This window comes from Cyprinus carpio, chromosome B7 (assembly GCF_018340385.1).
Source record: "Cyprinus carpio isolate SPL01 chromosome B7, ASM1834038v1, whole genome shotgun sequence".
Classification (NCBI taxonomy): Eukaryota; Metazoa; Chordata; class Actinopteri; order Cypriniformes; family Cyprinidae; genus Cyprinus; species Cyprinus carpio.
The window spans coordinates 312,209-372,684 of record NC_056603.1 but is presented as its reverse complement, the minus strand read 5'-3'; the positions used below and the strand labels follow the sequence as shown (position 1 = coordinate 372,684).

Below are 60,476 nucleotides of genomic sequence, written 5' to 3'. Positions count from 1 at the left end.
ATCTTGTGATCTTTGTATTCATGTTGGTTTCATGTATAAAAAGTGGTGTAACAAACAAAAAGTAGGCTACTAAACTATTTAAACATTGAATACCTTGAATTTTAATTATTTTATGTCACATTACAATTGCAAATTGATTTGACAAATTGACAAATATTTTAAAATATTTCAAATATTTAGTTAGATTTAAAAAACAAAATTTCACCTTTTTTTAAAAAAAAAAATATGAATGAAACATTATGCTAAACTACTTATTTTTAAAATGTCTTTTTTTCCCCTAATTCATCCCTTACTCCTATAAAGAGAGAGAGAGAGAGAGATACCATCAGCACCATTAGACTTTTTACCTTAAACCTCACAGAATCACAAATCCAAATGCATTTAATTCATAAAGTGAAAACATATTAGGCTAACCACACAAAATGCATCCAGGTCATATTTATGAATTTCTTTTTGCACAACAATAGATCCAGACAAAATAATGAGCGACACGCCATTGACCCTTAAGCAGACGGTGAAGCCCATTAGCGCTCAGAATCGATACAAACCCATCTGACATGATCCACAGACGGCCGCTGTCAGGGCTTTGAGAGATGCATGAACTCGCTGACTGTAGCGCGTGTGTTCAGCCGCGCATTCGTTGCGCTCACAATCATTCGTTTAGGCGACACTCCATTATCACCTTTCTCACGGTTAATGTAATGAAATCTCCCCTTGCTCCAAAACATTACTTTCACGTGTCCCCACAGCAGAGAGAGAGAAAAAGAAAAAAAAAAACCCGCGACGCTTTCTGCATCGGACTTCAGTTTATGTCTGACACACACATCTCCTGTACACACGAAATAACTACCTGTTATGATGTCGCGCGTCGGCTGTCTACGTGTGAAAACGAGCCAGTCGCTTTGCAGAGCAATAAAGAGACGTTAGTGTGAATAATGCCATTACTAATATTTAAACCCAGGCGTCTAATGGATTTGAGGAGATTATATTGACACGGATATCTCTGACTCAGTAACACACCAGCTGTGTTCTCGTGTCTGTCAAAACCAAAAACAGCCGTGTTGTAGGCAGCATTAATGCTGTACATACACAATTTTGCGAAATCACGAGAGCGGTGTCCTCCGGCTCCGTCGTTTGAATAGAAGGCGGTTTGATTCACTGAATGCTCGCGGCGTTCGGCCATCACTTTCCGAATTGACAAATAGACTCGACTGTCACTCTCGCGCATGATTCCGTCTGCCGCGGTTGCTCCGACTAAATGTAAAGGTGGACGTGGATGTGGTGTTTTAACCTCTGTGGTGCACGGTCGGTTCCCGTTGACCCTCGTTTGCGTGTTCTTGTTGCTCTCGGTGGGCTCTCGCGCAGCGCGGTGAGATAGCCTACTGTCAAATCTGCTCCTGTCGCGCACATACGCGCGCGTACGCATAGCATCGGATAAGATTTTGAATCGAATGGGAGGGGTGAGCGTCTGTGTGTCAGCACATCTGGATGGCTCGACAACAGATATCTAAGAAATGTTTGAGAGGATTAATCCATCACCTATTATCGGTTTACTGCCGTTCTCTATGCAGATATATACTGCTTCGCTTCTGGAACTTCTGACTGCGGTGTGTTTAGTAGGAAGAGAAATCTTCGCTGAGGATATTTGTGACTTGTTGCTACATGCTGCTTGGCAATGTTCTGACCATTGAGGAGGTCACTTGAGTAATAAAGGGTTAAGTAGTCACAGCACCAAAGGACAAAAAATATATAGTGTGCTATCAAGGGTCTTGACATACCTTTTTCTATGATAGTAATTTAATTCCTTAAATCAATTGGATATTGGCTCACATCGAGTTTTCTTTACACTGCAGAGGAAACCTAATCGACTTTAGGAGCCTGAATATAACTGGACATGTCAAAGTAATGCAGTTAACTATATCTAGCTAACAACAGCACACTTTAGTACACTAAATGCCACTTATTTGGTGTAGCAGGAAGTGCAAAAGAGAAGTCTCTTCCACCAACTGCAAATATAGACTACAACTCAATCCTAAATCCTCAATCTAAGCACAAGGTTGACTCTTTTCCAACCAAAAAACCATTAAAACAGCATCATGACTCTAAATCTAAATCTCAGTGTAGCTGATCATTAAACACTTGTATCTCCCTCCATTTTCTCATCTTGTTCCAAAAATAGCCTACATTTAGCCTAAACAATTCACAAATTACAAAGTTGTGTACTTTTAACCTGAATGAATGATATAAACCGGCTCAGAATAATAGATTCACATTGATACGTGTCGTTCTGAGACCAGTTTTAGTCATTGTTACTCTCATGATATTTGATTACGAGGAGTCTAGTGAACTCTCCTCTAAATTGCTGTCATCTTCCCTGACTTCTCTTGTAACTATGATTTTATACATAGTCATTAAAATCATCAATAGCATTCGGTTTATGTTCCTTTTGTACTATAATTCTTGTTTTGCATCTACTTTCACAATAATGAGCTCTAATGGTTATTAGCTCCTGAGCATTGCACATCCACAATGCCGTAGACTGATGCTATTTTTCTGTCATTAGAATGATATGAAATTGCAACAAATTGAAGTGCTTTCATGTTTAATACACACCAGAGCTCTATACTCTTAACTGCCGGCCTGAGTCCATTTACATTCAACAGCTGCAGCCACTATATTCAAACTACGGGCTTTTTTTTATTTGTTATTTATTTTTTTTACTTGAAACTCGTGTATGAAAATAAATAAGAGTACCAACAGCTAATAGAAATTTCAATGTCCTTAAACCTGACTATGAATCATCATTTACTATATATGCACCAATATCAAACAATTTTCCACTGATCATCTGGATGGCTAATACCAAAAGACTATCCAGTAATTAAATTTTTTTTACTATTTTTTGCTTACCAAGATATTTTATACTGGTTGAAGTATGAATAGTCATGTCAATCCCGTATATTTTTAGCATATAAAAAAGAGCCCTTCCCTCCTTCCGTATAAAAAAACAGTTCTACGAAAGGTAGAATTTAATAGGAGAGAGGTATATACATTTCGTTTTTTGATTTCTCTTCTTAACGGTAATTATCAATAATAATTTAACTTCTGATACATTTCTTTTCTAAAAAAAAAAAAATCCTTAAAAGATGTATACATTTCTTAAAAGATGTGTAAAGTAGTTAATGAGTAATTGACTAAGGGACACCACCAGCCCACAGACTATCGGCAGAGTCATTATTTGGGATGTAGCTTTCTGCTGCCACCCAGCGGTACATATTAAATTACACTGTCTGTTTGATGCTATGGGTCCCAATTAAATAATCATCAAGGTCACTGAATAATTATATTCTGCTTCGAATCATAACAAGGCCACATCCAGTGTATTTAATTCGTTTGCCCCACATCTAAAAATTAGCTGTTGCTGTATGCACTCGTCCAGTGAACACTCAAGAGCAGCTATGGGATCAGAGAGATGCATCAGGCTCGATGTTTCAGAAAGCCTCAGAACATCTTCGCACCCCTCGAGGGCCGAGGCACGTCATCCTTCGCGTATCCACGCGCATTTAAACCACTGCAGAGCAATACTGCCTACCTGCCGCGCGCAAGCAGAGCCACGCACGGGGCTTGGTGATACAAAAATTTTAAGATAATGAAAAAAGAAAAAGAAAAAAAGATGATAAAAAATGCAATTCTGCTGTAGCTTTGTCATGTTGGTTGCTTATAGAACGTGCAATCATTAGATGGTTCATTGGTCATTTTTTTCTGTCCCTAACCTTTATACCAAGAAATATTACACTTGAAAACACTTTAGGGTTGAATGTTTTTTTTTTTAATAAAATTTGAAAATAAAACAATGTGTTGTTTGAACAATTACACCTTCTTGAACAATCAATTTTAAAAAAATTGTTTTTAATTAATTAAACGGCTTGTTCAGAGGGAAGGTGCTTTATTTTGAGGTCAACAGGTTTTTCTTCCATTTAAAATACAATGATGTATTCATTCAACTATAAAATATATGATGTAAATGACAAAATAACAAATAAAATATGATAAAATAGCTTATATAATGAAAGTAGTGGTCACCTGGAGTTGTCACTGGTGTTACCATTTAACAAAAATTATTTTTAAATAAAAATCACACTGATGACATCACATGACTTCCTTCTTCCTGTCTCCTGAAGAGCTATGAAAAAAAGGCCCATGTTAAGTCCACTGTAACTTTTCAGTTATCAGAAATGTTCTCATTTATCTCATGATTTCATATGAAGCTTTTAGGTGAAGTCACTGGAATGAGCTACTTTATCGTTAGGGAACGGTAAAAAAACTAGAATACAAATAGATTAAACTACCCAATTTAGGGAGTATACCATGATTGACAACATGTGGTTTGATATAAAATTATATAAAATGAATTTGTTTTTATTAAAATTGTCACTGGTGTTACTGTACAGGTCCTTCTCAAAAAATTAGCATATTGTGAAAAAGTTCATTATTTTCCATAATGTAATGATAAAAATTAAACTTTCATATATTTTTAAATTCATTGCACACCAACTGAAATATTTCAGGTCTTTTATTGTTTTAATACTGATGATTTTGGCATACAGCTCATGAAAACCCAAAATTCCTATCTCAAAAAAATTAGCATATCATGAAAAGGTTCTCTAAACGAGCTATTAACCTAATCATCTGAATCAACTAATTAACTCTAAACACCTGCAAAAGATTCCCTGAGGCTTTTAAAAAACTCCCAGCCTGGTTCATTACTCAAAACCGCAATCATGGGTAAGACTGCCGACCTGCTGATGATGATGATGTGGGACTGGGCGCCTCTTTGATGTTCAGTGAATGAAGCAGGTTTGTTTGTGTGTTTTGTCTGACTGTGTGCATCCTTGATACAGATGTGATTACACATGTAGCCTGCAATTACTGATGCAAACACGTTTGTACCATGCATATTCCTTGTAATATATGCATCTCTTCTGTTCTTGTCCTTTTTTGTATAGTCTTCACAAGATGGGTGTAAATAAATATTTAAAATGTGTGGATTTTTGTCTCAAAGGAACGGAATACTAATCATGCAAAAGAGAACAACTGGAACAGGATTATAATTTAAACAGCAGCACACAGGGGAAGCAGAAACCGCTAATTGGTTCAACAGTTGAGGAATATTATCTAAAGATCAGTGAATCATTTAGAAAAATCCCCGTGGACTCCTCAACAGAGTGAACAACAGTCATTGCCCTTTTGCATTGACTAGAAATCAGCTTTGCCATTTCTTCAGTAATTGTAGGATAAAGATGAGGCTAAGGATGATCGTTCCAGTGGTAGTAGCTGGAGCTGTTTTGGAGAATTAATAGCAGCACAAAATAGAAAATAGAAAAACAATCAGACTTCCAAATGGGAGAACAACAAAATTCACAGCAGAATGTGTACTGATAGAATAACAGATGTCATTCTGCCAAAATCAGCTTCAAATATGTAGACAATCCAATCAATGGATAATGCAAAGTTTCTGTTTTGAGTAACTTCTGTTTTAAGTAATTATTTAGGGAAAAAATTCTTAATTCTTTGGGTTTTAAAGAGAGAAATAGAAGCACAAATTTCACATTAGAATGTTGCTGAAATGTTCTATTCCAAGCAAATCAAAGGATGGATTAACATAAGTCCGTTTGTCTATAATCAGTTCCAAAATATGCATACCGCCTTGTCAATGGATAGTGCTAAAATGGATAAAGTTTTGAAATATTTGTATTACTTTAATGGTAAAAAATTATCTGGATAAAATAAATAAATAAAAAAAATTATTTGGGTATTAATAAATAATTACAAATATTTATAAAAAAAACATTGAAAAAAGAATTCCTTTCACCATCAGTCAACCACTTCAAAATATTTTACTGTAAATACTGTAAGGTGAAACCTTCCCCATTTCATTGCAAGAATCCAAACATGATAGGACAACATCATGATGACTGATTCGGATCATTTTGTATAATCCAAATATATATGCTACTCCCTACTATCTTCTTTCTGGCTGGCCTTTGCCTCATCTGACCTGGTATCTTCACACAGCTCCTGCTTTCCTCTCTCATCTTCACACATTCCATAAATACACAAATGCCCGAACCCCTGCTGTCTCCCTCTTAGGGCTAATATGAAATGACATGTTCTCATCAGTCAGAGAAGCTTTGGGTGAAAACTACAGAAAACTCTTTCCTGAGTGGATGCTAGCACTTGTCTCTGACCCCCTTTGGGATTACTCTTCACACATGGGCACCTGCTACTCACACAAGCCAGCCAGACCCCTACTGGGCACAAGTTAATCCCCCATCAAGTGAAGAAGAGATCTTGACAATAGCGAGAGAGAGATCGGACAGAAAAAGAAAGAAGCAGAGAGATAAACAGCAAGTTGTGCCTATAGCTATAATACTGCCATTATTAGATGGAAAAAACTGACCCAGTTAGATCCTTGGTATCACCAGCTCCAGCTTAAGGCAGAAATTAATGTAGTCATCACTCACACACACAAGTTATGTGTGTGTGTGTGTGTGTGTGTGTGTATGTACTACAATGCATATTATAGATCTTTTTGTGAACAATTCATCCATGCATGTTCCATTTTCTTTTTTTCTTGGAGCCCATAATTGCTGCTTCTGTTGACCTCAAAATATCATAACTAGACCTTCTGGTAAAAATGACAGACTTCTCTTTGTGACATATGCAGGACTTCTCCAATCATTTAGTCTGCCTTAACCCCATCCTACAGGCTTGTGTTCATCTGCCTCCGCATCTCAAAATCCAAGGTGATCCATAGAACCAAGTCACTCCACAGTATAGACTAGATAAAACTTGTTTGAGGTCAAGCATGTAAATCATCCTTGAGGTTGAGGTTTTTTCTCTTAACGTGAAATTAAATTAAATCCACACCCTTGCTCTCAGCCTGTCTGCCACACTCACGCTTTTCTATGAAACAGGAAACGAGTATAGTTTGACACATGGAGATGACAGAAAAGTGAAGTTAAAGGGATACTAGGAGAAATTAGGAGGGACAAAAGGTTGAGCCTCTATCTAGCAGACTATCACCTTCTGAAGCGGAAACGGCTCCAGCTTGCTTTTTACCTTTCTTGCATGTGACGTTTTAGACAAATTTCCCCCAGGCTTGCTCCATAACTCATCTATAAATCAATATGAACTACAATTAACCGCTATTATTCACTCAATACACCATTATAAACCTCTAAACTGCAGCATTTTGTAGCAACTAAGATAAATTATGACATTTCACAGTCAGTGAACTTTCTACTAATCAGCCATCAGTAGTTTTGCATCACAGACTCCAAACTAATAATTCTGATTATTAGAATCTGATAGTGCCATTGTTTAGCACAGTGTAATAATAAAACAGAAACAGCAAATACCAAACAGCCTAAATCTGGAAATCGCTAACTACATCAAAACCATTACATTAGCTTAATATATTTTAAGGTAACATTACTTTTTTTTTTTTAGGAAAGTAATACTTTGTATATATTGACCTGTTCTTATTTCACTGAAAATAAAATACAATTTAACAAATACTTTATTTATTTTAGAAATATTTGTTAATTTCAATATTGAAAGTTAGTTCAACTAAGTATTGGTGTTTGCAAAAATGTTATATTTTTGCATTTTCTTCATCACAATATACACTACTTCCCCTGGGTGAATCTTCACAGATTTGTTGGAGACTACTAAATGTCATAATAGGCCACATTTATCACAGCACTTCACACAAATCCAGCTGGCACAGGAGCCTCTGACTATGCTAAAATGATTCTCACTAATTTTGAGCATTAAATCCTAGAGCATGAGTACTGCACATTTGCCTTCAAAATGTGTAAACCTCAACAATTGTACCATTTTTTTTTTACTTTGTGGTGTAGTTTGCTCCACCCACTCAAAAGACACACAGCAGTGTCATTTAGAAAGGCAGCAGAAAGAAGCCTGAAAGAAGCAGAGTGCTGCATTAAAGAGCCGCTCTCGCTGGAGACTGAAAACAAGTTTTAAATTGGAGAGGGCTGCGACTGAGAAAATCACAGTAAATAAAAACTTCATACTGAGAGTGTTTAAGCTGCTGCTGTCAAACAGACAGTGAATAGAAGCACACTGGCTTGCTCACAGCAGATAAATACATTTGATGAGGCAGTCACATGCACACACATACTCATGCACACAATGCTACAGCATCTGCTGACGAGTGAGTTCCAGCATTTGGGAAGCGTCAGCAGGTTTTTGCGCCGCGCGGTCGACGTGAGTTCAGTAATAGTCTTCTCAGCTGAATGGAGGAAATGCAATGCATTTATTTAATCATCAATACAGCATCTCAGGACAACTTAAGCACCTGATTGACATGCACTTGTTCATTTAGATGGTCTAACAGAAAGCGAATGGATCTTGGCTATAGTGTTGCTTACACATAATACACACAAAGATCAACAGAGCTAAGAAACATACTAGGACACAACTCTGTGGTAATAAGTTCATTTAAATAAGTGGATTTTAATAAATAGGTCTGTGTATGTTTAGCTCACAACTAGGTGAGTGTGCAGTGACTCACATTTCCAAATGCCATTGTGCATCACGGACATAAACATGTGCAGACACATGCATGTGATAATGCAGGAATGTGTTGGAGATTATTGTTGTAACAATGCAGGCATACTTGTGAGAAAGGTATGAGAGAGTGATGATGTAATAGCTTACCCACAATGCTGCGCAGAGAAGATGAATGGGAGAGTGAGAGTGAAGGTGATTGGTGGGAGCTCCCATCAATGAATAGCCATTGCAGGGCCAATGCTCAACCAACATTGAGACTTATTGTAATTCTGATCACGGCTACTTATTCATAAGATTGTCTGTCAGGGAAAATGCAATGAAAAAAAAACAGCATTCCTTTAAACAGTTCAGTGCCCTCCCTTCTCTCTCTGTGTGTCTCTATTTTCAGCACACAAACAAAACCCAATTTCAGTGCATTGTTCGTTTGAAACCTGTACAGTTCCTTGTCCAGTTCTTGTTTTGCACATTGTGCACAGGTTTTTGTGAGAGGTATCAGAACAGCCCCCAAGTGTCACAGCAGGTAAAACCTGTATGCCATTTACTGCTACAAATCTAATTCTCATGATCATCTGCCAGTATTTGCTAGCAATTCAAGGAAATGTGACTTACTAAAAATAAACAGCCTTGTAAAGACATCTGCTGTTGGAGTATTTGACAGTGTCCTCAGTGGGAGACGCACGCACCACTGAACACTGATCCAGCTCTTGAATGAAACACACTCACACCTTTCACCACTACAACCAGTCTTAAAAACAAAAAATAAAGGGGACTTTAGACATCTGCTTCGAGTTATTATATATTTATCACGATTCCATTTTTTTCTAGGATTTTGGGTGCTTATGTTGCGCAATATCACGTAAAAGACACATTGAAGTCATAAGAGGGAGACCCGAGATGTAACAATAGAGACGCGCAAAGTAGATTTATTGGGATATCTAAAACAAGTGACGAGTCGGACAGTTTGGTGTAGTCGGTAATCTCGAAGAGAAGAGAAGAAAAGAAAGAATCGTGCTTTTTTGCGCAAAGCGGCAGCAACTGCCAGCAACCCACATAGAGTGAGACGCGCGTCTCTTCTACCTTATAGTTGGATTCGTGTTGTCTAAAAGCGTTGTATTATTAATATTCCGTCCACAGCATTTCTGATTCACAGACTCGATCATGACTGTAGTGAGGACTCTTGACGTCAGAGGGGAGAATCATCGGTGAGGTCCAATGGGGGGAATATCAAGCGAGGCAGAGCTATCGTCCTACCAACAGTATTAGCCATGCTAACCGACGAACACCTCGCCTTTCCACTGGACCTAACCCGCCAAAGATGACGGTTTTACTCAACTACGTGAAACAAAGGGCAATTTAGTTCCTCTTTTATGTTGTTCTCCGTCTCTTTCTGGGTCCTCCATCTCTCTCGTATGACAGGCACGGACTGCGCGCAAGCTCGAGGGAGAAAAAGGCATTGCAGCTTCATGGCACTGAGGTACCGTCTGCTGATGCGCACTTGTGTTTTCTTTTGTGAGAAAATGCCTTAGTTAAATGTGTCATTAAATTGCGATGATTGTTTTTTAACGGGTACCATTAAACTGAACGAATAGCCGGAGGGTTGACCTCTCCGAGCCCTTTGCAGTCTTTTCTTGGTAAGTTTATATATAGCCAGGTCTGTGAGGTGGAAATTTATGAATGAATGAGTCCAAATGTGTCTGCGTCTATGGCGTCAGGCGAAAGCGCATCATTGTGGATTCTGGAAGCATATACACGATGCCTCCATAAGAGACCCGTGCACTGAGGTGGAGCGTCTTATTTTTAGACAATTACTAAAAATAGAAACAAAGTGAAGTGCGTGCGTTTTGTCCGGACGGCTGCTTGATCAATAGCCTTTTTGCGATGAAATGCATACCCAGCAGCAAACTAAGCGAAATATTGTACATTTACAGCTCGCCTGGATGCAGTTTGCTACAATGTTTTGCTGCTTCCAAACGTGATTTTTAAGTGAGTACTTTAAGAAGGACTATTCAGTTTCTAATTAACCGCAAATCAACACTTCGCCAGCTGTAATGATGAAATCTGAACATTCTAGCTAATGAGAAAATTTGTAAACACATATTCTACTTAGCCTAATAAATTCATTCTTGACTGCCTAAGAATAAGAGACTGTTTCATCAGGTTCGGGGGCTTTAAGGCATGTTTCTTTTGACAGATATGCTATTCCCACTGCCTTTCCACTGACATACACATTCTCTCTTATCTTCACTACCGCACCCCTCTCTCTCTCTCTCTTTCACCCCCCTCCCTACCTCCCTCCCCCCACCATCAGCTATGATTCACTCTCTTGCAGCAGCAATGAGCAACCAACTTCAAAACACCTCTTCCCTCTCCACGGCGGACACGTGGAATCTCCTGGATGTGCGGAACTCATCACCGGTGCGAACGGCAGAGCTGAGGCCGCTTTCCGTTAGCCCGTGGGACATTGCGTTGTGCGTGACAGGCACGCTCATCTCCTGCGAGAATGCAATCGTAATTGCTATCCTGTTCTACACGCCCACCTTGAGAGCCCCCATGTTCATTCTCATAGGGAGCCTCGCGTTCGCAGACCTGCTCGCGGGACTCAGCCTCATTCTCAACTTCGTCTTCATCTATATGCTGAACTCAGAGTTTGTAACTCTGATCTCCGTTGGCTTGCTGATCGCTGCGTTCTCCGCATCTGTGCTCAACATCCTGGCCATCACGGTGGATCGCTACTTGTCCCTCTACAACGCTCTGACCTACCACACGGAGCGCATGGTGACATTCACCTATGTCATGGTGGTTCTCATTTGGCTGGTGTGCATCATCCTGGGCCTACTGCCAGTGCTCGGCTGGAACTGCCTCCGAGATGAGGCCAGCTGCAGTATCTGCCGGCCGGTCACCAAGAACAATGCCGTGGTTCTCGCTGTGACGTTCTTGCTGGTGTTTGCCCTCATGATGCAGCTTTACCTACAGATCTGTAAGATTGCCTTCCGCCATGCGCAGCAAATTGCTGTCCAGCACCAGTTCATGGCCATTTCCACCACAAAAGGTGTATCCACGCTCTCCGTCATCCTCTGCACCTTTGCCGCATGTTGGATGCCCTTCGCAATGTATTCAATTGTGGCAGACTCTAGCTACCCGATGATCTACACGTATGCAACAGTGCTGCCGGCGACATGCAACTCGGTCATAAACCCAATCATATACGCTTACAGAAATCCAGACATCCAGAAATCTCTGTGGCTAGCCTGCTGCGGATGCGTGCCGTCCAACTTCTCCTTGCGGCCAAGGACATCGAGCGATGTATAGGTCAGACTCACATAATTAGTTTGTACTGTATCAGTGTTAATGATATGATGTCCTCCCTTGGTGGGATCCCAGTCAAATGTTGCTGGTTGTGCAGTAGGTGTTGCGATCCAAGAGGTCAACCTGCTATGTATAATTAGATGTCTTTAATGCATAGTAGACCTCTATGCACAAAATTTCAAATTATACCAGATGTGAGACCGTTCAAATTGAACATGATCAGAATAATCCAGATATTCTGAGATATGCACTACAGGCCCAGTGACACATATACTATTTATCTAAAAAAAAAGAAAAGAAAACACCATTAACAGTGAAATACATTACAAAACTGACCTGATACGTGTAAAGAAAACTGTAAACGGTAGACAGCTTTCGACTACATGTTCATGCTATATGGAGTTCTTTCAGCACCACGGACAGCGGCAGGTACAATGAAGCTATTCCCTACTCCCCACTTCCAACACTTAAATCTGTGTTCGCTTAAAAATGTATGAATGACAGAGAGAAAACACGGTCCTGTGAGCAAAATTTATAGCGCTTCTGGCATTTGTCGCTTTACAGCCAATTTTATCAAATCACTTTTTTTAGAAACTGAAATTATGGTGCATGGAAAAAAATTACCTCTTTTCATTTTAATGTGATTATTTGTTGCTACACATCATTGGCGGTGAAATTTCATAAATTTAAAAAACCAGGAGAAAAGCCAATTTGTTTAGACATGCTGAACTTGTTTATTGTCTAACGTCCCTAATGACATTGAAATATCTCCTGCCACGAAGCTGTAAGGCAAATCATATTTTCACACATTTTTGGTCTCTGGAATCCATTAAGCACACGTCTTGGTGTTGGTGCAAAATGGCAGGGTTAATGAAGGTCTGAGTGCGAAATGAGGTGTCAGCCACAACGCTTTAATTTCGACATCAGGCAGCATCTTTCAAGGCAATTTTGCGTAAGACCAACTGAGACATGAACGCTTAAATAAGACAAGTGCTCCTGGGTTTGTACAGAAAAATGATCCCGGTGATTATCAGATATAATTGAGTGTGTAGAATGTACAATTAGTCCATCAGATCAAGGATCAATGTTAGGGGCAGGCTTGTGTGTAAATAGATCTGCATGAAGGCCTATTAAAAGATCAGATAACTAGGCCAAAATGGGACAGAAGGGACTTCAGTTAAGATTTAGCCAAAAGGACCTTGAAATAGCATGTAAGATTTAAAAACACAACATTAAATCAGCCGAATTGGATTTATACTATGCTAACAACCAAAAAAAAAAAAAAAAAAAAAAAAAAAAAAAAAACCTAACACACACACACACACACACACATACATAAGAAACACAAAGGACAAAACCGAGAAACACTATGCCTTTTTCCAAATGGCGCAAAAGAAACATCAGTAAAAGCTAAAAGAATAGTTGTCATAATATTTTATATGCATAGATATTTGTTAAGCTTGACCGTAACAAAGCCTTGTGTTTTCGAGGGGGGTATGAATGTCACAGCTGTTCTTTGACGACCCCTCATTTGCAGCAAAATATCTTAATTTAGGCCTTACCTTTTCTCTTTTGCAATAATGAATTAACGCGTACCGTTCATTGATAGAGCTACAATCACAATGAGGCCATTGACAGAGCTAATTTTACTTCCGGACTTGAACATGATTAAAAAACAGAATGAGAATAGGTGAGACCAGGGTGTTTCAACTCTTTAAATCAATTGTACTGTTTTCTAAGATGTGCTTTCACATTGTAGTACAAGTATTCAAAGTTGGCCTTGAGAGCCCATCCAGGTGCCCTCTAACTAACTTCAATACTCTTAGTGACCTGTACGAAACCTGATGGACTTTTACCTGGAGTTATTTCACAGTCTGGACACTTTGGAACAATTCTCCAGTGTTTTTTTTTTCTGCACGATTGTGTGATATGCCTGATTGTTTGTGGTTGTGTGTGTGAAAGCGAGAGAACCATTTGTTTATATACCACTCACTTATGTCAGGAGTGGGGTTCAGTGACCAGTCACACTGTGCCCACTTATAAAAAATAACCCACCCCACATAATACACAACAGTTGGCAAATATCAGTGTTTTTCAGCAAATCTCTACCGTTATGTAATGTATCTTCACTACAGTGTACTCAATGGGATGCCATAGATTCAGTTCGTTCAGGGGTGCAGCAGTTATTTTTCTTATGCAATGCTGTATGAAAACGTATATTTTTATACACATCAGGGCATGAGTTTTATGATGTCGTTTTGGTGTGTGTGCGTGTATATGTGTGTGTTCTGTACCTGTATTCTTATCGATGGTTTCCTAGAAAAAGCAAAAAAAAAAAAAAAAAAAACAGAAACAAAAAACAAACGATCAAAAAAGTGTTGGCAAGGCAGAAAGTGCCATAATTTCACTTACTAGTGTCTTATTGATTTCATGCATTTATCAGATCAGTAAAAACAAAGATTATGATTTGTAACATCACCTGACTGTGTCGACAGCACCGTTCACCTTCAAATTTGCAGCGGTCGAGGCACAGACTGGTGTCCAGATAGTCGACATCTAGGCAGCTTGACTACTAAACATAGATGGCATATAATTTGTTTAGTAGCGGCTAGTTTGAACAGTTGGTTCTAAAAGTTAAAGCTCAAAAATAGAGCCAGAGAACCAGGTGGTGCGCACGTTCTACGCCAAGGGAATGGCTGGATTCCACCCTCTCTCTTGGACACTGGTGCCCACTACAGCTAACGGCAGAGCAATGCAGTCCTCTCTTTAGCGTTCTGTTGGACTGGGACAGCCCTTTTGTGTGCCAGACTACAGACAGATGGCCCACCCCCAGCCTCATGCTCAAAAGTGACCTATCTAATTACTAACACCACAGATATCATCACAGAATTGAAGTATGCCAGGCAGCCAGCCATCTAGAATTTCACATATCTCCAGTCAGAAGTGGACAAAATATAAGATGACTGCATTCCTCTGGAGCTACAGTACAGGCGATGGAGGCTTCTTTTTGAGAGTTACAAAGAAGAAAAATCTATCGTGAGACCAGCGTACCTTAGTCTTCTGTTGTGACGTCAGCGCTGGCGTACGTAAATGGAGAGAGGTCGTCTGAATGACGGCACCTAACCACATGGAAGCTCTATTACCACTAAATCAGGCCCTGCTAAAAATAACCTTGAAGAGCATGAAATGTTACATTTATCTAGGGTACTTGAAATCCGTTTTCTGGGCCATTAAGCCGAGCTCTGTGTCTCCCATCTACAGCTACAATAGAGCGAGAAGACGCCTTCCTAAAATAAGGGAGGGGAGAGAGACAAGCCTTTAGAAGAGCCTCTGGGGTTATGTAACCACTGCACCCAAATGTAGCTCATTCTCTGAAATCCAAATCTCTGTGCATTACAGATAAAGTCTCACTATGATCTACAATCACTTTTGCAATCTATAGAGCTAAAGGAATGTTTTTGTGTAGGTAAACTGTCAGCACAATTACGTGGCCCTTATTAGCAAGCGGTCAGAGATGTGGATGGGTGCTCTGATACTGTGATGTAATTGTTGTTGATAATTTTCTTGCTTTGTTTGTTTCTCTTTGTATTGTGAACTGAAATCTGACAAGTACGATGCACTTTATGAAAGGTACATGCTACACGTTGCAATGTAAGTGTGGAATGTAATCCTTCCTAAAAAATGATTTATTTTTTATTACTGTAAATATGACAATACTGAGACAAAAAGAGAGTGAGTGAGTGAGAAGAAAAAAACAACAACACCACGAGGAGAATACTTTGTCAAATAAAATTCAGCAAACCTAATCACGGTCTATGGTTGTTTGGTGTTTTGTGTGTGTGTGTGTGTGTGTGTGTGAGGGGGAAGGACAGACTCAAACCGGTACAGGTCATCGTTTGAAGGCGGCTCAGCTCTAAAAGGCCTGGGTATGAATTATTGAGCCGTTCAGTTTTATGTAACGCACGCTGTCAGGATCACGGTGAGTGTGGGATCTGAGCGCCAGAGATCTTGTCGAGCCCACGCTGTTAGGTGATGGGCAATTCACGCCTTTTTGAAAGGGTGATCGAAGCGCCTGCTGTAAAAAAAAAATATTATCGTTTTAGCAGAAATAATGTACTACTAAGTTATGTTCACTTCTATAAAATCAATAAATTAATAGGGGGACTCCTCAAAAACACTTCAGTATTGTAGAATCTCTGTCAAATTATTATTTTTTTTTCAATTTAAGTGATGGCTACATATAGTCACAACGCTAAATATGTGTTACAACAAAAACAGTTTTATTATAGCCTATTTTTAATAAAGAATGTGAACTTTTATTGATCTTTTGGTGACACTTTATTTTAAGGTGTCCTTGTTACATGTTTGGTTACATGTACTTACTACTGTAATAACAATAAATTATGCATAATTACATGCAAGTTAGCCTAAAACAAACCCTAATCCTAACCCTAACTATATAGTTAGCAGATGTAGGGCTAGTTAATTAATATTACTTAGTACTTAAATGTATAATTACACTGCAACAAGAACACCTTAATATAAAGCACAACCGATCTTTTCATTTAATTAATGTGTAGCCTACCTTCACTGATGATTGTGACATTATAACCCGTTCTCTAGCAATCAATTATCATCAATGAAATGTAGTTTCTTTATGGTTGAAGCCTATAGATAATTTCTAACAACGTAAAATATCCACATAATTATACATATTGATTTGCTGTAAGATACTTCAGGAAAACTTTAAATTAATTATATGCATTACATGTTAATACCTGAAATTCCATATTAACACTGAATTTGTTGGAAGCTTCCAAAAGTTTATTATATTAAGATATAAAGATTATAATAAGAATAACTGTAACAAGTAAAACTGTATATTAATTACAAACAAATACTAGGGCTACTACTAGCAAATGTGGGTAGATTTTTTACAAATTGTAATCCGTTACTGATTCCAAATTACATGACAAAAATTGTAGTTAGCAACGTAATTCGTTACATTACACATTTTAGGTAATATAATCAGACTACTTTTAGATTACTTTTGACCTAACTCATTCATTTATCACATTGATTTAAATAGGATAAGCTTGTACCAAATTGATAAAAATTTGAGGTTTCTATTCATTGTTATTAACAACATGAAGTGCATTAAACAGATTACATCATAGTTTCCCAAACTGGGTTTGTGAAGGAACTGCAGGGGGTTTATGAGTTTTTAATGAAACGCTAATATATATATATATATATATATATATATATATATATTATATATATATATATATATATATATATATATATATATATATATATATATATATATATATATATATATGGTAAGCGTGATTTGACCAAATACAACATCATTCCAATCAACCAATCAGAATTGAGAGTTAACTTTTCAGGATATGTCAGTTTTAGGCTTAAAATCAGGATTAGGTGCATCCACAGCCTTGTTAATCAGCTATCATTTCCCTCTGATTTTAGGAATAAATTATGTGTAAGGTTAGGTTTAGGGATTGGGCTAAGTCTGTATTTTTGGACTGAAATGTTGATCCAGGAAAATGTCATACCTGGCAAAATTTACCGCGACCATATATATATAATTTGTTTACCTGCATGTCATGTGGCCATAACCAACGTCAGACATCCATGAACATGCATATGTGATATTTAATAATTAAAATATTTATTTTGATTCATTTTAAAATATTATTAATAATTAAAAGATGATTTTGTCAAAAATGCATCAGAGTGTGATTAATTGACTTGGCAGCATCAAATATTCGTTTATTGCGAACTGAGTGGCACTAAACGACAAAAACTGTTAAAAAGCACAAAAGAAAAGTGCTGTCCATTGAGAGTTAAAGGGTTAAACAGGATAAAAGGCTAAACAAATCCATCCGGAGGTAAAAACACGACACTTCCCTCTGCAACAATGTTAACTCTTGCCAGTGTTGTCTCAAACTGATACACGCACACAAGGGAGAGAAATAAAAGGTTGGTGGACAGTGGTTAATGGAGTTCATCTGCTTATTAGACATAAGGAAAACACTGAAATTGATGTCCCGAAAAGAATGAACTCACCCACTCTTCAACAGTAGACTAATAAGTGAGAAATTGCGCATCCTGCCGGTAATTTGGATGAATCACAACGAATGAATGCGCGTAGAGGCAGGACAGTAAGGTTTACCCACATAACCTGCCTACTCATTCACTCATTCGCTCACGAACACGCACACGGTGAAAAGCAGGGATGAGTCACCGGGCGCGCGCGCCCACGCATGCGGACAGAAAGTGAGAAGTGACAGTATCACCGCCTCAACAGCACTGAGTCACACTACAGCACTACTGAGACAGTCACCACCAGAACTGCTCCAGGACACAAACATATAGAACGCATCACACAACATAACCTCTTCTTATACATTGTTATTATTACACGTTCAAGGAACTGTAACGAAGACAATAAAAACAGCAAGACAAACGAGCCACCAAACAAAACAGATTAACAACACTCTTGACTGCCAGCTAGTGCATCTGGAGCATGACTACAAGCTCATCTGTTACGGTTTTGCCCTGTAATCCTCCCTGAATCATAGTGAGTCTCCCTTCGCTCCTTCTAAATGGTCTCCTTCTCCATTAGACATGCACACAAACAAACTTAAACAGGAACGAAGCCCTACTAAACCATTTTCTGAGAACTCACTAGTAACCATTCCCTACGTCCCTGTGGAGATTTAAAACATTTTCCAGCACACAGGCTCACTTTAAAAAATCAATTTGGCAGCTCTACAAAAAGCTTTAGGAGACAATGAGGGCAGTGAAACAGGAGGGAGATGCGTCACAGATTCACACAGCTGATCATTCCTGCTGTAAGTCACGACTGTGACGGAGGCACGTCTGCCCTTCCTCAAAGTTAAGATCAGGTGAACAAGTCCCCGATCACCCTCAGTTCTCTGCCAATTTAGGTGGGATGACAAAGCTTAATAGTAAAAAAAATGAATTGAGGGAAAGTGATGGAGAAGGTAAAGTCAATTCTGAGAAAAAAGGAGGCTTCTCAAGCACTGCCTGCCTCTGAAGTAATGTGATCTAGCATGTGTAAAATGATAGGACTAAACTGAAGGATACAATCCATAACTCAATGGAGACAAAGTTTAAGGAAGGGATGGACAGGCAGTGAGATTAAAGTGAAGGTAATGGTTATGTAATACAAGAAAAGGTACTTGATACTTGCAGAATTAAAATATGTTTCCCACACACTTTGCTAGTTGATTGTGATTACCTCAAGTCGTGGTTACATCATGGTTTTCATTTAAATTTCAAAAACATTGCTGGAGTAGATTTTTATTTTGGTATGGGCACCAATCCATGAATAAATAGTTGTCAATTATTCTTACACATGCACAGATGTAAACAAGAAATAAATGTAAGTAAATACCCTGCAATTTGAATGCAATGTATGGTGGAAACAGATTGCATATTTTAGAAATCAGAAATTTCCGAATTAAATTTTTTTATTATTATTATTATTATTAGTATTAGTAGTAATTTCTGGTAACCACAGTTTAAAAAAAAAAAAAAAAAAGTCCAGGCTTTCCATGATTACAAGAGGCTTCCTTCGATCATAGAAAACCTGAAAATGTTTTAATTATGTAAACAAAGCAACAAATCATTAAATCACAAAAATCCAAGGTACCTTTAGATATTACTGATTCAACTTTAGTACATGCTATTAAATCATTTAAAAACAGATTGAAATTTAAATACCAAATGTTGCCACAAACCACACTGAGGAATGTTTTAAGAAGCACTTTAATGGCAGTCCATACATGCATGCAGCACTTGCCTACATTACATTGTTTTTTTTTTTTGTTTTTTTTGATACATTAATTTTCATACTGTTTCTTAACTATATAAATCAAAGTTCTGCCATTTTAACAAAGTTCTATACATCACATTGTTTAAAACACAAAAGACTTCAATCTTTACATACAAAACACAGCTTAAACACACAGCTCATGATAGCTGTTACGTTGGGAGAGGTTAACTCGAAGCCTCACTATTTGTGCAGTGAGTGACACATTTAAGCAAAGAAATAGAAAATAAAAGCTGAAATACTGACGTGCTCTTATTCTGTACAAATTAGCATATATAGCATTTCAAATGCCTCAGAGGGCAAGGTGATATAAAATTGAAACACTAGCAAACAAAACTAAAAACCAAAAATGCAAACCAGCTGTTCTTACAGAGCACACTGTTAATTTCTATTTATTTTATGGTACACATTACCAGGTCAAACAGGTAAGAGCACAGCTGTCTTCATTGTTGCCTGCTTAAATTATGCTGTGTTTGTTGCCTTGGTAACAATGCAGTGACATCTACTGTGGTTATAGTGAGATGACTGACAAGCGAATAGTTTGATCCTTTAGGGGACCGATGGCCAGGCATTGTATTCATTTGAAAAGACACAGAAAACTAGGATTTTTTCCATCCCTGAAGAGACCAAGAGGAAAAAAACAACAACATAAAGAAACTGATTCTGACACAATTAAAGATATACAATCCATAATTACTACCACAGCACCACTTGTACCTCAAAACATTAAAGTATTGTGTTTAATGAGGCTATAGACGAATAAGAGCCCATTTCTGTTGTCTTTTGTAGTTGCACTACCAGTAACTGTCTACAAGTAGCAGCAATCACAATTTGTGTTTATGCATTAGTGGATTCAGAATGCACCAGTATAGTAACAAGTCTTTTTACTTGAAGCCAAGAAAGCAAATGAAAAATGACTCCAATCCATTAAAATGGGTTAAATTATTTAAATTAGTTACATCTGGGGAAATAGCATCACCAATAACGAACGTAAAGCATCACCACCAAGCCTCTGCATTTTTTAAGATACACAAATGATATATCCCCAACAGAATTTGAATACATCTTACACACCCTTGATAAAGTTTTCCGATTCAGATTGTCTATCCATGCTATTCAATGAGTTGGGATATTGGAATGCAAACATGAATAACTTTTATACATTTTAATCAACAAATGAAAATCTAAATAAACATCTAATGTGTGCTTGTGCTCTATCGGTGCAAATCGCTCAAGAATATTGCTTTTTAGACTTACAATGTTAATTTCAACTGGTTTGCTATCTGCTTGATACTTGGTAAACATGCATTCAAGAGGTTAAAACGCAGCCGTTTCTTTGGGCTTGAATATAATTTTTTTTTAAGCCTTAAATACATTTACATCTATATTCTCTGTCCTTCAAGTTGTAGTCCTGGGCGAGTAGGACTAAATTTAACATTGCATGTTCTAAGAATTATGAGGTCATATTCTAAGGTTAGTGAGAGAGAGAAAGAGTGCAGGAGAGAGGACAGATGGCAGGACCACCACATTCAGAGTATGTGATGAATAGTGTCAGGCAGTAGACTTAAGCCCGCTGCGTAGAGGAGCCGATCTCTAACGGACATTGTTCTATGGGGTCAAAACTCTCATTTAAACTTCACTGTCAAGGCTTCAATTTAAGATGTACAATCTAAAATTTAAAAGTTTCTGGTTCTGTCTCTTTGAGACTTTGTAGTTACGCAGACCTTTAAAAAAAAAACAAAAAAAAAAAAACACAGGAGCTGTGTTATATTAGTGCAGACAGACATCGGCATGCTACATTAGTTGTGATAATTCTGTTCTCTGAAACCTACGCTCTAATGCTTACTTCATGTTTTTTTAATTCTTCTATTGTTGTTTTCCTGTCTCAGTCTGACCACTCATTTTCGTCCAGCTCAGAGTCTTCGTCAGATTCGCTGTACTCCACGGCGATGCGACGGGATAATATAGTGGCCACGTCATTTCCAACTGGCTCCTTCTTTGCTTCCTGCTCCCGCTGTTCTTGCACCTTACGCAGCTGGATCCCTATGACCAAAAAAAAAAAAAAAAAAAACCCCAGAAAAGTGAGAACCAGAGATACAAAGTTGCATGAACATTAATTCATACATTATTAAAAGGATGAATCTCACAAAACCTCTCAAGAACTGTTATGAAATATGGCTCAGGCCATATTTCACACCATAATAATAATAATAAATGAATGTTCAAAAGTCTGTGGTAAGATTTTTAAAATGTTTTTTTTTTAAAAGAAATCTCTTACATTCACCAACACTGCATTTATTTGATCAAAAATAATAATATTATGGAATATTATTGTGATTTAAAATAGCGGTCTTGTATTTTATTACATTTTAAAATGTAATTTATTCCAGTCATGATTTTCAGAAATCATATGCTCAAGAAACATTTATTATTATGAATGTTGAAAACAGTTGTGCCATTTAATAATTTTGTGGAATTTACACATTTTTTCCCCCAACATTCTTTGATGAAATAGAAAGAACAGCCTTTATTTGAAACAGAAGTCTTTTGTAACATTATAAATGTCTTACTGTCACTTTTGATCAATTTAATGCATCCTTGCTGAATAAAGTTTCTATTTTCTTATAGAAATAAACAAAACAAATGGACCCCAAACTTTTGATTGTTATATTATATTATAGAATTAATATAAAAGTTTTAAAACTGTGACATTTTAGAATGCTGCCAGTTCTCGTTATCATAAGGCAAAAAAAGTACGTTGTGGTGACCACTTGACACCATAACACTCTAACCCCACTTTATGTGTGACCTCTGACCTCGTCTGATGGCTGCCAGCAGGTCGCTGCGTGCATCGCTCATTGGGATGAGCGGTACCTGGCCCTTCCTGGGGACAACCGGTGCTTCCACAGGGGCAGCGGGCATGGTGTGTGAGTGAAGGTGCGGGTGGGGGTGTGTGGGCGGCCCAGGTGGAGGTGGAGGGGGGGCTGCGGGAGGAGGATGGGTTGGGGAAGGGGTGTAGGAAGCAGGGAGGGCAGGGGTTGGAGGAGAAGGACTGTAAGTCTGGGAAAGCGATGGCATGGTGCTGGCCGGGGCAGAGGAGGGGCCAGTGGGACTGTCAAAGGCAGTCTGGGCAGAGGGAATGAGAGGAGGAGGTGGAGGAGGAGCAGGAGGTACGAAATACTCTCGATGCTGAGACTGCTGAACACTGAGATACAAACAGAGAAAATAAATAAATCAAATACATTAACTGCACTCAGGAGATGAGCTATAAGCCCAGAGCTTACTGCAAGATGCAAACTCATTGGCCTTTTATGTTTTAAATTTGAGCATGCGTCATGCCAAACAAACAAAATTTTTTTTGATGTCAAAAATCTACTCTCAAAGACTTATTGTTATAGTTAACTAAAGCAAACAAAATTAAAAATCAAATCAAATTTTTAATCAAATTTTAATCAGATTTAAGTACTACAATAGCTCAAACAAATCAATATAAATTAAAGATAAAAATGGCAAAAGCACCTAACAAAAAAGCTAATAATAATGACAAATCTTTAACAAAATGACTAAAATTTAAACCAAAATTAAAATGAAGAAAAATCGAGAAAGCTAAAAATATTAATAGATACTATAATAGTTTATAAATCATACTAAAATGATGTGTTTGTGTGTTAACAGATAGCTAGTGGTATAAAATGTGATAGCTACAGATTGATAAAAATGAATTTGTAGTTGACACAACTAGTCAGTGATTTGTGCAAAATCTCATAACTTTACCAAAACTAGAAACTGAGTCTGTGAGTCTATTGTCTTGTTGTAAGTGTTTGGCCATAGAAATTATGCTAACTAAATTTTACACATGATCATATATGTTTTGTAGGCTATTTAGACTCTGAAGAAATACATAAATGATAAACAGAGCAATTCCAAAGACAATCCTCACACCACTGGTGCTCAGGCCCTAAAAATTGAGCATTTACACTAGGGTTTTGCAACCCCTAGGGGTTCATGGTGGAACTGCAGGAAGTTCATGGGACAGAGTAAATGATATGCAAATGCAAACTGAATAAAATACAATATGAAGTAAAATCAAGTAAAAATAAAGTATAACATTATACCCTAATTTTACATACAAAATCATTCAGTCATTCGATTTATTATTCATCACATTTACTGAATGGTTAGAATGTTTATTTGAATTTTTAGTGGGTATTTCATGTAAATAATTTAGATGATTAGAAAACCCTGCTTTACACCCTTTATATTACAGAGATTTACTGAATCAAGAGAAGCCGAAGAATAACAGACCTGTAGTCTTTCGCCTGCAGGGGACGTGGCCCATTAAGAGCGGGGTCTGTGACTGCTTGTCCATGGGAGGTCTGAACCCTGCCAATGGTCTGTCTCCCAGGTGGAGCGGAGGAGGAAGCGGCCGGACGATACCCACGGTCCAGGGACTGGGTCTGGACATGAGAGGGGGCCATGAGGTGCTCTTTGCCATCGGCAGCGGAGTAAGCGCTGGTCACGGCCATCTGCTGAGCCGGGTGACTGGGGCTGCCTGGGTAAGAGTGCTCACCCATGTCTGAGGCAACCGACCTGATGATGGAAAAGACACAGAGAAAGATTGACAGTTGTGAGAGAGGCAAAAAAGGAAAATAGAGAAATATTAAATGCGATCTTGAGCTTTAAAAAGAATATTATAGATTCCAAAGTTCAGCTTATATTGAAAGCACCTGTGTGGCATACTGTTTATTACCACAGATAATAATTTTCACTGCTGATTGTCAAAATTAGTCCCTCAGTGGACTTCCAAAGTCTTCAGGGCAAGCCACTGCACCAGAATAAATGTTAAAAGACAGTATTTTAAAAAGCGATAAAAGTCTGTAAGATTGTTTTTTTTGTTGATGAAAATCCATTCAGCTCCAAGACTGCATTTATTTTATAAAATATACATTAAAAAAGCAATATTGGGAAATATAAATACAATTTAAATGTTCAGCAGCCATTACTCCAGTGTTCAGTGTCACGTGATCCTTCAGAACTCATTCTAATAAGTAAACATATATTCATTCAATATGTAAACAAAGTGAAAATTTTTCCTTTCATTTCTACACACACAAAAAAACAATGAACTGTACCATTCAATTACAGTACATATTTTCAACATACAGGTCCTTCTCAAAAAATTAGCATATTGTGATAAAAGTTCATTATTTTCCATAATGTAATGATAAAAATTAAACTTTCATATATTTTAGATTCATTGCACACCAACTGAAATATTTCAGGTCTTTTATTGTTTTAATACTGATGATTTTTTTGGCATACAGCTCATGAAAACCCAAAATTCCTATCTCAAAAAATTAGCATATCATGAAAAGGTTCTCTAAACGAGCTATTAACACTAATCATCTGAATCAACTAATTAACTCTAAACACCTGCAAAAGATTCCTGAGGCTTTTAAAAACTCCCAGCCTGGTTCATTACTCAAAGATGCAATCATGGGTAAGACTGCCGACCTGACTGCTGTCCAGAAGGCCATCATTGACACCCTCAAGCGAGAGGGTAAGACACAGAAAGAAATTTCTGAACGAATAGGCTTAGAAGTGTGGCAAAAAACGCTGCACAACGAGAAGAGGTGACCGGACCCTGAGGAAGATTGTGAAAAAGGACCGATTCCAGACCTTGGGGGACCTGCGGAAGCAGTGGACTGAGTCTGGAGTAGAAACATCCAGAGCCACCGTGCACAGGCGTGTGCTTTTTTGAACCAGAAAACAGCGGCAGAAGCACCTGACCTGGGCTACAGAGAAGCAGCACTGGACTGTTGCTCAGTGGTCCAAAAGTACTTTTTTTCGGATGAAAGCAAATTTTGCATGTCATTCGGAAATCAAGGTGCCAGAGTCTGGAGGAAGACTGGGGAGAAGGAAATGCCAAAATGCCTGAAGTCCAGTGTCAAGTACCCACAGTCAATGATGGTCTGGGGTGCCATGTCAGCTGCTGGTGTTGGTCCACTGTGTTTGATCAAGGGCAGGGTCAATGCAGCTAACTATCAGGAGATTTTGGAGCACTTCATGCTTCCATCTGCTGAAAAGCTTTATGGAGATGAAGATTTCGTTTTTCAGCACGACCTGGCACCTGCTCACAGTGCCAAAACCACTGGTAAATGGTTTACTGACCATGGTATTACTGTGCTCAATTGGCCTGCCAACTCTCCTGACCTGAACCCCATAGAGAATCTGTGGGATATTGTGAAGAGAAAGTTGAGAGACGCAAGACCCAACACTCTGGATGAGCTTAAAGGAGCATTGCGTAGGTTCTGAAATTTCTAACCGTTACTGACACCAGTGGCCGTTAGAGGAACTGCAGCCAGTCTCATGCTCGTTCTCAGTGCGCACGCACTCTCTTTTTGCCACACTAGATACGTTTTTTTTTTTTTTTTTTTTTTTTTTTTTTTAACTTATGAGGAGTGTCCGTGGGTGTCTGAATTGTGCTGCCGGAGGCTGGTCGCTTCTTTCCATCCACAGAGTCCATCTGAAAACACTATTGCCGCTGCTTACTATAATGGTTGGCGTGCCGTACGGTTGTAAGCCCAAGTAGACGAGAACGCGCATGATGTCACATTTTGTGAATTTTCGTGCCAATTCGGGCCCGACTCCTCCACACACACATTTGAGCCTACAGGCTGATAGAGGCAACCCGTGGTGGACAGTCGAGGTGTCATTCTTTTTTTTTACATCATGGTTGGCTCATACATGTACAAATGAAAACTCTATCTTAAAGATTTTTTTTAAGTAAAAACCTCCACATAGCTCCTTTAAGGCCGCTATCGAAGCATCCTGGGCCTCCATAACACCTCAGCAGTGCCACAGGCTGATTGCCTCCATGCCACGCCGCATTGAAGCAGTCATTTCTGCAGAAGGATTCCCGACCAAGTATTGAGTGCATAACTGAACATAATTATTTGAAGGTTGACTTTTTTTGTATTAAAAACACTTTTCTTTTAGTGGTCGGATGAAATATGCTAAGTTGTTGAGATAGGAATTTTGGGTTTTCATGAGCTGTATGCCAAAATCATCAGTATTAACACAATAAAAGACCTGAAATATTTCAGTTGGTGTGGAATGAATCTAAAATATATGAAAGTTTAATTTTTATCATTACATTATGGAAAATAATGAACTTTTATCACAATATGCTAATTTTTTGAGAAGGGCCTGTATATCTAAAACTCTTTATATATTATCTAAAATATTTTAATATACAGTATGAACAGTATGAACATTTTTTACATGACTGATATGAACTGCTGCTTTATGCTTAAATGTACAACAAAGAACGACAATGTCTTTTCCAGTTGGAAAATTCTTAACCAAATAAAAAGCACATTCAAGTCATTACAATATGCACAATATAAAATAATTAGTCAATATATCACCTACCTCAATCATCTAATTGTTTAACCTAATAAAAATTATTATGAAAACTAACAAATAAATAAATAGAACAGTATAATGATGTGATGCTTTAGATTGCTCTGGTATGACTCTACAAGTTTTGGCAGCTCAAAGTGTCAAAAGATGGCAGTAGTGAGCTATGCTAAATTGCAGCCCACTTGCATTGCCACTGAAAAAAGTTAAAGCAAAAAAGACCAGCAACCTGTTGTCTGGGGAAAGTGAGCCCTCAGAGGACATCCCGTGGTATGGAGAAGGCGTGAAGCGGGCGTCTGGGCGGAACTCCTTATCATACGCCATTACGTTCCACTCCTGCCTACGATTCCGAGCCTTACGAACCCAAATACACCAAACGACTGTGATACACAAACAGATACAGATACACATGAGTGTGAGAGAGAGAGAGAGAGAGAGAGAGAGAGAGAGAGAATGAGAGAATGAGAGAGGGAGAAAGAAAGGCTAGTTTTGCAAAAAGCCCAGGGTTTCATCACAAATCACATTTGGTGAAAGAGGTTTAGATTGTCAGGCTAAAAGAGCAAAGTCACACACACAGATTGTAGTGTCCACATCTTTCACTGAAAAGTGCTGTGAAGAAAGTTTTCTACATAATTCAGGGAATGCATTAAACACACACACACACACACACACACACACACACACACTCAGTAGAAAAGCTAGTGAAGAGACTGTAGGGAAAGAAAGTGAATGCACAAACTGGAGTCAGCAAAGTGAGGGACTGACAGATGAATAGAAGGACTGACAGAAATGCAGGTCTCTTACGGAGGATAGTAGGGGGCTTCTGAGATGGGCCTGTCTGGTGTGGGACTTAGTCTGGTCTGAGTGAGTCTGGCCTGAGCCGCTGGTCTGGAGAGAAGGGGCAAAGTCTGGGGGAGTTAGAGCTCTCATTCATGCACACATAAAGACACATCCACTGATGGGTGTTCTTCTGCTCTCTCCTTTGCATATAAACACACAAGCTTCTGGTTTGAAGAGAGGAAATCAATCTGAGAAACAGTTTTTACATGGGGCCCAGTAGTGCTATGGAAGCAAAGGGAGTTTGTCTGATGTCCTTTGTATTGTTGATAAGTTCAAATCAATCTTAACCATGTACTGTCCCATGTACAACAACACTTATTTTGGTATCAACTTGATACCGAAGTTCCGGCAATTTTCACATCCTTAAAGCAGTACGTGATTGTGGAAAGAACATACAGCGTGAAAACAGGATGATAAAGTGCACACAAAAACATATTTATGCAGTAGACACACACACCTTCTGTCTTCTCTTTTCTTTTCTCTTGTCCTCCGTGGCTTGCAACATTTTCTCCCTCCAGAGGATAAAGAAGTAGGAGGGGTCCGTGTAGAATTTCAGGGCATCCTTCTTATCATCTCTATAGAAAGAAAGAAAAAGAAAGACATATGATGGTTGCTGTAACTCTCCAAACAAACAAAACAACTTGCTAAAATGAATAGGGCTTTCAGGCATACTTGAGAGAGAGAATATTCTAGGAGAGTACACTTGATATGCAGCAAGTGATTTATCATTTTGTCACACTACACCCGAGGTGCACAAACAAATAGGAAATAAAACATGCAACTGAAACATATCTTCTTTTTTAATTGAACATTTTTAAATAATAAGGTTTTATTATATAATGCAACAACTTTTTGGCCCTGCATAGTAAAAACGTTTGGGAACCTTAAAATGAGTTTTTGCTGGATAAGTTAAACTATTTTGAAACCTGCTGAGTTGATGTTATGCTACAGAAGAAAATATAAGACGCAATGTTGCTATTACACAATAAGAAATGTTAAAAATGCACAGAGAGTGAAGTGATGATGATCTCACCTGTAAGGGCTGAGAATATTGAGAGGGGGAGGTTTGTCTCCACGGTGGTACAGCTCCAGCACCAGGATTAGGGATGGAGTTTTCTGGAAACCACCTGTTGGTCCTGAATGGTGGAGCTCTTGAAGGCCTTCCTCATGTTGATATCTTGCAGAGAGACTGAAGATGGGGGATAGAGGAAGAGTTCAGATTTATGCATTCATTTCATTATTGAGATTAGAGGTCGACCGATAGTGGATTTTGCCGATACCAATAGCTAGGTTGGACCACACTGGCCGATACCAATTAATTAACCGATATTTTTTAAAATGGATACTGAACAAAAACTAAAATAGTGCCTTATTAAAAAAAAAAAAAAAAAAAAAAAAAAAAAAACCCAGTACTGAACCATACTAGCAGTAGTAATAATAATAAAAGTAATAATAATAATAATAGTAATAGTAATTGTTGAAATTACCGTACTCTAATAGGGCCCTATGAAATCCGCTTTATTTTTTCCTAAATTCCGTTTAAATTTTTCTCTGGATTCTGTTAATTTCTAACCAATTAAATTTTTTTCCACTCCTTTTAAATAGTTAAATTAAAGTTTATTAATCAAAAAGGTCTAATTAATTAAAACCATGAAACTTATCGATTTTCACATCAATTTAATAAAAGTTTAACAAAAATTACATGTTATGATTTTTTTCCCCTCAAAAATTATGTTGTGTTGTTTATGTCAAATCAATGCATGTAACATTAATTTTATTTATTTTTTAATTACCGAAAATTAAGCGAACTTTTTTCTTTGGCAAACAAAGGGGATTTACTATTAAAATTAAAACATGGATGAAATGATGTGTGATTATTCCTTATAAAATAATGTTTGTTTCATTTTAGTAGTAGTAGGCTATGTACATTCTACTGAAAAATAGACTCAAACTGGACTTTTATTTTGACAGGTTGCCGTGAATACCTTTACAGTTCTGTGTATGTGATATGAGGCTAGTTTTACTCAAATCAAATGCTCAAATGCTCATGAAGGCTCTCTCAGAGCAGTTCTGGAGATGTTGTTCATGTGTTTACCTCTTCATTTAGTGAGATGGCAGATGCTGAAATCACCGCGAGCGTCACGCGTGCTTCAGTATATGTTTAATAAATGAAACCTTGCGTCTGCTCCATTCATTAACGGAGAAATGCAGAACATGCAGGATTCATATTTAAATCGACTTTTGTAGCTTAATAGTTACAGATACTAGTCCATATTTTGATTTAATTTAAGTGTAAGGACCTACTTTTGATTAATTAATTCAAAATTTGACAAATTCCATGGCATTCCGCGTTAAACTGTGAATTCTGTTTTTATGACTGGATTCCATCCGCGTTTTCCGCATCACGGACATGTGTACTTTCACACTTTAACTGCTTCTATTCTTGAACACATAATGATTATCTAATCAAAATAAAAGAGCAGCGCTGAGTCTAGGAGAAATCACCGGTATCACACACACTCCGGACTTGGAGCATTCAACTCGGAGCAGCGGTCTTAAAACAGTTTATTTATTCACCAAAACGGACACAAGATTACTTCAAGAATGAACAATGAGTCAGAGATAAGTCCAGTGTTTAAAAAAACGGAGCAAACCGACATAGCGATCTATATTATAGCTCTATGAATGAAGCATACAGACTTTATTAGAGTCACAGGAAGACAAACGTTTTCCTATGATAATGCTCAATATACAATTTATTATGTACAGTGACAATTCGGGGCGAATATAATGTGATTTAAATGACAACTATGTGAATGGCGCTCTGTGGCGCTGCAGGATTTTCTGTCAGCTGCATTTAAATCCGAGTCTAGTATCGGTTTTAACTATCGGTGCCGATTAATCGGCAAAACCGATACATTGGTCCACCTCTAACTGAGATTGCAAAAATGTGTACATTTAAAAATTTTTAGTACAAAGATCTAAACATTCTTAGTACAATATATTTAGCAAAGAAGAAAAAGGGCATAGGATATTAAAATTTAGAGAACAAAGAATTAATGAAACAAGACAAAATACAGCTTTTATGGACACTACCCAATAACACTGATCTGAGATCAGTTCAGTGTTTACTATATGGTGATTAAAGGTGTGGTTTGATTAGACAAACTCCCTTGATCATCATAAAGTGTTAAAGGGCCCTAAAGTAAAGCTATGTGAAATCTGTGCTTAAGTCTCTTATGTGTTTGTTAAAGAAAGGATAAAGCTATCTATGAGACAGCAGATGGTCAATCTCTTATTCACACGATCTGCTTCTCACCCTAATCAGGAATGGCACAAACATATGATAGATCAGCTGCGCATTTAAGAGCAAATCACTGCTTTGCCCTGCCCTAGAGCATGTGGAGCTTCTTCCTCACAATCCCACATTTGTTTGCGTTTTTTTTTTCTCTTTTCAATAGACAGAGCTGTTTGGCAGTGACTTGAGATGTTTTGCTTGCACAAATCAAAAACAAGTATGAAATACTGGAAAAGTGATTAATTTTAACCCCTTATTTACACACGCATTAAAACTTGGGATATCACGGTCAGTCATAAGATGTTTTATAACCAATGACGACTGTTTTAAAATGGGCCTTTGACAATTGGTTAGGTATGTGTAAAAATAAAAATATAAATAAATAAATAAATAAAACAAAAAAAAAATAGATATATATATATATATATATATATATATATATACACACACACACACCACATACACACACAAACTTACAAATATGTATAATTCATATATTTAAATCTAATATACAATTAAATTTAAATATACATAAATTTAATCAAAAGTAGAAAACTGGCTGTGCCTCAGGGGGCCACTGTACTGCTTTACTGAACATTAATAATTCAAGACTGAGCATACAGGCTGATCTGATGGCAGGAATGGGGTATATGAGGTCAAACCCTGGAACAAACTTATATGTACTATGAGCCATAACGCAATGCTGTTGTAATGGAAGAGAAAAGCCCTTTCGTTGCTCAATTGTTCAAATACCAACAAACAGTCCCTGTCTAAAACAGCTATGACTGAGCTCACGCCCATTTAATCTTACAAACCCAATCTCAGTCTTGACTATTAAAATGGATGCCTTTTTATATTAATAAGCGATTCCAGTCAGATTCACATGTAATCAAAATGTCATTGATCCAAAAAAAAAAAAAACTCAGCAGTTAATTTTTTATTATTATTAAGATACTTTTATAGTTTTTTATTAATATTTTGAATTGTTTTAAGATTTTAAGTCTCAAGTTAACATAATTTTTTCTTTTTAGGGTAATTTTTTTGTAATAGTTTTGACTTATTTTAATTTTAATTTTAGTTACTTTATTACACTGTTAAACTTAATGACAATACGAAATTATGTTTTAGCAACTAGCTGAAAAAGCTTGATTTTTGATAGTTTTAAGAAAACTATAATAACCCTGGCTCATTTTAATATCCAGTGAAGCACTGCTCTATAATATACAAACTCCACAAATCGCACACTGACTACATGCATCATTTTATTAATTTGCAGTTTTCTTCCACTATTTCTTTTTTTTTTTATTTCTTTTTTTTTTCCCTCCCCTCCTCATTTTGTTTGTATCTCTAAAAATGCCTCTTTTGTCCTTGTGCGCAGTCCTGTTCAAGTGTAAAAGAAGCTCAATTTTATTACTCTGGATGGCTGGTTATAAATTAATAATTAGAACGGACGTTAAGAGGGGGATGGAATGACATTTTTTGGATCAGTCACAACCATGAATGCCAGAAAACCCCATCACCCTTTCTGGTAACAAACACACACACAACACACACACAAAACAATATTCTGTCTCTTCCTCTCTGTGAGATTTCTCGATACTAACATTCCTACTATTCTCCTCCTCCTCCCCACTCCCCAACCCTGCATTTTCTACATGCAGCAAGCATAAACCCCAGATCACCATCAGGTCAGACAGACACACACATTAGAGAGCTATAACACACACACGGCCCACCCGAACCACACGCTGCGCATTCCCAGCAGGTTTTGCTCTCGACACAGGTGTGGTTGAGAGGGTCATCGCTCACTGTGAATCAGGTGATGGAACCTCAGACTTTAAAAGAAACGTTGATGTGTCTTCTCCGTAAGTGAGGATTCACGGGGGAGCTTGAAACATATTAAACCCTCTTTATCAGCTCTCCAGTTATCGATCACAGCTGGGCGGAATGTTTTAAATAGACAAGGACATTGTTAGAACATGTAACATGGCCCTAATCTTTACTTTGCATATGGACAGGGTGTTTACAGATAAGAATCTCTTCTCTTATGTCCATCAAACACATAGCCTGACATCAGAGTCGTGCTGTGCTCTGCTATCTGCTTCATTAATTGAGACAAGAGACGGTTTCACCAGCCACTGGATTTTTCTATTCCGCAGAGAGAAGAACAAAAGAAAGAGATATGAGAGGAGTAGAGGGAGGCGTAAAGAATGATACAGTTTTGATGTCTCTCTCTTTCATGGCAAGAAAGCTGGGTCATCATCCTTCTAACTACAGGCCAAAAGAAGACCATTAATAGAGGGACAGCAACTCGAAGGCAACGCACTCTCTCTCTCTCAGCCTTTCGTCTCTCCAGCTGCTACAGCTGAAAGCCTGATAAGATCTGGAGATGATGCAGTGATTAAGCTTAACGCATGAATGTTTACCCTCTTCCACAGTGGAGTCCAGCTGGGTGACTTTGATAGCCAGCAGGTCCACTCTCTCTTGCAGGTTATTCATACGCATGTAGAAACTGTTGGCTTCATTAAACAGCTCTCCAAAGATGTCCTCTGCATGAGACGACCTGCAAGACAGATGGCGACAGAAGCTAAGAGAACGGCGTGCTGAAAAGATCAACTGAATTCCAACTGCTAGGTTGGGTGTTGGTCGAGCTAGTGGTCTAGCACCGTCATGGCTATTCATCACCAAATCTTGGGTCAAGCTGCTGGTGGACCAGAAATGATGCCTTCTGACTGCACTCATTTGACAACACAAACATATAAAAGCATTATATAAAGAACAAAAACAATTCAATACAACTTAAAAAATAGAGAGAAAAGCAGGGTGTCACTCCTCGCTGCCCAGTTGTTTGATGATGGCTGCCAGGGTGCTGTTGGTGACACACTCCAGGTTTCACTGGGCACTAGAACTCCATCAGGCAGTAGGCATCCTCGACACAGGTGCTGGGCTCGATACTCCTCTTCACCAGCGGCCATGACTGACTACTGCTGAGAGAGAGAAATGGAAGACCCATTAAATGAACTCAAACACCAATGCGGGAGGTATATTTTCCGGAACATTCATTTTTAAACTGAGAATATTCACACACACACACACACAACACACAGTTAGGAGAAAAAAAAAGTTTTTAAAACGTGTCATCCATTTGTACAAAGCAATTTCCCTGAAATGACATTAAAATTTTAATTTTACTATAACATTTATTGCTTATTTAAAATTAGAATTAGTATAAAACAAACCGATTCTAACCATGAGAATTGTCACAAGCCAATATAAAAAGTACATTCAAAAGAAAATATATTTGTACAACATTTTTAATTGTTTTTAAGTTTTATTTAGATTTCCTCTGTTAAAATGTATATGATCATCTTCCTTGATTCACTTACAATACATAATACTATATTTTTCACTTAAAAAAAGTAAGTTGCTGAAAATTAGTAACTATAATATACATATAATATTATAAACTCAAAATGGACAGCTTACACGACACCTGACATATCAAACAAAAACAATGGCCATACATTGCAAACATATGCGATTTGCTTGGAAGATTTCCAAAAATATTACAACCAAAAATCGTGTTCAGGTCTTTTAGATAACAATGTTCAATATGTCACATAAAACCAAATGTTTTTCCGTTTGTATAATGTCACCCCACATCTGTCCCTAGCAAGCACTGGTAATGGCAAGTGACCATATAATCAGCTGACGCCAAAACTCTGCCACACAGCCCTGGGACATCCTCACTGTCCTTTGTGTTTTTACTGAGTGATACAAATAACAAGCCAATGTAAAGGGAAAAAGTCTTATATGAAATTTGAAATCAGTTCTATAAAATCACAAATCTCACAATGTAACATTGTTGACATTGTCTCTGTCATTTTGTGCTGACGCGTAATCATTCACAATGTATTTAATACAGACGTCTGACATAAAGTGGGCTCCTGTTTCAGAAAAAAGGAAACCTAACGGTGGTCTGTTCCTGGGTAACAGACCCACAATGACCACAGACAAAATGCTAATAAAGACAGTCACTGGCATCACACCCAACACTGATGCAAGTGCGCAATGGTTCAGGACGCTGGGCACACCGACAACATCGCCTGGCAACTAAAGCGGATGGTGTCGGCTGCTAATGAACATGAAAAGTAGCACTGTTATAGCCCGGTGGGACACCCCGGCAGACGTGTGTGTGTTCCCCTGCTTTCTTTGTGTGTCTAGTTATTATTTAGGTCTGAAAGTGATTGGAAAACCAGATTGTAAAGGTTAATCAACTATATGACTGTTCAAAAAGTTGGGGGACCGTTATTTTATTGTATTTTTTTTCTTTTAAAGAGAAATACTATGCTAACAAGAGTTCTATAATAAAATAAATGGTGTGCTATTTTTTTTTTTTTTTTTTTTTAAATGGTCCCCCCCCCGATTCATCAAGTAATCAAAAAGGTTCAAATGGTCAAATTCATGGTTTTCACAAACATATTAAAACCATTTTATGATTTTTTTTTTCATGAGCTTTTTTTTTTAATGTCACTTCTGTTCGCACCGTGTGAAAGCAGACACTGCGGGGCCTGACCATTTTAATGAAAAACATCATGGTGCATTTTTTTCCACTGGAATACACTTGAAATCTCATTGTATCTTGTCTCTTTTTTTTTTCACAGGGCCCACAGTATTTTTTCCTCCAACATTTCTTCACATTCTAACTATACGACATTTCTTACTGTCATGGGAATCTTTTACTGTGGGAATAAAATGCAATAGGATCAGATACTGTATATTTTTGTCAATAATGAAAGGTATTTTAACGTAAGTGTCAATGTTTTTCTCAAATGTCAGTATGATGGTTATTGTTTCTCTTTTCATCAAGTGCTGGCACACACACGACGATGTATTTTTAACAATTACACTGCAGTTCAATAACAGATCATTTGCAATAAAAATCATTCCACCACTCTTTTCAGTCCTTTCCTCTCTGAATCTCTGGTTCTGCTCATGAATAAAGCGCGCAGCTGAGTGAGACGTAGCCGGCCCAGGGCTGTAATCCTCACTCCCTCACAGCGTTTCGGCTGGACTGTGTGACGTGTAGTAATAAAAGAGGTAATGGGGAGGGCGGGGGCGGGAGAGAGAGAGGAGAAGGCGATGAAGAGGATTTTCTGAGAGAGGAGCGAGAGAGACCGAGAATATCTGTCTGTGTTTTTTGGGGGAATGACACAGGACACATCAGAACCCTGTGAAGTGACTGCACACACTTTCCATTAATGCCATCGACAGACTTTCTTTCCAAAGTGATCTGACCCCTTCCGAGCAATTCAGATATGCAGTATCAGATGTCCTGAGAACTCAAACTTATGACCTTGGCATTGCTAGTGTCTTGGCCTTGCCTTGCCGTAGAGCTACAACAGCTATCTCACCTAGACAGTTTCTTGCTGTGATTAGGACACCTCTAGGCTTTCAAACCTGCTGTTTGTACGGCAGGCAGATTTAACGAAAATTCAGACACAGACCACTCTGATACTAACACCATGTCCCAACCTCGGCATGCAGTAACAAATTTTATTGAAACTGCTAGGAATTTACCGAATATGGTCATGCAAGCACATGTGGCTTTATAAGTACTAACAAACAGACCAATATGGTCACAATAAAGAGGCATGCTAATGAAGAAACTAGTTTCATAGTGAGAATTGGTCCCCATAATACTATACTAAATACTTAACTTGTTGCCAAAAAAGTGACAATACTAATACAATTACCTTATCTCAAATATTATCATTCCCGGCTCTGTCAGGACATTTAGGGTTGAAAACTGTACGGAATTAACATAAAAATGTATATCAACAAAAACACAACTCTTTCGTTTATTTTCAGGGGACGTTGCCCAAAGTTTCATTTTTTCATTTAGTTTCTATTGATGTACTAAAAAGCAACAAAAAAAACAACAGCAATAAACAAATACATAATAATATATTACTAAAGGGGGACATTAGACATAATAAAAGAAAGCCATCAAAACACACAAACAATTTACTTTATGGTGTTTAAAAGTAAAAAATGAAAAGGGCTAAAATCAAAATAAAAACTAATTAAAAAATAAAAAATATAATAGTATTCTTGCTGATACTATCATGTATATGAAACAAACCTTAAATTCTTAGACAAACTGTTGAAAAAAATTTGATGGTGAGAATGCTGGAAAACAACAGAGAAAAAGCAGTGAAATGAGCTGAGGAGAGGAATGTGACGAGGACGAGAGACAGACAGAGAGAGCCAAAAGTGTGCCACCTTTTTGCCAGGAGGGGCCTTGGTGTTGTTGCCATGGAAACAACACTGAAACGGCTTTTGAGGAAAGGATTTAGACGAGAGCGAGAGACGATGAGGAGAGAAGTGAAAAAATGGTGCAGAGAGAATCCCCCACTATACATCTCAACAAGATGTCAAGAATGCAGAAGAGCCAGACTCACACTCTCATCATCAACCCATCCTCTGATATATACTGTCATCCGCACAGAGAGATCTAAACACACCCTAATTCATTTGTCATTTTAATGACTACCTGAACACGTATCTGAATTTCCCAATCCTCTCTCTGAAGCAGGAGGGGGCAGGGACCCCAGGGGAGAGCTAGTGGAGTGAATTCATTGAGATTCTGTAATGTGTGTGGGGGGATGTAAAGCATCTTAAATATGTATGTGGAGAGCTAAGCGTATGTGGTTCACCCTCATTTAACCCAATGCTAAACATTTATCCAGTATCATCTGATTAGGAGTAGAGGCTGACATTTTTTTCAGGAATCCCACGGGGATGAGAAACAAAATCACTTACTAAATCACGATTGTGATGGGACAGGCACACAAAAGGGCAGCGGGAGGTGGGCGGGGACCGGGAACCGGTATTACACAAATGATACCCAACATGTAGACATAAAGATACTTTAATCATAAATAAACTATATATTTTAATGTTTTAACTCCATTCTAGTGTGCCATGTCTCTTTCATGCTTTGCTTTGCTGTCGACAAGATAGTCACATATAGTTTGGATATGCCTTTATTCATATATCCAAATCTAGTGTGAACTTTACTGAGTGCTAAACACTACTTATGGACTGTGTGTGTTTTATTCATACTCGAAGCCAGAGGGCGCTCTCGTGCATAAAGTCCAAAACGGAACATCATAGAAGCCTTTATCCATTTTTTGACTGTGCAGGAAATCCCTAATGTGGGACAAAAGGATCCCGCCATCGGTTGGAGCTATGCTGAATAAAAAACATAAACCCTTTACTGATGAAAAAGGGGAATTCAATAAACGATTGCAAACAAAAATGGTTTGGTTTTTCAAGTATTCTCCAGGTAAAGTATAATAATTATACAGTTGCTAATTGAACATAGCATTTATTAACGTACAAGAAGCCAAACATATAAAACAATTTTCCGCCTTATTCGTGATAAAAAATGGAAAATGTTTTTGGACAATGATATACTAATCAATCAATAAAATAAAATATTGTCATTAGGACAATATATCAAAATATAGAATACAACCTAAGTGGTTATGTCCAGCAGGTATCTTTTTTTTTTTTAGCCAATTAAAATTTAAGAGATAAGAAACGTTTTTGTCACCTAGACATACCAATAATCAATAATAATAAAAATTGATAATGATAATAATAATTAAAAAGCACAAACACAGGAGTGGGAGGGATGTGGGAGTCATTCTTCTGGAAATCGGGATGGGACTGGCGATGGATTTTCCCCAGTTTTTTTTGTGGGATTTGGGACAGAGAGGTTTGAAACCGTCACCCTCTAATTCGGAGCAATATACCGCAGCAGGATGTATGTGAGTGTGTAGTTTCTGTTTGCATAACATTTACTATGTCACAAACTACTCCACTTTTGGAGATGTGTAGGTCTAAGGGTTGTTTTTAATGTGAGTCAGTGTCATTTATTATCATTGTATGTGGTGCAACAAGCTTCTGCTCTTTTGTGAAAAGCTGGCATTCTATAAGAGAATTAAAGGTCCCCAGTCTCTCCTCTTTACAGGCAAGTGCTTTAAAAGTCCCAATGGAACACTATCCAAACAACCATCTCACCACCGTGAACCAAGTCCGCCTGCAGTGCCTGCTTGCAAATATATCACACACCATATCACCAGCTATGAACACGTGAAAATTCATTTCTGCCTCCGCGTTTTGATCACTAATTCCAGTCCATCCAATAGAATTAAAAGTCTCGCACGACTTGCAAGAAGGCTTGGCTCATTTATTTGGTCAAAAAAGGAAAGCAGACACCACTTAGGGTTAGGCTAAAACCACTTGCTTTTTCTTCATCCATTTTTTTTTTTTTTTTTTAAATGACGCCACATCAATATTGTGTTCGATTCTGATATGATATTACAGTAACTCCTGCAAATCGCAACCGCATTTTGATGATTCGTGCTTGGGCCGATGGTTCATTTTCGAAAATTTGTCATTCAGGCCAGCCCGTGAGATTCACCGATTCCCGATAATTATCGTGCAGTCAAAGTGGGCAGGGCAAGCGAGATTCTCTCTCTTCCTATCATAGGCCATTTCATAATCCTAATGTGGTGTTTTAAACCACACGAGCGCTAACGAGACAGAGCCTATGATAGCACCACATCATCAAAATTTTAATTCTGTTTACTTTCAAAACATGCTATGACAAACCTAACGTTTAAACGGTATTTCATATATAGTTCAGTCCTGCATGACGCTATTGAGGACTGTGGTATGTTTATGTTCCGTTATCAGTCTGCAGTCAATAGGTGAAAAAAAAATCAAAAGCAGATTTTCTTCTTATCCGAACAAACAGTTTCCCCAACACAATATGGGACATAACGAACATGTCAAATATGGAAGTACTTCAAAACAGGAAAGTTCTATATATTTGCGTTAAAGTTCACATCTGAATGGATTTTGTCATTTAGTCACTTCAGATCTGCTATTCCGTCGATATCTATGATGCTTGGGTCACCGCTGAAATTACACAGCCATCCCTCCAGACTGTGTGTCCCTCGCGGATCCATTCCGAAATCCCCAGCCACCCTTTCCTTAATCATGATTATCCATTCATACCTATGTCAGCATTTGTGCCGTTCACCGCCTGTTTTCGGGAAAACTCGCCATTTTTCATCGGTTTTTGATTTACTAGACATTTTTCAACCAGAACAGTCATTTATTTCAAATTGAGCCGTGTTTGGAAACATACATGTCTTTCCCTGCCCACTTTTGATTAATTCAATACTGCTTGATGAATAAAACTACTAAAAGTCTTGACCCCAAATTTTTGAACAATCATGCATATAGTGCAGATTTAGATTTATTGTTTTAGGGACGCAGCCATTGACTATCTAATGCTACTTTCTGATAAACGCACATAGAAATGGTTTACAAGTCTACTTCACCATTTGAAAATATCAAAAGATTATAGGTTTGAGAGAGACTCTGATACACTGTACACCAATCTTGATTGCCTTTTCATTCATGTATAAAATCAACAATATCATATCTTTATCTCGTGCATACCTTCGTAAACATACACACAAAGCTAACAAACATCCTCAACAAAACAAGACTCCATCCCCTGCACTCCCTTCTCTCCCCAGCAACACCGTTTCAGAACCCCAAAAATCATCGATTTCACAATATCAAATCAAGAGAAGCACAAAATAGCAGAGCTGCGGTTGCACGGTGGATCCTGATAACGGAGCCACGTTTGTTTGCTACTCAGATTCGAGAGCTTGGATCCCCCTCTGCCCCCTCCCCCCTTCCGCTTGGCTCCCCTTCACCCTTAAATGTCAGGATCAAGTGCTAGGGCTCTCCTGATCAACCCACAATCAAAGCCACCCAAACAAACAATCCAAAAAAAAAGAGAAGGATTATGCCATAACATTATTTTCCTTGTCCCAACTATTCAGAGCTGTCTCAGAATACACCACAAGAGTCGTCATTAGTCCCAGACTGAGAGGAAGGGTTGCCATGTTTCCCTTCATTTCCCCCTGAATGTTGCTGTGACCAAAAAGAAAGAAGCAGCGCCGAAGCCAAACACCCTTTGATAGACAAGATAGCTCTCTAGCCACAAACAGCTAGACAGCTGCTAAAACCACTGTCCACTCTTCCACCTCAAGGTTCCTATAAACTGAAGACCAGCGTTGTTTTAGTAATATCAAGGAAGGTATTATAGTTTTACGCTTTTGTTTGTTATTACTATATTTGTTTATTATTTTTCAGTATTTCATTTTATTTTTCGTTCATTTTCAAGCAATTTCTATATGTCTTTTTTTTTACTAGTTTCTTCATAGTTCTTATTTCGGTTTCAATTCATGCTTTTTTCTTTCCGTTTTTAGCTTGGTTTGGTTGTCAGACTGTTATTTCCAGCGAGCGATTCACTTATTTCTGTTAGTTGCATTGCGCAAAATTTCTAATTTTTCATTTAGTTTAACCACTTCTTCTAAGAACATTTATATTTTATATTTCAGCTTTATTTCACTTAACAAAACATTTATTTAATCATTTTAGTTTAGTTTAGTTTAACAGATTAAAGACCTTCAACATCAATTAATCAAAAGTTCTGCCCACATCATGTGGACCAGCTCTTTGCAGATCTGATTTTGAATGCATCAGATAGTGTCTTTTGGCAATCCAAAAAGATTATTTCTTTTGTCATGAATAATACAGCTTTAATGTGACATGATAAAACTGGTTAGATATGGGTTCCTCTGGTTTAAGAAAAGCCCAAGCTTTAACATTAAATAGTATAGCTGTTAAACTGGAATGGGCTTCAGGGTTAGTAACACTCTTTCTGTCTCTCTCCCATGAACTCTTCTCACATCCATCAGTCCACACACACCATTAAATGTGCTGCATCTCAGCACAAATCAGGACAAATCAGCCAGGCGAACATGTGCCCTGGAGTCCCCATGCCCCAGTGCCACGAACCCGTGGCTGGATAAGGCCCGGAGCAGAGGGGGTCACTCCCTGGCGCGAGGCTTTGAGGTCTGCTATGATTGAGACCCTGCTTTCTATCATCTGGAGCTCCAATCCTTTTTTAGGATCATGGCCTTGGGTCCTATATCTGTGTTAATGGGGCAGGGTAACAGGATGCAACAGAAAACCCAAGGGCACGGAGTTTGGAGCGGACCAGCCGGTGTGACCCCGCGAGACTTCACTGACGATGTGACATATTGGGCCCTCTGCTGGGGCTGAGATGGCAGATGGACTGGAAGACAAGCTTACCCGGAGAAGAGACCTAAAGCATGCACTTTGCCATGAGCGCCATTACGGGCGTTTTGATAAAAACAACTAAATAAATCATCAAAACTAAAACAACAAAAAATCACAGGAATGCCGACCGTCCTCATTTCCTTGACCATTCCTACATTTCCATAAATCCTAATCGTTTCTCTACATAATAACATATTTTGTGTTGACTCCTTGGAAAACGCCGTTCCATTCACCGTGCATCTCTTCATGTTTGAGATTTGTACTTTTTTCTGAGCCTTGCACGTTTATTTTAATACAATATCATTAACTCTGTCTTAGTTGCTAAATGACTGAGGTTTTCTCTGGCCGATTTTCACTTGCTTACGGACAATCAACAAATATGATAGATATGCCAGTCCACGCTCCCAAATGTTTTTTTTCGCGACTAGATGTACGTCGCAAGGTACAGAAGAAAAGTTCTGTTGGAATTAGAGATGTGCACAAAACTAAATCCATTTTCTAAATCACTATGTTACTGGGTTGTCTAAATGACTAAGTCTCAGGCATCATCATATATATTTAGATTGAAGATCATTGCACAAAACCCTTGTATCGAAGTCTTAGTCCTCACAAAAACGTGATTTAAGACCTATGGAATCAGATGCACATAAATGTATTGAAGATAGCCCTAAACCATTTGTTTCAAAAGTGGTGTTTTAGCACCTGCGGACATTTTTTTTTTTAAAACAACAACCTGGGTGCTGTCTGAAGTATTTTGATGTTGGACAAGTAATCGACCATCCATAGGCTCTACACCATTATCACGATACCAGATATTGCAGGCAAAAAACGGACAACTCACCATGGCTGACTGGACACTTTCCTAGTCTCAAACTTAACTTTTATTTAAATTTTTGTTTATGTAATGTTTGTCATTTAGTTTTTGTCTTCGGTGTATATTTTAAAACCAAGGAGTGAGGTCTGTCTGTCAGTTTTCAGAGCATTTGTGACATAGAATTACCACCTTCTATGCTGTTCTGTGGTAACCCCTGCTTTTAATCACCTATAAACTCTGCCAGGAAACCAATTAATCACAGATTTCACCGATAGACCTATATACCACTCACTATGAACTTCATAAAGTCCCTGCGCACCATCCTGACAACACTGGGCTGAGACTGATTACATGGTACTGCAGTGGATTGATTAACAACATCGATGAGGAACCACCGTGACAACCATGTAAAGTAATTGCAACAACAAGGAATCGGATCGATCATGTCCTACTGCTGCCCGATTTTGGAGTAAAGCACGCTGGTAAACACGCTGTGTATTTAAGGTGTGTTTTTGGGTTTGTTCACAGAACCAGACTCAAATCATCTACTCATAGGTAGGGCTTGCACGATGATCGAATTTCTAATCGCGATTACAAATTATGGATGTTCACAATTAATGTAATCGGTCAAAGCTGGCACATTAATCGTTCAAAATTTCCAACTTATGTTATTCTGCGTTTTTTTCTTCCTACATGTTATCTAATGGGTTTCTCTGCCAATATACTACCATTCATATTTTTCACGGTTTTTATAATTTAAATTAGAAACCAATCAGATGTATAGTTGACATTTGAGGCTTAAATACCTATAGACAAGCACTAAAAAGAGTGTTTTCAGCTTGTTTATTTCATAAAAAATATCGGCATGCAGTTGACAGTCAAACCAAGACGTTATATAAACTACATTCAATTGAGAATATTGTGATAATCGTAATTAATAAATCGCAATTACAATTTAAAGGGAATAATCAACAATTATGATTTTTGTCATAATCGTGCAGCCCTACTCATAGCTGTTGACAACTGAAATGAACGAATAAGAGAAAATAAGAGAGACACTGGTTTGGTCCAGCTGCCTCATTATCCTGAAATGTCTGTGTCCTGGAAAGGCCTTTTCGATGGGGATCAATAGAAAGGCCATGCTTGCAGGTTGTCTTTTTTTTTGTGGCAGGTAAAAATAGGCAAAAGGCAAAATAGCAGCAAACCAGCACTTGTACACAGCCAATTGTCTTTTCTTTTGCACACAAAACACAAAAGAGGGGAGATGGGTGGCCCGCTGTATGACAACAGCTAATAAACTAAACTGACTTTTAAAAACAAATGTTGGCTGGAATGGAAATTTCTGACCTCTACGTGCACATACTCCTTTATCACACTACCTCCCGTGCTGCTAACACATAACCTAGCGGGTGTGAACTGCTCTATTGCCCAAGTATTGCTTAAACCCCATCTAAACAACAGGCCAAGGCAGTTTTAGGGGCCTCAGCTCTCAAAAAACACACAAACACTGATTACAGCTCTGGAAAACTTATAGTTAGAGAATTTCGTTGTGACCAAAGTACCAATGTGGCGGATTGTCCACATCAACACATGCTGGGTTAAACTAACACACAGAACAACAACAGAACTTCACACAGTAAATCTTCAAACAAATTGTGGGCATTTTAAAGGCATAGGTCACCCCAAAAATGAAACTTCTGTCCTCATTTACTTCACTCTAAGAACTGTGCAAGAACTTTCAGTACACCGCTCAATTTCTCAAATCTCTCACAAATAAACCGACTTGTTACCTGGATAGTACCAAACTGATTTGAAACTTGACTTGGACGCTCTTGAATAGTCTTAGGTACCTATTACTTAACTACAGATACATTTGTATAATTTTGTGAGAACACTTCCTTAATTACCGTCACCTATCCTCGGACAAATTAAAGGCGGGTCCGGCTTTCACACAGCAAGTTGTAAGATGCAATTAAAATAACACTACACAAGGTATAAGTGAAGAAACTATTTTTCTTTAGACAGTTCTTCAATTAACAGTCCTCTGCCATTTTGCTTTTGAACAAAAAAATAAAAAAAAGAAAGAAAACATAGAAAGAAAAGAAGGCATTTAGAAAATGGAAAAGGCTTGCAAAAAAAAAGTTACTTCGTGGTTCTATTTTTAAGAACAAATGTGACTTTCTGACAAGAAAAGTTTACCAATATATATGTTAAAAACATTCACCAATAAATGGTATGAAGTATAAAATGTGACATCTCCAAAGGTTGGTAATGGCCGCACGCCTTGCGGAAACTCATCATTTACACTGGGCGTAAACTCATACCACTTGACCATTAGCCCTCTGGGGTGTCTTCCAGCAAATAGGACGGTCAGAAGTCAAACTTGAATTCTGAGTTTGGACCCTGAGATTGGAAACTAAGTTTTCGGTTTCAGAACAACTGAACACAATGTAGTAGGTTGACTGAGTTTAGGTGAGTGCAGCCCACGACCTGATGACACATCCCATGCTCAATCGCTCCCAATTATATTTACCATGTATGCACACTGCTCGGTAGCTCCCGCCAAGAAAGACTTCCGCTAACTTACAGAAATTACACGTAACATGTTTCTAAATCGAATCTTCAGGTGAAAACGTTGGCAGAAAGTCGTAAGATATTAACTTATATTCAAGACAAAAACGGGCGACATGTGGCAGCAGAAAACGCACTAGTGGCAGCAGAAAAAAAAATTAAACATAAAAACATAATTCAATTTAGGTAAAGCTTCAAGCGTGTGAAATGGGTGTAAGTTACATGACAAATGATTTGACATTTTCAATAAATAGTCTATATCAGTAGTATAATCTATTAATAAAATGTGCAGCAGCTTTCCCACATAGTCTACAGGCGTTTTCAGAGAATTAATAAATGTTCTCTAATCAACACTGCTACATTTCTATTTAGATTACTGGGGTAATGCAAGAAGGATTGCTTCTAGTACGTAGTGGGCGTCAACGAGACAAGCCTGGGCAGGGCTTCGAGAATCCTGCACCAAGCAATCACGAGAAAAAAAACAGGGAAGCGGAGATGAGGCCGCACATTCGATACCGCTACCAACATTAAAATCCAACAGGGAGAGAATTTTTTTTTCCTTGCTGGCTTTTGTATTATCAGGAACATAAAAGATGACCAAAATAAACTGAGAGAATAACCGTGAATAATTTTGTGTTATTTATCTTGCACTACCGCGTTCATCTGGCCTCCTTGCCATTCCATACAGTAATCAGCGCTTCATTCTCGGACAGGCGATAGGTGAGAATATGTGTTTAATCAAGCCATCAAACCACACTGGAAATCCACAAGGAAATTCTAATTATTAGATTACTTAGAGAGAACACAGACTGTTATCAATGAACGGCATTTAAAAATGGTACAATCGAAATAAATATGCATGTGTATATTGGCAATATACTAAATAAAATCAAATTAAATTAAATCCGCTCCGATGTCAAAGTAACTCCCCGTGAATTATGCAGCCCCCTCATCCAGGACCCCGATAAAAAAGACAGCCATTTTTTGTCACATTTACCGTGCCTGCAGGATTAATAATGAAGGTGGTCCAGTGAGAAAAAATAATCCTGTTTCTCATGTTCAATTTCAAGATTTATTTCTTTACCACCCCTGCCAATTCATTTTACTTGTTTACCCCAGGAAACAAGACTAAATATAGGGATGCACATAATATTGGATGATATGTAATACGCCATCTGTTCGGGTTCTGTATCAGATGGTGAAAAGCACGCAGTTGTACGAGATTTACCGGCTGATTACAGAACCGCTTTACTGAGAAGATGCGCATTAAATCGCTCTTCAATTATCTGTGATCAGTGCCTATTAAACTCGTAGCAATACCTTACAAAAATATTTGTATAATCTATTTTTCTTCATTAAGATTTTTTAGCTATTTTTTTTTTTTAAATAGCCAAATCGAAGCAATAAAATCAATTTTGCAGCAGAATGAAGAAATAGTTATTTTAACATTGTTCTTAGGCTTTAAAAAGGGGTAGGAGACCGAAAGAACTGGTTTTGTGCCGAAGAAAACCATCTCCCATGACCATGTTTAGGTTCACAGAGTCCGTTACTATGGTACTACTATGTTAACTTACGAGAGTTTTAGTTTTTGTCTTTTTTGGAACCGTCAAAACACTGAATTCCCTTTTGCTGGGGGGTTAACAACTTATTGAGTTTCCAAAAAAAAAAAAAAACAAAAACACTTTCTAGAAATTACCACCAACACCTAGTGCCCTATACCATGATGGTGAGATGAACAAAGAGTCAGAGTTAACAAGGTTAGTTTTCCAAGTTGATACCAAACCCCGCTAATCTGGCTTTTGTTGGACCGCTATGCTGATCTGCAAACTTTCCTTTCTTGTCCAACTCAGGCTTTGTATCCTGAGGTTGGTGGAGCACAAATGCACATGACGATATTGTGACAGTCACCGGCAAACAGCCAAATCCATCGGATGCCGTGGTTCAGAGAGCCTTTGTACACCAGTTTGTTTACTAAATCTTTTTAGATGTGTGAGAATTTGATGGAATTAAACATCCATTTACATTAAAAACATGCACTTGTTCCAGGTGCAGGGGGTACCCAAATAAAATGAATGATCTCTCGTCATTTATCCACAGTGCCGTCTACAAGTGAAGATCGTATTGATTAATTCAGCACAATCGACTAGAGACTCGACCATGTAAGGTCACGTCGTGCATTTTTCAAAGCCTTATCTATTGCATATCTAGTGAGCTTATTTCTATGACATACGACCTGTAAATAGTAACACTCCTTTAAAATAAATTATGTTTAATATAACTGTTAAACTAAAAATTGCGCTTGTATGTAATGGATTAATAATAATATAAATCATAACAAGTATAATAAATCATAAAATACATTCTTAGTATAATTATCACTTAACGCCAGACTTATCTTTTTTTTAGTCGCAGTGGGACGTCTTTAATTTTGGACCAAGGTAAACTGAGGGGAGTTGACTTTTTTGTGCTGTCAACCATCTTATTAGGTCCAATTTCACATTTGATATCAATAACTCCGACTATAATCTTGCCCCGTTAGGCTCGAAAGTGTTCCTGTGGCCTCAGTGGATAGCGAGTCAATTGTCGTTAGCTGTGCCAAAGGTTGTTGGTTCGATGTCCCAGGGACACAGGTTAGGTATAAAAAACGAAAATAAACAATGTAGAGCCTGAATGCACTGCAAATGTTGCTCTTTTAGCGTCTGCGTAAATCGCATAACATGGTATCAATGTAAATTTGTTAGCCATCGGAGTGAGAGTTACTATACGCAATATGAACGCAGCTAAAACCAAGCCACTGTTAAGTAGGTATACCTAAAATCCAGGATTTGGGTGCAAACTAAACTGAAATTTCCCTGGTAGCCATTAATTAAGGCCATTAATCCGGCTGTCATGGTACCTGGCCCCTGGTGTGCTGAGTCCATTTGTTTTGGATGGGCCCTGGAGATGAGTTGACATGTATATAACAGTATTAAAATGTAAATAACCATTTAAACATAAATTATTGATTTTTTTATGTAGGAAGTGGTCAACTCAAACATTGAGGTTCATATGACATGCACTTAACATAAAGTTATATACAAATGTGATTAAATTCCTCAGCAGCTCAGGGCCCAATTAAATTTTCTTGTCTCTCATTCATCACATTTACTCAATGAGTGGGCGGTATGATTGAGATGAGAAGTACTGAGAGGACATACAAGTGGTGTGACAGACTCTTTTAAAAAAAAAAAAAAAAAACATTAACGACCCCATCTATCGTTATTGTTTGATCATTATATGTCTTATGGTGACTTAACCGCAAGAAATACCTCCCCCATAATGTAAAACTCAGCCAACCATGTGAATTGCTGCTGACATTGATCGTATGTCAAGTCGCCCTTTCTGGCAGACTAAATCGACGAATGAGTCAAATTTTTTGTGTATGTTCAACCATAAAAACATCAGATGGTAATTTTATCGTCCGCATCTCCCGTCTAATAAGGATGATCCAGGCCTTCTCAGACTGACTCTGACCACTTTTCTATTGTGTATTGTTAGCACAAACGAATATCCACGCACACCCCGTTATTTTTCACGGCACAACATTAATCCTCGTCTCAGCCCCTTTTTCTCACCACAACACACCCACAGGGCCTTCTTCATGTGATCTCACAAAATACATGTCACACGTTCGCGCGCGTGACGTTAGCGTTAGCAGCTCAGCTTATGTCCAAGCCCCGATGGATAAAGGGAAAAACAAAGATCTCACAAAACGGGATTAAAAAAGCTCCGTCTCTACCTTTGTAATACTACTCAAAACGCTGGCGGCGGCAGTCTCTGTGATTTTCAGGTCCTTCTATTTATGTCCTCTCCCTCTGTATTGGTTGACATCGCATGTGCAATCGCCTTTAACATGCTATTTTTCCGTGCAACGACTGATGTGGATAACGGTGCGTCGATGGCAGGTTCAGGAATTGGTTTGGAACATCACCACGGAACGATGCGCCCTAGCGTGCGTGTGTTTTCCTTGACAGCGTCGAGTCTTCTGCGCTAGCGCGGACAAATGCGTGTCCTGTCGCGCATGCGCCAGACGACCGAAGCCTTGACCACCTCACCACCCAAAACATTGACTACAGACTGGGAGCAGAAGAGGAAAAATAATAAGGGTCAGCTTGCTTTAACCTCTGAAATTTCCACAGAGAAGTCAATGTGAAGACGGTGCCCATTTTGAAGGTTTTACATAGCGTAGTACCTATTTTCACGTAAAGACCGCTGTCGCGTACTGATACACCAAGTGTGTTGCAATTAAATGTATCATACACAAAACGTGGAAGTAAAACACAAATGTACGTAGCTTTTCTAACCACAGAAATGTTCCCCTACACGTCGCGTCAATGCTTAGGAACGATTGTCTAAAGTTTCAAGTTCTTGAAAAATTAGAGCTCATTCTATGCACGAGGGATTGCCTATTCTGTGCATCCGTATTTCATCACTAGTATGCGCAGCTATCCTGATAGTGATAGCATCACTAGAAGAAATTAAAAACCGCCACTATGTTACTTTAATAAACAATTGGCTATCATTTTAACACAGTAATTATCTGAACAATTTTATCTGTAATATAACAATCATTGTTACTTAGTTCTATTTTCCACAGCTATCTAATGACTACGACGATCTTACCCATATACGTGGCTGAATATATATTCTTTTTTTTATCTACATAGTGCAATACACACCTTGAGCTGCTTATTAACCTTTTCTCGATTGAAAAATGTTAAATTGTTTTTTCTACAGTTAAAAATTCGCGCTCTACACTTAATATTTATCTTTGTATATAATTACATAAATGAACACATCTGCTGCAACACTACAGTTTTTTATTTACTTTAATTTTATGCGCATCATGCGTGGCCTTGTTACTTTCTTCTTGCATTCTGGACAGTTTTTTACAGCGCCATTTTTTAAATTATTATATATATATATATATATATACACTATATATATCAAAATCATGGCTATTCCTATATATAGTACATAAAATTCTTTTTAGACTGTATTTAACGGATGATATATTAAAATGATTTATTACTTGCAAAATGCCTCTCATGAATCAGATGGGAACTTAGACAAATTTGTGTTCCACATCCTTATTTCGTAAAGAACGGATTTCCTGAATAGTTGCAAATCCAGTGGATGGCCACATATAGCATTTAATCAATGATTAGTGTCTAAGAACATTTGCAAAAATGACAAAAAATTAGTCTTCAACTTTTAATGTACAGCACACCCCAGTTAAGAGTACTAACGGTCACGATCTCCTCGTCCCGGCACCTGAACAACAGTTCTTGGTAGGCCTGGTCCGAGTGGGTCCCTGCGAAAATAAACAGGTTCTGACATCCCAACTGCCCAGTCTCCGTTATGTACACAAATATCTGTCTTCAGGATACGGTTCACTTTTATAAAACTTTACAAAACCACAGGTGACGGTGCTTACTGCAGGAATATAATCGTCACTTGTATTCAATAAATAGCAGCGTTCACAAAATGATAGCCCTAGTGAGGATGAGTGGCGTTGTTTGTTTGTTTTTTGTAACGAAAACAGGGATTTGTGTAACAACATTCACGAGGCTTATGGTATAATAATGGGAGTTTAAACAAGAGAAGGTGATACATGAGCAATTCTGATAGTCTACACAGAAAAAGCAGCCAGAATTTACGAGCTTTATTACATCATAGGTTACTACAGACTCCTCAAATTGAACCTTTTTGGTCTTATACAGGAACCAACATTTTGATGCCATGTACAGTATCGTCCATATACAAGTACTATGGTACGAAAAAAGTCCTTGTCTGTTGTGCAATTTGTGCTTGCTTCTCTCACTCTGTCATTGACCGACTGTGATTCGCAAACCTTACCCTTCACAGGAGAGCAGTGTTTCCCTTCAGAGTTTTCTAGAGGTTACATATTTCCTTCCATAACCTGTTGAAAACAAAAAATCATTGTAGAAGCAGATTGTGGACTATACCACAACCCAAACCTGCTTTGTCTTATGTCTGAGCAATAAGTTTTGAGGTTAAGTAGGATCCTATCACACCATTGCGTGTTTTCTGTATATGGGTCCAGTTTCCTAGGCTCACTGCGTCGACGAAGTGGTTTGAACATAGAAAACCAGTCATTTTCCCACCATCAAGTAAGATAGCAACCTCTTTTGGTTACTGGAGTACTGCAACTCAAGGACTGCATTCTATTATCATATCTGTGATGATGTTGACAAGTTCCAGCAAAACAATGATCTGACTTGTCAAGGGTGTTTACTTCTATACAGCATATCTTCATCCAGAGTTAATACTATCATCTAGCTTTGGATGACACAGATAACGTCTGGGTTATTTTTGGCTTCAAATTTTTTTTTTGTAATTATTCGAACTGACTCAAAAGGAGATGCTATGACTCTCGCTGATCGGATATTTTGCGTGAATCCGCAGCCTCGTAGGCTGCTATCATACAAAATCTAAAGCACACTGACCCAGGCGGGGTGGGTTGGGGCGGGTGGCGGGCGACACAAAACAAAGCAGAAAAAGCACAATAAGATAATGGCATTCACAAACTTCTGCACCTGTTTTAACAGGAACACAACTCGCATCTCATCTCACCACATATGATCATTCCCTCTCCCTTCTCTACTGCGGTCACATTATTGTTTCTGTGGCTCAACTCAGTCATACCTTCTATGCTGGGATAAAACAGCCTGAGGTTCTACTTATGACATGCGTCCATCTCCATAACCAATCATGTGTAGCTCGGGTCCCTGTTTTTCCCCACGTCACATTAAAAATGCTATGTTTCAGACACTGCTGGTGTTCTCGCTGTGGATTGTGACCACTGCTGCTAGACCAGCTCTGATTTTCCTCCTCGTTTTTCAGACTCCAGTCCCCCGGGTCAGAGCCGATCCATGTCATGGGCTCCAGATTTTCGAGTCGTCGTGCCGTCCCCTATTGCGGCATATACTTTTCCGGTCGAGTTGAAACTTTTTTTCGCAGATCAGGATGGGTGTGAACTACCGCCTTGGGATGGACCAGGATCGTGTTTATTAGATATGGTTTAAGGACCCACCGTTTCTAGGACTGTGGCAGTGGCCATTATTACTTTGCTTAAAACTGCCCTTTTCTTGTAGGTCGTTTGTTTTTTTAAACAAAGTGTACACCTAAAAGGAGTTACCGCCCTGATGAGATGTAGCCCACGCCACACGAATAACATTGAGCAGTTCTGGTATAAGCACACGCCGATGCTCTCATTCACCAGTGCTTTTATACGGCCAGAGTACCTACAGAACCATTGAGTTGATGCAAAAGGGTCCGCCAACATGAACTGAGGCAGATGATAAACACTACACCCAACCACTTTGGATGCTCGCCACAGGCTCAGTACATCTTTGTGATGGGCCTGCATGGGGGCCGGTGGCCTCGCGGCCCAGTGTAGGTTTCCCTCGCTTGTGGTCCCTCCATCGGGCGAATTCCATATTGAGATGGAGCGGTCTGCACCTGGTCAGTTATTGATATGTTGTCTGGAGGACTGTCAGCGTGGCCTGGGGTGGGGGGTCGGGGTCCGCGGAGGCATGGGTGTTTCCATACCCAGTGGGTTCGGGACCGTAGACAGGGCTGCTGCGGGTCGACTGGATGACGCCGGCGTCTGGTGGCCAACTGGGGGAAGTACGGTGGGAGCCTGGAAGGATCTGCAAGGCGGCTGAGAAGAGGCTTTTGCCTCGTAAGGACGCCTGGGCCGGACGCTAGAAGATTGTTTATCGCGACTGTGAGACTCATACGTGGACCACCATTGATTGACCAGAGGAATAAATAAGGCACAAAAAAGCCCACCAGTATGAAGGCGTTCCTCATTACAGACGACACAGGTTGCCTTTTTTTCAGACCTGTTTCTGTGTTATGGAGCCTCCGATCACTGTGATAGCGCCTCGAGATACCTGCTGGTTGGGTGAAGAAGAGGGCAGGAATTAACATATCTATTAAGAAAACATCAAGAACAGTCCAGACCTAGCACAAATGAGAAAGGCCAACTGGAATGCAAGATGCCGGAGACAAAGACACCCCCAACGGCTTTCACTTCAGCAATCGTGCTCCGAGAGCTATCCTACAAGAGACAAATCGCGGGGTGCTTCTCTTATCCAACGAGATCAGTATTCCCTGATGTTGATAGAGGAGGATATTTTATTTCATTAGAGTCAGATGAATTAGAGCGTTTCAATGCAATTAGAAGCCTTAATGCTGCTAATTTAAATCCATATAAGAATCAAATAAACATTGGGCCTCACGTTCAAAAACGGGAGAATGATTAGAATGTATGAACCCTCTTTGTCTGTACCATCAGTCTAACTATTTATTAGCAAATTCGAGACACTGAAGCCTCTGTGCCAGAAAAGCGGAAATGAAAACATTAAAACAGGACCCATAGAACCAAAGAGATAACAAGAAGGATGTAACAGAGAACAGTATTGTTTCGTTATTATGGAAAAAACGACAAAAGCACATTAAGGTTACTTGAAACATCCACGAAAATGTAAATGAATACTGAAATATAGAAAACTAAAAGCACACTTCAACCAATAAAAAGGAAAGGAAAGCCTGTGTGGGTGATAGAAAGAGAGAGACCACCTGTCCACCGAGACGTGGTGTGTAGGCTTGTCATTATAAAAGCAGGGGTTGAGAAGAGTTTAATAATCTTTCTAAAAGGTTAGTGAGAGCAGAGATGGAGAGTGTAGCGAAAGCTATCAGGGGTCTCTTTTATACGTCAAACAACAACTACCATGTGATATCACTGCAGGACATATTTTGTTACAGATCAGTCATGGTTATCCTACATTAGATTATATAAAATAGAGACTCACTACGATTATATTATAAAGTTGACTCTAGATGGCGCTAAATGCAGTAGAATGCCAATCCTTTAGCATTCCTCACACAAACTTTACTTTATTGAACTATAGGTGGTGATCTTCACTAGAAGTATCTGATTACCAAACCAATCACAAAACATTCAATTAATCCAAGCTTCACTGAATTTCGAGGCCCCGCGTCTGGGTGATGGAGAAAATCACCACAATCACCAAAACTGGTGCTTGTTTTATCAATGTCATTCTCAAATCATTTTTCATTGTTGCTGATCTGAGGGGGCTCTTAGACCCAGCTGGAGCCTTGAGAAAACCTCACAACACAATCTGCCATTCTGAGGGGGTCCTATGACATACAAAACACATTCCAGTAATAGATTCAAGAGGATTGCAGTGGACTGATATTGACTTCAGTAAGTACAAACTGGTCAATCTAAAGACCTCCACTGACAGTGAAAATTAAAATGTGGTCTGTCCTTTTTTCTGCAGGTTTTTCTGGCATTTCCTCTACCTGGTTAATCGGGGAATGATGTACAGCTCAAGACATTGTTTTTTGAACATGTTGTTGTAAGAAAATAATGCATTTATTCAATTTCATCATATCAATGTTTCCTCTGACCTATTGAAATAGTCCAAACTGCAGCAATCTTCAGCATGGCCTTGGTGGCGGGAGTTGAAACCGACTGTGCTCGATTGGCATTGCGTATGGGCCACGTAGCGGTCGATGGAAATGGCACACAGGTGCATGATGGAAGGAGCAGTGGAGAAAAGCCGTCCAGATATATCCAAATAGGACAAAGAGCGGCGCTAGGCAATGGCCAGGCATAATCTGGAAGACAGAGAGAGATTGCTTTGTAAAACACCCTTTATGAGACGGTCCACTACACATGAAGAATGATGCTGAGAAAGAAGAAAAGAAAGAAAGAGACGGAAAGAAAGAAAGAAAGAAAGAAAGAAAGAAAGAAAGAAAGAAAGAAAGAAAGAAAGAAAGAAAGAAAGGATATATAAGAGAAACAGAAGGCAAAGTGGTCTATCAGATCACATTATAAAAGTCCAGACGAGCTAAGACGAGCAGAATAGCTAAAAAAAGGCTATGTCAGCAGGCTTAAAATAACCAACATTAAGAACAGTCAGGTTATGTAAAAAGTAAGTCATTTAGAGTTGTGTGTAGGCTCATGGGTGAGAGCGAGAGATACAAAGTCACACTGGAGCGCAACTGCACATTTGCTGAGGGGTATGCAAGATCAGTGTTGGCGCCCCCCTGTATTCTAGTAGCCCCGAACACTAACTCCTGCAAAAAACTTTTTGCAAGTCAATGACCAAAAGTCCATTCACTAGCTTGTACATGGTAGGATACAAACTTATCAGGAGTGAAAAAAGGTGGAGGGGGCGGGGGGTGTTGACACATAACATCCCCTTTAACTCCTGATGGCGGACCCCAGGTAGTAAATTTCATTCATTCATATTTTTGCATATTTTTATATAAAATGAGAACAATGTAAGTAAAATTTACTTTAAATAACAGCTGCAATTTTTCATTTTTATTTATGGAGATAATTCATTGAAAATTTACCATGCTAAGTTGAAGATTTCACCTGGCAGAAAAACAAACTATTAAAAATGAATGTCATGATTCCCACTATGACAACTAGATGGTAGCAGATGATTGTTAATTGTCTCATTTACCATTTCCACTTTGTAATATAGTTCTTTTCACATGTTTTGCTAATGGATATATTTAGACATTATAAAATCACAATTCTAGCATTTAAAATCTTCTTTTTGTCACAGGATTTTTTCATAGGGTTGGCCAGGACGGGGCCAGCAACCAGTCTGTGGTGGGCACAGAAATCTTCACTATTTCAATATAGAATGCCTAATACACGTGTTCTAATGCCTAATACACAACTGACACGGGTGTCCCGGGGCTCGAAATTCGCAGAGTAGGAGGGGTTTAGTGACGCTGGGTGCAAACTGAAAAGGTGCCATTGTCTGGTGAGGTCCGGTTAGATTTAAGGGTTAGAATTTTTTGTAGTATAGCGTAGGAAACACAACACTTTCATTGACACAACCAATAAAAGCTGTGGGGTGGAGTTTGCACTTAAGTGGATTGGGGGAAAATGTGCATGCGTGTCTGTCAGTGGGAGGAAGCACGCCCCATTTTGGAGCTCCCATCCTGTTTTGGAGTTCCCTCCCCCAGTTGGCTATCTCCAGGCTGCAGTTAGCTATACCCTCCTCCATTTTTTTATGCCACTGGAATAATACCAGAATTATAGAACAGATAGTTCTGGTCTAGGCTTCTGATTTGTCAATGCAGTGCTCCAGTTGAGCTAAAATCCTTGAAATAGCAAAATGTGTAACACCCATTCACCACAATATTTGTCTAAACCAACGTTTTAATAAAAAAAATTGCTGAGCGGTTTGGTGTGCAAAAGAGTATGGTCCCCACCAAGATGTTAGAATGTGGTGGGTTTTTAAGAGTGTAAGATGTTGTTGTTGCCAGGGTATTTCTAAAGTGTGTTCTGTCTAGGTATTTAGATGGATACTAACTGGCCCCACATCAAAATATCCCATAAAAGATCCCAAACCTTATATTTTGAGGTGACATTCATGTCTGTTCAACTTATCGTGCCAACAGTAGTAATATGTAGTGATGTTTGCTCTAGCTCTAAAAAAAGATAAAAGAGTTTCTGAAGAACAACATTCAACTTCTTGCTAAATTTTAGTTCCACAAACCTTGAACTAAACAAGACCTGGGAACAAGTAATAATACCTGTAATACAAAATTTCAAGCTTCAATTGATAGGCTTTTAGGTGACAGAAGTGGCGAAATAAAAACGTCCCTCAGAGAGGACACGCTCTAATGCAGGGTCAGATACTCTTACAGAAAGGTCTTCAGGTCTACAGGGGTATGTCTGACGGTTTGGATGACATTAGCGCCACATGAGGTGTGAGTCACTGTCAGTTTAAAAGTTTTATGGAAGCCCAGGGCAAGTGCAGGCACTCCAATCATGGGATGAATGAGACTGGTCCAAATCCAGCAGCATTGTGGAGCTCAGAACACTTGGACTGGAGATGAGGGGGAATGTCTGTTGCCAAGTTAGCGAAATTAATGATAAGAGAGTTCTCTGCCAGTATGGGACCAGCAAGTGTTCTGACACAGATGGTGTGAGCAAAGGGGTTTTCCTCTCCTCATTTATTTGTCCGTATCTCTGCGGTGGTCCCATCATGTTCTGCTGTCCACGGAAATAGACCACAGCACATCCAATTACAGCCTTTCCTAAATAACTGAAAAAAATGACAGCAGCAGATCTGCGAGGTTAAAGATTATGGGGTTAAATAAGGGACCAAGAGAAAGAGATAGAGTGGGAAGTGAAGGAATTAGTGTCAGATTCAATCCCTCAAATGAAGGTTTAATTCCTACAGGCAGAAAGAAAGACAGCCAGTGTTGTGGAGTAACGAAAAGTAGTCATCACAATACATCACGGATACAGCACCAGGCACTGGAGAACCGGGAGAATTCCCGGTGGCCTGGCTGCCAATTTGGCCGGCTGCCCTGTTTTTATTTTTTATTTTTTATAAATATTATTATTACATAATTGCCTGGCGAATGTACTAAAGTGATTATTTCCAAATTTGCCATTCGATAATAACGCAGCGCTATTCTTCAGTCCGCGCACGCCAAATGGTTTAATCAATGCAAGAGACTCAAGAATGGAGTGGAAGTGCCTAGGTGGGGGGCAGCAGAGAGGGCAAACATTGACCTGTGGTGCATTCCCAACTATGGTCACAAAAGTTCCGTCATTACCAATAGATTTCAATGGAACTAACTGACCTAGTGAGCTAATGATTGCTTTTGGGAAATGCAGCTCATGTTTAGGAGGATGTCAAGTGCAGGTCAGGATCATCTTTAAATGAGTAATTGTAGTTTTGTTTTTGTTTAAAATAGTTAAGAACTTAAACTCCTAGCAAACTGTTAACAGTAGCAGCCCATTACTCATCATTCAAAAAAATTACTGAGGGAGATATGGCAGACAACAACACAACCGAAAATTAACAATGGTGAATAAATCCAAAAAAAACAATGGTTACTATTGTTAAACCGTGGTAACCACAAATTAGCCATGGTTTTGATACACTTACCATAGCTTAACAATGGAATTCGTAGTAAAACTATGGTAACAAATGGTGATCAATTTCCAAAAAAAAAAAAAAACAGGGTTAATTTAGTGTTGGCAAGTCCAATTTATTTGAATTAATTAATTTATTGAAGAGTCCATTTTATGAATCGAAAAAAAAATAAAATGAAAACTTAAATAAAAGTAAAACCACTTTCTAAAAAGTTCTAAATACAGTTTTTAAATTACATTAGCTCTATGAAGTCTCATGTTTTAACCCTACACTAAAAAAGAAAGGTTTCGTCTTTGGCATTGAGGGTTCCATAAATCAACCTTTAACATCCAATAAATCTTTTCTTTGTACAAAATTGTTCTTTGTAGAGCAAAAATTGTTTTTTTTTAGATTGAAATATTCTTCAATAAGAAAAATTTATTATTTTAAATGACGGTTCACTTAAAAGGTTCTTGTGGGAATCCAAAAATGTTTTTCTATGGCATTGCTGTCAAAAAGTCCTTTTGGAACCTTTATAAGTGTATTGATCTATAAAATAAGTAACTGATCTAACAGTTTATAAAAAAATGTCCTCTTTAATAAACGTGTGTTTATCTCTCTTTTAGATGTTTTTACCAAAGCAAACTTACATTGCATTCAAGGATAACATTTTGCTAGCATGTGTGTTACTTAGTAATCAAACCCATGACGTTGGCATTGGTGTGGTTTTATGAGGCGGAACAAGAACTGCAGGGTTTAAAGCATAATTAATAAGACAATGGATGACATTGCAATTTCTAAACCATTGTATTACTGAGGTTTAGGGTAATGTTTGAATTCATGGATAAAATGCAAAGATAAAAAACCACAAAAAAATTTAAATAATGCAATACATATAATAGACTGACAAAGTGAAATTTAGAAAACAGACTAGGGGGAAAATATAGTAGCCAGAGTAGCAGCAAAAATAGAAACTTAACCTTAAGAGGCCTAGAAAACCGCTCTTTTTTGACACAAGACAGAAAATTGATTTGGTGAGATGTTATCAGTTTAGCACCATCTGAGTGGTGCTGGTATCAGTATATAACTCTATCTTAAACATATATTGCCACTGTATGTTCCCGGATTGGTAATGACTCTAAATGCGATCTCTGATTTTCACTCTATTGTCTCGCTCTTTCCTTGTCCATCTTTTGTCTGATCCTAAGCGATATGGTTTCGATGCTTCCCCAAGACATTAATACATGTGAGCAGGCCACACCACTCCATTATAAAACCCATATCTCACCACTCTTTTTCATCCATTTTTGAGATGATGCACTGGAACTTAACACAGATTAAACGGACTGAAATCAAGGTCAGACTGATATATCTTCTGAAAGACACCTGCCAGCTATTCACAAATACATGGTATCACTTCCCCAGCACCAACAACACACAATCGCACTCGCTATTAGACACCGACAATGAAAAAAAAAAAGGAGTGTGAAATCCATCATTGCCGCA

At 38.4% G+C, this 60,476-nt stretch overlaps 3 protein-coding genes across 4 annotated transcripts in view; 1 reads left to right on the top strand and 2 right to left on the bottom strand.

Moving 5' to 3' along the window:
* The first annotated feature begins 9,727 nt into the window (after positions 1-9,727).
* Positions 9,728-15,707, top strand: LOC109092923 (G-protein coupled receptor 12-like). Of its 2 annotated transcripts, XM_042726889.1 has the most exons (3): positions 9,728-10,072; positions 10,527-10,581; positions 10,907-15,707. In XM_042726889.1, the coding sequence occupies exon 3, from the start codon at positions 10,909-10,911 to the stop codon at positions 11,905-11,907; it is 999 nt and encodes a 332-aa protein (XP_042582823.1). In that variant the 5' UTR covers positions 9,728-10,072; positions 10,527-10,581; positions 10,907-10,908; the 3' UTR covers positions 11,908-15,707. The 2 variants fall into 2 exon arrangements, with proteins under 2 accessions (XP_042582823.1, XP_042582822.1); XM_042726888.1 differs by lacking the exon at positions 10,527-10,581.
* Positions 15,708-21,538: 5,831 nt separating this feature from the next.
* On the bottom strand, positions 21,539-53,973 carry LOC109092922 (wiskott-Aldrich syndrome protein family member 3-like). The gene is given in 12 exon segments (XM_042728416.1): positions 21,539-21,832; positions 22,606-22,994; positions 24,095-24,379; positions 27,441-27,591; positions 27,997-28,099; positions 28,509-28,626; positions 29,085-29,146; positions 29,148-29,165; positions 29,167-29,240; positions 33,776-33,912; positions 53,590-53,744; positions 53,833-53,973. Coding segments are annotated over 12 exon segments (1,791 nt in total). The 3' UTR covers positions 21,539-21,674.
* A 1,173-nt stretch (positions 53,974-55,146) lies between these two features.
* The window catches only part of LOC122138014 (5-hydroxytryptamine receptor 2C-like), an 11,481-nt gene continuing 6,151 nt past the window's right edge, over positions 55,147-60,476 (bottom strand). The window contains exons 2-3 of the mRNA XM_042728405.1: positions 55,499-55,689; positions 55,147-55,206 (exon numbers count right to left, since the gene is read on the bottom strand). Of these exons, the coding sequence (XP_042584339.1) occupies positions 55,147-55,206; positions 55,499-55,689 (251 nt within the window). The remainder of the gene's footprint in view (positions 55,207-55,498; positions 55,690-60,476) is intronic.

Coding starts and splice junctions, on each gene's coding strand:
- LOC109092923 (XM_042726888.1), top strand. CDS start 10,909: ATGATTCACTCTCTTGCAGCAGCAATGAGCAACCAACTTCAAAACACC.